The 71,333-nt window shown below is 44.5% G+C and overlaps 3 protein-coding genes across 4 annotated transcripts in view; 1 reads left to right on the top strand and 2 right to left on the bottom strand.

Moving 5' to 3' along the window:
• FRS3 (fibroblast growth factor receptor substrate 3) overlaps window positions 1-3,565 on the bottom strand; it is an 18,737-nt gene extending 15,172 nt beyond the window's left edge. For both annotated transcript variants that reach the window (XM_079980891.1, XM_079980892.1), the window contains exon 1: window positions 3,224-3,565. The gene's annotated coding sequence lies outside the window, so the exon portion shown is untranslated. The remainder of the gene's footprint in view (window positions 1-3,223) is intronic.
• An 8,085-nt stretch (window positions 3,566-11,650) lies between these two features.
• PRICKLE4 (prickle planar cell polarity protein 4) lies at window positions 11,651-37,825 on the top strand. The gene is made up of 8 exons (XM_079980885.1): window positions 11,651-11,703; window positions 27,563-27,731; window positions 28,946-29,053; window positions 30,426-30,563; window positions 31,205-31,408; window positions 33,773-33,959; window positions 35,100-35,423; window positions 36,515-37,825. Exons 1-8 carry the CDS (start codon window positions 11,687-11,689, stop codon window positions 37,084-37,086), a joined length of 1,719 nt encoding a protein of 572 aa, XP_079837011.1. The 5' UTR covers window positions 11,651-11,686; the 3' UTR covers window positions 37,087-37,825.
• LOC307219172 (uncharacterized protein) lies at window positions 37,740-67,647 on the bottom strand. The gene is made up of 20 exons (XM_079982172.1): window positions 67,419-67,647; window positions 62,610-62,682; window positions 61,576-61,658; window positions 60,892-61,049; window positions 58,910-58,962; window positions 58,341-58,454; window positions 57,267-57,392; window positions 56,033-56,177; window positions 53,210-53,382; window positions 51,739-51,861; window positions 51,192-51,290; window positions 49,428-49,568; window positions 47,274-47,372; window positions 46,140-46,495; window positions 45,187-45,311; window positions 43,316-43,371; window positions 42,056-42,145; window positions 40,789-40,887; window positions 39,408-39,548; window positions 37,740-38,604 (listed from the first exon to the last, which is right to left on the bottom strand). Exons 2-20 carry the CDS (start codon window positions 62,670-62,672, stop codon window positions 38,425-38,427), a joined length of 2,424 nt encoding a protein of 807 aa, XP_079838298.1. The 5' UTR covers window positions 62,673-62,682; window positions 67,419-67,647; the 3' UTR covers window positions 37,740-38,424.
• Window positions 67,648-71,333: the final 3,686 nt, after the last annotated feature.

Here is a 71,333-nt window from a genome sequence, read left to right as displayed (position 1 = left end):
TTCGAACGTAATCCATTCCAGAAGACCATTCGACTTCCGAAATGTTCGAAAACCGAGGAATAAAGAGCTGTCGACAAAGTGAATGGGAAAAAAATGAGAAACATGCCTCAGAAGCAGTTCAACTTCCAAGGCGTGCTTGAAAACGGAAGCATTCACTTCCGGGTTTTTGGCGTTCAACTTCCAAAGCGTTCAGCATCCGAGATGTTCGAAAACCAAGGTTCCACTGTATTTCAAAGTTCCCAATTTATATTTAGGATGAGAGGGGACCTGGTAACAACACAAGCAGGTCTCATCAGTCAAAGTAGTAGTATATTCAAACATAAATTTGTATTACGGAACTTGTATGCATCAGTTATGTGTCTAGCACCCAACAAAGTTCCTTGCTCATTTTAAGACAGTTAAAAGCTGTCTTCAAACACTTCAGTCTTGTAGATAATTAACATTTGTTTCCTGCAAACAATTTCCTTATTTCCTTCCCAGTATTAACCATGGTTCCATGCTACAATGCACTAACAAAAACCAAGTTTCCTTAGCCATGGTTTGCAAGATGGGAGGAGCCATCCCACTCTCAAAATGCTCCCCAGGAACTTCTAGGGGGGAAACACTTCCCATCCCCCCAGTGGGAGAAGAATTTCCTTTTTGACAAATCTGTCCTGAATATATGAGTCCTTTTCAGAAAACAAATGATGTAAAATACAACTTAAAGTCAGTTGATCTATGGTAGTGAAATTAAGTGTTTTATTTGCTACCTATTTCAATTTCATGTTCCTGAATACATTTTTCAATATTCACCTTTCCTACCCTGCGACAACTGCTCCCTCTATCAACTGACGATCCCAGCAGCCTATACACAAACAAACACTGATGTCAAGACATCACATTTGCTTTTGACACCTGAATAGCTAACTGAACCACCTTTTCTTGTTTCACTGGTTGTATTTGCAAAAAGTGAAAGTAGATAGAGTTCACTAGCACTGAACTAATGATAATTTCAAATAATTATATGGCTCTCAAGCAGACCACAAGCGAAGGATATACTCAGTGTTCTTCCATTTTCTCTGGGTTTGTAAGATTACAGAATTGGTTATCTAACATCTAAATACCGGTATCTAAAGGGCTGTCACATGGAATATGAAGCAAGCTTGTTTTCTCCTGTTCTGGAGGGTAGGACCCAAACCAATGGCTTCAAGTTACAAGAAAGGAGATTCTGACTAAACATCAGGAAGAACTTTCTGATGGTAAGAGCTGTTCGACAGTGGAATGGAGTCCCTCGGAAGGTGGTGGACTCTCCTTCTTTGGACATTTTTAAAAGGTTGGATGGTCATCTGTTGCAGATGCTTTAGCTGAGATTTCTGCATTGCAGAAGGTTGGACAAGGTAACCCTCAGGGTCCCTCCCAACATTACAATTTGATGATTTAACGGTTAGCTACTGCAAAAATTGGAGTTGAGAATCACAGCAGTGGCTTTGTGTAAAACCCCCATGGCTCCAAGGAAAATTTGGAAACTATGTTGGTTGTATCTACACTAAGGGCAGCTTTACATGTACAGTTTCAATTTGCAGATGTTATAAATCAGAACTGCATTCCCATTAAAGCCATGGCTGAAAGATACACAACTCTATTTTTTAAAACCACCTCACAGAGAACTCCAGTTGGTTCCAAGTCAATGGTTTTCAGCAATGTACAAGTGGCTTATTTTTTATACCGTTCAAATCTAGTTTTGCCCATTAAAATAATAATATGTGAAGTTTCTGCTTATCAGAGTAACAGAGTTTCTGGGCCCTGGACAACTCTCTGGATACTTTACCTGCACCCCAATTCTACTGCCGCCCAGTCTTGGTTCCCCTCCCTTCCTGCTTTATGCCACCAAAACCCTTGACAAAAAATAGAAATCATTTGAAAGGCTGACCCCTGAAAACTGACTAATTTGCATAAATTATTCTGAGCCTAGGATATGACTGTCAGCTACATTTATTGCTTTTAGCCAATGGCCTTTGCACTACTTAGCATCTGTAATGCACTCATCATAGTTATCAAGGCAAGTTTCCCAAAAGTGCCGATATATTTAGATTTATAGATATAAATGGAAAATGGTACCACTTGTATCATTCCAATCCAAAACATGTCTGAAACTGCAATCCGATATAAACCTACCTAGGAGTAAGTCCCATTGAATTCACTAAGAGTATGTAGCTATGCATAGGATTGCACGGTGAGCCATACCTTGCTTGGAAACCCTTTTATTCTTTTCTGCTTCTTCAGAGCTCCTGAACCATCACAGGTTAGCTTCCCTTCCCACTATACATGGAGCAGCTGTATGCAAACTTTGTGATGTCTTAAAAGGACTTGCTTCCTGATAAACATTGAAAAATTAGCATGCTTAACTAGTTCCAAATCCTAGAGAGCAACTGCCAGTCAACAAAAGCACCGCTAACCCAAGGATCTAGCTCAGCATCCAATGTCGGTCCTGACATCCAACCATAAAGCATTTGTGAAAAAGGCAGCAATATACAAGAGATGAGTGAAAAGAAATATAAAAAGCCAAAGCAAGACAAGGCGATTGACAAGGAAGAAAGATGCAGAACATCCTAAGTGCCACCCTTCTGCTGGGCAGGGCTGGGAAAATGTACTCCTGCTATGCAAAAAAAAGGGGGCTCCAGCAACTGCCTTCAGTGTTTAGTCCGGGAAAGCAGGAAAAACCCTCCAGACGCGTTCACACAACCAGGGACGCAGGGTGAGAGCAGCGTCACAGAGAGTTACAGGGTAGCACACCAACTACAGTGATTCATCACTTGCATGCGAGGGAACGAGGTGTTTGCTGTTTGCTTGGCTGTTATTTGCTTGGCAATAATAGTGCAATGGCTGAGAGGTGAAGAGCAACCATGAAAAAAGATGCAAACCCTGGGAGATAGATGGTGAAGGGAGGAGGGAGATGATTGGGGGGAGGCGACCCCTGAGAGGCTGCAGGTGAGCGAGCGCACGAGGAAAACAGGCGTGCGAGGTGCCCATGTATGGGGAGGAGGGGGCCATGACTTGAAAAGGAGGGTAATAATAGTAATGGATAATGGGAATGAATACTGGACTGTGGAGGAGATATGGCAGGTGCTGCGGGGAGGTTTGCTGTCCTGGGGAGGGGAGGGGGTGACCCGGGACCTGGGCGAGAGCCTGGCCTAGGGATACCGCGCAGGCTGGCCGGGGGCAGAGAGGGGAGATTATTCCGTACCTGCGGCGTTGTCCAGGCGCGGAGGGAGCCGTCAGCAACGGGGGGAGCAGAGTGGCCGCCGCCGCCGCCGCCGCCCCTTCTCCCCAAGTCCAGCTCCGGCCGGGGACGCTGGGAGCAGCGAGCGGACGGACGCAGCCTAGAGCGTCACTCGCCGGCAGGAGGACCCGGGCCCAAGGCAAGCCGGGCAGGCGAGGGAAAGCGCCCACCAGCGTAGACTTTGTAAAAAGGGGGAAAAAGTAGAGTGATGATTTCATGGTCTAATGACGGGACTTCCTGGATGCTTTTGACGCCATTTCCCTCTCTTTCTCTCCCCCCCCCCTCTCTCGGGGCAAAGCGACAGCTGCCATTAAGAAAGCAAAGAGGGGGGAGGCGGGGGGGAGGTGGATCCGCCTGTGACCCCCCCCTCCAAAAAAGGTTTCTGAACTCAGGTCTTGTTTCGTGTGAAATTTATGTGGTCTTTGTTAAAGCAATGCGTTTTTAAGCATTAAAAATGGTCAACCCAAATGCAATATATAGGAGCTCCGTTAGCTGCAGATTTAGGGAACAGTGGCTGAGAACTAATGGCTAGCGACAACCCTGCGGGGGGTAGCCCACTGCTGGAATTGTAAACTGGAGGCGCAGCTGAGGGTGAAGGGGGATTGTCAAAAGCTGCAATGTCGCCCAACGTCCAACCCTACGATTCTCCATATTCTGTGTTATGGTTCCCACATGGAAAGGAGGCGGAGGAGGAGCAATCTTTGCCCGTGGTCGTTGTGTGCTTGGAAACATCTAGCCCACCTTGGCTGCTCGGTCCGTAGTCCTCGCAGGGGCTGGGAAGCTGATCTCGGCCACAGCGCCAGGGAGGAGCGGGGCGGATTAACTCTTTCCCGATCGGCCCGTTTTGGAGACTCTAGCGGTTGCTTTCCCGCCGGCGAAAGGCCCTTCTCATCCTCCTCCTCCTCCGCGGGTGACAAAGCATCCGAGGAGGCTGATCTCAGAAATGGCCTCCACTCCACTCTGCTCTACTCAGTTGGTAGAGCAAGAGACACTTAATCTTAAGGTCGTAGGTTCGAGACCCAAGTTGAGCAAAAGGCTCCTGCGCTGCAGTGGGTTGGGCTGGATGACCCTCGGAACCCCTTTCCAACTATACAATTGTATGAGTCTCCGATTCCCTGAAGCAGCGGCAGCGCGGCGCGGCTGGAGGTGCGGACCTCCTAATGTGGACGGACTCCGACTCCCATCGTGCCTGACCACCGGCCGCGTTGGCTGGGGCCGGCGGGAGCGGGAGTACCGGGATCCCCACGGTTGTCAAGCAAGCAGCGCTTCAAAACGCTGCGACGGGACTTTTGTGTCGCTGCCTCCGCCGCCCCTACGACGTAGCACCTGGGGTTGCAATTCAGCCCCCAAACCGGCGCTTGGCTGCTGGAAATTTAACGCTCCCGCAGCTCTGCTCGCCCGGCGCAAAATGAAAGTTCCAAGTCAAACCGGAAGCCGGTTAGTGTTCGGGATCCCGAGGGTTCTCTCAATGGCCGCCCGGGGGAGCTGCGCGCGCATGGCTCGGATCGCAGGGTTTAGGGTTGTCGATAGCGGACGCAAACCGAAGCGGTCAAGAATAGCCATCCTCTCCTGAGCGTGGCTTTGCTGCTAGAGCACTGAGCTAGAACCTGGGGAGCGTGCGGGGAAAACCAGGGTTCACAGCCCCACTCAGCCATGAAACCCACTGGGCCAGTTACTGGGTTGTTGTGAGGATAAAAATGAAGAAAAAGTAGGGTATAAATGTAATACGGTAATAGCAATAATATTACATGCGCAGGGCTTCATTTAAGCCAGGGCTCAGTTGTGGAACCTGCCTCTAAATGACAGAAGTTGGCAATGATATTATGTCTGGCTGTGTGGATATAATAATAAAACTGCCTTTGAACATGTGGAGAGCAGTTTCTAGGCAGGCAGGATGGGTCGCTTCCAAAATACTTCCTGCTCCTCCAGGTTTTCAGCTACCATATATTACGATTTTCTATACTATACTGCGTAATTTATTCCTTGGTTCCACAACGATGGTCTTTGCCACTCCTTTACTCTCCCAAACTAGTTTTTCTGGAGTTTTCCCTGCTGTCTTCTCACTACTGCAGAAGGTGTGACACAAGGGTTCTAAATTAGGGCTTGGGAATGAGGCCATTGCATGCATACTACTGTGCTGGGAGCCTTCAGCTGTAAGCATCCCATTCACAGGAGCAAACTGCTTTCGGATGTGTGTTGAGTGGCTCTGTGCATCATTATTTGTTTAGTTAATAGAGTATTATTTTTTTATCCTACCCTTCCTCTTAGCGTAGCCTAAGGGCAGCAAACAATGAAACCAATTCAAACATTTCAACACAATCAAATATACTCACTGCTAAATAATTTCAAGGCTGGCAGGGAGATTTTCTTACAACATTAAATGCCTGCATGAATATTAATATATACTCAAATAATGAAGGTGACAGAGGGCATTCCATAAGTGAGGGGCTGCTACTGAGAAGATTCTGTTGGGCAGTACTAAGTGGCAGCAGCAGCTTTCTTTATGTTTTAAGAATAAGATATTAATGACTTTTTGAAATGAGGATAAACAAAATAGGATTATGAAACGAGAAAATATGTGAGCAGTTTACTGTTCGCAACTTAGTTTTCATACTCATTTTTCTGCAAACAAAATACTTGGTTTGCAAGCAAGATTGTAACAAGCACCTCTGGGGGGAAAACAAACAAACAGCTGAACAGCAAGGTGCTAAAACAGGGGTAGGCAACCTAAGGCAAATCGCCTTCTCAATCCGGCCCACAGACGGTCTGGGAATCAGCGTGTTTTTACGTGAGTAGAAAGTGTCATTTTATTTAAAATGCATCTCTGGGTTATTTGTGGGGCATAGAAATCCGTTCATTTTTTAATTTTTTTTTTTAAATATACCGGTAGTCTGGCCCCCCACAAGGTCTGAGGGATAGTGGACTGGCCCCCTGCTGAAAAAGTTTGCTGACCCCTGCTATAGAAGATGACACGTCTCAGTGATATTTTCTACTCATTGGTATACAGTGGTACTTCAGTTTTCAAACGTCTCCATTGACGAACATTTCGGTTTTTGAACGCCATAAACCCAGAAGTAATTGGTTTTTGAACATGGCTCGGAAGTCGAACATGCCACGCTGCTTCCATATTGAGTTTTCTGTATTCGGTTTTCGAACATTTCAGAACTCAAACGGTCTTCCAGAACGGATTATGTTCGAAAACCGAGGTACCACTGTAGTTTAGCAGGGGGTGATAGAAGGGAGATATGAATCTACTACTGGTGTGTCTGGCTGGAGCAGCTGACATGGAAGGGTGGTGAAGCCAAGCCACTCTCTTGGCAGGGATGTTGCTGCTGCTTGTCTGAATGGGGCATGGTGGTAGTAAGGTTGGGACTGCACAGGCACAAAAGCAACAGTGGTGGATTGGCTCAGCTGGTGTGCCTTAGTAGCTCTGACCTCGCTGCTGCCCTGCCTGCCCCATCCAGGTAAGCACCACTGACACTGCTACTGGTTGGATGGCTCCTGCGCACCAGGCCTCCACACCAGCTGCTCCTGATCTCTGTGGAATTTGAAGTAAATTGACAAGGATGTCTGACTCACAATAGTTTGACAATGTCAGCAACAAAATGACCCCACAACACACACACAATATTATGCTGCTTAAATGAAGAAACTGGGATGAGTAGGTAACCAGGAATGGATTTTTGTGTTGATGGACGGAAAGTGTGTTCAGTTCTAGCGCTCAGAAGAAAATTAATGGGCTCAAGATTCCTTGTACGCCTCTTGTACTTTGTTCCAATTGATGGATCTCGGGATTCTAGTAAAAAAAAAAAGAGATCCCTCTGCCCTGAAGTCCGCCCACCCCTGAGACAGGCAATGTTGTGAGGAAACCTTCCTTCTATCCCCACCCAAAGGTTGTGAACAATAGCTTATGTTTAGACCTTTTGCGTGTGAAGACAAGAAAAGACATTTGGAGGCACAGCTAGGGTGCACACCACAACCCTCTGCGCCCAGCTCATGCCACAACAGTTGTCAAACAACTTGCATGCATTCTTCCAACACAGATAGAACACCACAAAAAAACCCACAACATGGATAATTCTCTTTCTACTCTTTCTTGCCAACTGCTACATGGGGCCTTCACTCAAAACAATTTGTGCTGGCAAAATATTTAGTTTTCCCTCCAAAAAAAAAAAAAAATCCCCATGGCATGGAATGCTGTTTTTTAAAAAAGGTGTGCCCCTGTTTTTCCTGCTCCATATGTCTGTTTATAACTGTCAAGTACATCCACTGATGCATGCCAGAAAGCACTAGTAGTGCCTCAGTAGCGTTAATTAACATTATAAAATAGTAATGTACAATATGTTACACCCACGTACCGCAGTAAGTGCCTAGACAGATTACACAGAATAATGTCTGTTTAGATCACAGTTCCACAGAGACACCCTCCAATACTTTACATGCACCAGGTTTTGAAGATCTGAGCAGTCGTCTTTTTTTTTTTAACTTTTATGAGTCAGACTTTGCAATAGCTCAAGAATTACATTTTCCTCTGAAGTGAAAGTGTTGGGGCATTTTTAGCCCTAACCCACTACAGAAGATATGCTCATTATGCTGTGTCCTTAAGTATAAGTTTGGAACAAAGTTCTTAAGACAAAATACTATAGGCAAAGAAAAGCAGAGGCTAGCAGGAACTATCTGTAGAATTAGGTCAAGCATCATGAAAGAAAAGACACTCAATGGTTCCAAGACAAATCTGGATAAACTTATGACATATATCATATATTGTATGGGGTCTTATTTTTATCTCACAGTCATGTTTTCCCCAACTCTTAGTTATTGGGGGGGGGGGCAAAGGGACATCCTTCCTGGAAAGCATCAGGGATTGCCAGAGCTCCTGATAAAATGCTGAGTGTTGACTGGCTTCTACCCCAATGAAAAAATAATGTTGGAGAGACCCCTCTACCCTCAGGTTTAAGCAGATCAAAATACATGGAGGAATTCTCACTCGGATCAAAGGGGGTAGTAATCCTCTCTTTGACCAGCAATCAATAGTCCAACTGCTAGAAACATGCAGAGCTCTGCGTTGTGCACAAAAACTAACTTTGGGGTAGCGTACCTTGTTCATTCTTGCTCTTTGCTTACAGCGCACTGTGGTCTGGATTATGTGGGTTAATTTAGCTCTTAGGAAGCTTAAGCAGTAGCCTTCCCAGACAGACATCCTCCTCTCATTTTGAAGCATCTGGGCTTAGCAAGCCTCTCCACCTGTCAGGGCTGAGCCATAGGGAGTGGTAGGAGATGAGCCAGAAATCAGGAGCCATGGGTTGCACCAGGGAATCAGAGGTGAGGAGCAAAGCCAGTACTCAGAACCATAGGGCAAGCCAGGAGCATGAAGCACGCAACAAGCCAGGACCGGAGGACAATCTCTCGTTACATCCATTCCACATGTGTAAAAAGCACACAGCTCCCCCCCCCCCCCAGAATCCTGGGAGCTGTAGTTTGTGAAGGGTGCTGGAAATTCTGGTGGGAGCATTATAGTTCCCAGGATTCTTTGGGGGAAGTCATGTTCTTTAAATGTCTGGTGTGGAGGTGACCAAAGGATCCAGGAAGCTTGGGAATACTGTTGTCCAGCCCATCTGACTGAGCTAGGAAGTTCTCCTTATACCTCTTCCCATTTGGGAGGATCCAGTGGTAAACTGGGTGCATGAAGTCAGTCCAAGGCCTGCATAGACAGATGGTGCAACCTGAAGTTCAGGTGCACTGAGTCCCAGCAGCTCCTTACACAACCTACCATGTTGTCCCACCAAGGTATGGGGCCATCTTCCCCAGGAAGAGCAGCTCTTTGAGCTCATCCACTTCCCAATGCTTGCCAGATGTGGTGCAGGTCACATTAGGTGAACAACAGAGAGCCTTGTGGCACTTGAAAGAGAAGCAAATTTTATTAGCCATAAGCTTTTGTGGACTAGTTGCAAGGAAGATTTGTTTTTGCTGCAAAAGACTGCTAACCCTCATTCTGAGGTGTAACCCTCATTGAATTCAATGGGACTTCTGAGTGCATATGCATAGGATTGCGCTGTTGAATACTTACTCTCAGCTTTGTCTCTCTCACACAATGCCATTTAACTTATTGAACAAAGAAATGCTGGAGGGAAATACTAATCATACCAAGAATACACAAAGGGGAAAGAGGCCCACCAGGGTAATGGAACAAAGTCCAGAAGAGAGGGCAACTGATAACGAGGCTGAGTTTCCAACCTCAGTGAACCCAAATAGCAGATTACTCCTTAGCTAGCAAGGGCTTCGTGGGAACTGTATCTTTATAATGCCTGCCTCAACATTCTTGAGAAAATATGCAGGACTTTTGGATTCTATAGAGCCCCTGTACATGTTCCTTTAATTACTAGCAAACAGGGGACAGATGATATATTGCAGAATGAAAAAGGGATGCCACCAGGATTACTTGGGCACACCATATTGTATATGGGTGTCCCCTCCTGCAACAATCTATGGGCAAGAACTGCTGTTTATGTATACAATATATATTTACTTAGCATGGCCTATCACACAGTACTGTTATTATTTATGTGATTTCTTACCTGCCCTTCTAACATTACAGTTATAGGAATAAGATGAATCATGAATCCTCAAATTATAGTCACACTGCAGCTACCACAGCCAGACGGGGCCTTCCCATTGGTGGCTTCTATCCCATGGAACTCCCTTCCAAGAGATACACAGCTGACTACAACGCTCCCAAGTTCTAGATCCGTGGTTCCTACACTGAATTTTTTTATTGATAAGAAATACGTTGGAAAGCGCAACTAGGATCGTCCTCAGTATCACTTGATGCTCTTGCTCTCATTTTGAAAAGATATCTATCCATATTCTGAAAATAAAAATAATATCTTGATACTCTATTATGGTACACTGAAATATTTAAATGTTCCTTTGATTGCCCTTGAACCTTCCTGCCACACTTGCCAGCCTCTCCTGCCACACCCTTTGAGAGCCACTGTTCTGGATAAATGTTTTAAAAAAACAAAGCCAAGACCTCTGCTTCCCCTGGCTTTTAACTGAAGTGTATATTATTGTACATGCTTCTGCAAGAAGCGTTTGCCGGGTGTCAGTTTCTGCTACTTGGGACTTCAGGGCTTGCTTAAACCCGCTGCTTTGTTGCAATCCGAACGGCGTCTTGTAGCTTTCATGTTTATTTATCTCTTGGTGGGACTGTCTTTTCGCTGTCAAGCGGAAGCCATCTCGAGAAGGCGTTCAAGCCTCGAAAGGCGACTGGGGGAAGCAGCTAACATAAATAAAAGCAAAGGAAAACTCGAGGGAGAGGGAGGAGAGGGAGGGACAGGCGCTCTGCCTTCTGCTCGGCTTTCTCTGCCATTGGCTCCCTCCGCCGGTTGAGGCTGCACAGAAAGCTCTGTAATTAGGACCCCGCTGGCGGACACAGAAGAGGAGCCCGTCTCCTGGGCGAGGAAAAGACGCAGCAAAGGAAAAGGAGCGGGAGGGGAGGGGAGGGGAGTCCGGACACCCCTCGTTTCCCTGGCTTCGTTTCTCTCCCCGGCATTCAAAGTTCCCACCGCTGAGGGCTGAGCCGGGAAGACTCCTGTTGCCAAGGCAGGTGGAGCGCGCGGGGAAAGAGCTCCTCACCGCCTCCGCCCCAGAAAAAAAAGCAGCGTCAAGGGCGCGACTGGCTTCTGCCGCTGCGTCCGCCTCTTGCGTTCCCTCAGGAAGGAGCCGAGCCCGGGGGGCGGGGGGGAGTCCAGGGCGGCAGCAGCAGGTAATGAAGGTGTCCGGGGCGTCTTTCCGCTGAGGAGGCGGGCGGTTTTCTGAGGGGCCACTCTCGGCGCCCCCCCCCCCGGGAAGCTTGGGGAGTGTGGGGAGGGGGAAGCAGCGGGCTGGGCTGCTGGTTTCCTGGTAGAGGAAAGGGACGGGAGACGCCGCCTGCGACCTGAAAGCTTGTTAGTCTTCCTTAGCTGGAGGAGCACCTGCTCTGCTGGCAGAAGGGGCCTGGGGGTTGGTTGGCTCAATCCCCGGCGTCACCAGGTAGGCCTGGGGAAGACACCCCGCCCCCCGTTGATATCCTGGAAAACAGCTGCCGGTCAGTGTAGGCAGTACTGAGCTAGAGGGAGCCGTGGTTTGAGGCTGGGCATGAAGTGGTTCAGTCCTGTGCAGGTTTACCAAAGTGCTGTAACAAGGGGGTAATAAGGCTCTGTTAAAGCCAGGGCAATTGTTGGACAGACTCTGGATTGCACCACCAGCATCCTGGAGGTCTTGTGTCTGGAGAGAGAGAGGGAAAAAAAAAAACAGATAGTCTGGGATAAGGGATAATCCTTTTAATATAAGGGACATCTGCTGATGTTTATTTTTCCCAGAAAGCTTCAAACTATTTACAGTAAAGCTGCAACCCTTACATGGGAGTAAGAGCTCCCTTGGAGCTCAATGGAACTTCGACCCTGGTAAGTAAGAATAACCTTTCGATTCTAATTGGTCACAAATATCACATTTCGTTTACTTGGGATTATAGGTTGCATCTTTAGTCCTCTTCTAAATCTTTTGTTGCAAGTGAGTGTGTACCTGTGTACAGGCGGCCCGTAAAAATGTTTCCTGCCTTGATAGTTACTGAAAACAGAACCAGATGATGATAATTTGGATGAGAAAGAAATATTTCTTTGTTATCCCTCACCTGTGGACAGAAATAACAGTACATGCAAAATCTTTCCCCTCTTTGTGGCTCCATAGGGTACAAGTTACATTATTAACATGTGGCTGCACCCAAGTCTGTTTCATTGCATATACAGGAACATGTTGCCAGCTGGAATCTCCTCTAGCATGCGTATGGAGCAAAACTTGTGTATGCATAAGATCAGTAGAAGATAAGTTAGTTAGTGTGACAGCAGCACACAATCTGAAAGGTATGACCCAGGGTGCATTGCAGCAAAGTCAAAGATGCTGGGGTACTTTTTTTTTAAATACCGTAGATTGCATATTGTCTGGTTGGTAACTTCAGAATATTGCAGCCTTGGAACACACATAAGGTACATGTGAGTTTCAGTACAGAGGATATACCCATGTAGGATTTGTGCATTTGTGAAATATGCCCCTTTCAAAAGGTGAGCCTGTAGCCTTTTATTCCTAAAGCAGCCTTTGCCAACCTTGTGCCCTCCAGATGTCTTGGACTACAACTCTCATCAGTCCTAGGCTGGGGATGATGGGCGTTGCAATCCAAAATATATAGAGGGCACTAGATTGGCAAAGGTTGACCTAGAAACTACTTTCTTTCTGTTACAGAGTTTAAAATGAAATCTGGAAAAGATAATGAATAGATTGACAGGTGTATGTAAATGTTAGGTAGTTGTTTTGAGTATTTGGTCTGCTGAGATTTGTGACTACAGTGCTGAATCTAATTGTATTCAGGTGCATTGTGATCTGTCCTGGGCAATCTACATTATTGACAGGTGCATCTGCCGGTGCAGCACTGATAGGGGACCTGAAATAATGTCGAGATTGGTGTGTCCGCCAGGTTTTTCTGTATTGCTCCAAAAAGAAGTCTGATAATTTGAGAAGTACGGTTAATACTTCCTTTAAGGAAACAGGAGCTGTCAGGGCTTTAGTTTAAACTTGCCTGAACTTTTAAAACCTGGAAATCTTTCCCTTCAATTCAGATAAGGAAAGCAAGGCTGGCTCTGCTTACTCCGACTTCCCTTCTAACTGCATTCTGCACATGCTCAGGGGGTGTTCTCAGATTCATCACATATTCCCAGAATGGGCCCTGTCAATGAAACAAGTTGAGTCTAAACTAGGGTGGGGAACATCAGACCTGGGGGTGAAATGTGCCCCCCAAACCTCTCTCTCTGGCCCTTGGGACTCTGCACGCCACACACCCTCCCTAAACTCCCCCAGCCCTTGCTGGCTCGGCTTTGCATCATCCTTAAACATTTTTGTCTGGCAGGACTATGTTCTTGGAAGTATGATCATGCTGCTTGCTTGCTTGCTTGCTTGCCTGGATGAAGAGCAGAAAGGATTGTATAAAGATTTAATTTGCATTCATTGCTCCTCCATCTTTTGCTTCTGGCACCACCTACTACCAGCACCACTCACTACTGGCTTGTGACTCTTTTGCTGGAAAAGATTCTCCACTTCTGATGTAAACCCTGCTGGTCACCTTCTCGGGTTAAGCCTGGGCATAATGCGTCCCACTGCTTTGGATCTACTAATGTATACGTTACCTGTGTCAGTTATATTTTAGGGAGATTTCTGTTGGAGAGTGGACTAACATCAGGCTCCTCAGTTAATTCTGTAACGTCGAGGTCAATCCCTTCCCCACAGCCAGATAGTTCCTAACTGAGATTTGTGCTATTATTTGCAGGGGGAGCAGCCAATAAACAAATTTTCCCAAAATTAAAAAGTCAGTGCCCAGGCTAAAATTTAACAACCCTAATTCAGAACTATTGAGGCTTTTTCCCCCTGTAGGATGCTGGTGGAAAGGGGAAGCCCACAATCCAAAGCACACTTAATTCCATGTTGGTCACGAGTAACTAAGTGAGACTTATTTCTGAGTAAACCTATTTAGAATCAGTCTGCATTAACCCTTTTAAATGCTAGAGGCAATCTTTAGGCTGCAGATAGGATGTGTGCATGGAGTTTAAGTGTTCTTCAAAGCTCCCTGCAAATTCATCTTCCAAAGGAAAAAGCTCCCGTCTAACCCTCTGCCTGATGTGCTTATTTTCTTCATGTGAGGAGGTTACATGGGAAAGCATTCAAAAATACAGTCCCTTACATGTAGCCATCAGCAGTACATCTCTAAGAGGATACTGTACTACTATATGATATAGATCAGCCACTAATAGTGCAGTCCTAATCATTCCATGACTGCAAGTATTTACGTGTGTGCAACAGCACTTCCCTCCCTCCTTCTGCCATGAGTACCCCATGCCTTCCCCAAATCTGCTCTGGGGTGTTAAGGAAATCTCAAGAACAGATTAGGGTGTTAGGCAGAGTAAAAGGAGTGGGTTTCATTGTTGAAGCAGAAATTATTTTGTTTATGGAATGAATCAGGTAGCACCACTTTAGATACAATCCCATGCCTACTCAGAAATAAGTCCTATTCTGAGTAGACATGGTAATTGTTTCTTCAGACATTGCAATCAACAGTAGCAGGTGTATGATTGTTCACTGTACGTAATTCACAAATTCAAGATTCAGAGGTTGTTATCACAAGGTAGTTATCCTGAATACTATTTTCCATCCACACAAGCAAATAATTCCAGACTATTCTAGCCATACCCCTTTGCTGTCCACTGAGTATTCTAAATATCAGTGGTTAAGTTTGGGGCACCCAAAGAGATAATCCCACCTTATTTTTTTAGTGAAAAATACAACATGAAAAAGAAGTGAGTCCAAAGTTTTTTGTATTGTTGGGAGTGGTCGCTCTTTGTCAAAATGTTTCATCTGATTTATTGTAGTAGTTGTAATAATAATAATAATAATAATTTTATTATTTATACCCCGCCCATCTGGCTGGGTTTCCCCAGCCACTTTGGGCGGCTCACTGCATATATGAGAACATACTAAAACATCAAACATTAAAAACTTCCTGATACAGGGCTGCCTTGAGATGTCTTCTAAGAGTCAGATACTTGTTTATTTCCTTGACACCTGAAGTGAGGGTGTTCAAGAGAGGGCACCACTACTGAGAAGGTCCTCTGCCTGGTTCCCTGTAACCTTGCTTCTTGCAGTGAGGGAACTGCCAGAAGGCCCTCGGCACTGGAGCTCAGTTCCCAGGCTGAACGATGGGGGTAGAGATGCTCATTCAGGAATACTGGGCCAATGCCATTTAGGGCATTAAAGGTCAGCACCAAAACTTTGAATTGTGCTTGGAAATGCACTGGGAGCCAATGAAGAGCCTTTAGGATCAGTGTTACATGATCCTGTCGGCCACTCCCAGTCACCAGTCTAGCTGCTGCATTCTGGATTAGTTGTCGTTTCAGGGTCACCTTCAAAGGTAGCCCCATGTAGATCACATTGCAGTAGTCCAAACAGGTGAGACCATCTGCAGGGAGGTAAGGTCTCAGCTGGAGTACCAGGTGTAGCTGGCAGACAGCTGCCCTGGACACAGAACTGATCTGTGCCCTCTATGGATAGCTGTGAATCCAAAATGACTCCCAGGCTGCACACCTCGTCCTTCGGGGGCACAGTTTCCCCATTCAGGACCAGGGAGTCCTTCACACCTGCCTGCCCTGGCCCTCAAATGCAGTACTTTCAGAATTCAACCTCAATCTGTTAGCCGCCATCCATCCTCCAACTGCCACCAGACACTCACACAGGACCTTCACTGGTTCAGATTTGAAGGAGAGGTAGAGCTGGGTATCATCTGCATACTGGTGAACGCCCAGCCCAACCCCCCTGATTCTCTCTCCCAGCAGCTTCATATAGATGTTAAAAGCATTGGGGGGAGGACGGAGCACTGAGGCACCCCACAAGTGAGAGCCCAGGGGTCTGAACACTCATCCACCAATACCAATTTCTGGACACGGCCCAGGAGGAAGGAGCGGTGCCCCCAGCTCCCAACTCCTCTAGATGATCCAGAAGGATCAATGGTGTCAAAAACTGTTGAGAGATCCAGCAGGACCAGGAAACAGCTTCCACCTCAGTCCTTCGCCCGCCGGAGATCATCGACCAGCTGAACCAAGGCAGTTTTAGTCCCATGATGAGACCTGAATCCCGATTGGAAGGGATTCAAGCAGTCCACATACTCCAGGCATGCCTGGGGTTGTTCAGTGACCACCCGCTCAATCATCTTGCCCAAGAATGGAAGATTTGAGACTGGGTGATGGTTGGCCATATTGGCCAGGTCCAAAGATGTTTTTTAAGAAGTGGTTTAATAACCGCTTCTTTAAGCAGGTCTGGGAAGACACCATCACAGAGGGAGGCATTCACCACCCTGTGGAGCTCATCGCCCAGCCCTTCTTTTGTATGAGCCAAGATGGGCAAGAATCAAGGAGACAGGTGGTCGGTTTCACTTGTCCAAGAAGCCTGTCCACATCCTTGGAGGTAACAGATTGGAATTGATCCCACACAACTTGACCAGACAGGACTCTAGCACTCTCCTGCCCTGGCCCCACTACCACGGTGAAATCTACGGTACCTCTTTCCAAATCTGAGCAACTTTATCTGTAAAACACTTTGCAAAATCATTGCAGGAGATCTTGGGGTCCTCACTAGACCCCAGTGGTGAAGTTGGTTCCAGTAGATTGCGGACCACCTGAAAGAGTCTCCTGCTGCTGTCTTCTGCAGATGCAATAGAGGTGGCAAAGGAGGTCTTCTTCGCTGTCACTATCGTCACTTGGTAGGCTTGACGTTGAGCTCTAACCTGTGTTTGGTCTGATTCAGAATGAGTTTTCCTTCACCAGCGCTTTAGCCATCTCAGCAATTTTTTCCTCTCCCTCAGCTCTGGGGAAAGCCACAGGGCCGTCCAGGCTGTATGTAATCGGAGAAGATGCTTTGGAGCCAGACAGTTGATAGCCCTGGTTAACTCTGCATTCCAGCAGGCCACCAGGGAATCAGCTGAAAGGCCATCAACATGCAATAAACATCCCTTACCACTCTTTGGAAACCATTTGGATCCATTAAGTGGCGGGGGTGGACCATCCGAATCGGTCCCACCTCCCTGCAGAGGGTAAGGGTCACAGAGAAGTCCAGTTGCACCAGGAAGTGATCCGACAATGGCACTTCTTTTCTTTCACTTTTACTTAGTGTCAGATCACCCATGTCCATAGAGGTGAACGCCAGGTGTAAGGCATGTCCATGGCTATGAGTTGGGCCACACTTATTCAGCGACAGCCCCATGGAGGCCATGCTTTCCATGAAGTCCTGAGTGGCCCCTTGTAAGGCCGTGTTGGTATGGATGTTAAAATTCCCTAGGACAACCAAACTAGATGTCTCTAAGCAGGCTTTATAGTGTTGCCCCAGCAGCTGGACCATGCCCAGCTGGGGCAGCAACTGTTCCCACTTTGCTTGCCTGCCCAGGGACCTGGTCTCTGCAGTCCTCTCTGCAGTCCTCTTCACTTCTGTAGCAGCAGCAGCAGTCCTCCAAGTGGGGGAGACAGTAGTCTCCCCAACAGTTGCTGCCGCCACAACAACAACATGAGTCTCTGGGTGGGGAAGATGGCAGTCCCCCCCCCAACAGCCGCCGCCGCAGTTATCCCTGGATAACTGGTTGTATAGATAAGAAAGTGCTTTTGAGGTTATTACTGTTCTTGTGTTGCAACTTCAAGGTCTCATGGTAATTTTGAATGTCATGTTGTTTTCCCCCTTATGCTGTTTCTTACCCACAGTTTCCTTATTATGCTATCCAATCACAGAGGTGCATTAGGGTTTGTCTACCCTGCAGCCTCAGCCTCTTCCTGCTAGGTGTGGTGTCAGTTGTGGTTCATCATGAAAAGATTTGCAGCCGTTCCCCAGTTGGCATTCGCTCTGCTTCCCCATCTCAGCTACAATTCTCTTCTTTATTTTTTTATTGCAGAACATTATTGTTTCTGGTTTATACAAATCTGTTCTATTTGCTTTGGGGAAAATTTGTTCCTCTTTGAAGAGATACAGTTTGGCATGAGATAAGACCACGCTGATACCACACCCAGGCTGATTACAGCTGTAAACTGAAAACATTGTTTTCAGGATGATGTTTCGGCCGTGGGGGGTGCTGCATGCCACATTGCAGCTCCGAAAGTCAAATGCAGGTCAGGATGGAAATTAACCTTTTCTTTCCACACAGTGGGGGCCAGAAGCACAGCCTTCGATTCATAACACTAGGTGGGAGTCATGGGAAAACACAGCAGATTGTGAGCATGAGCACAATTTCCTCTGGTGATGCATTCTGGATGTTTGTGCTGTTAGGGATAGTAGATATGAAATAACACCTGCCGTGTGTTTTGTACAGGGATACTTCTCACAGTTTCTACTCTTCTTTCCCATCCCTCCTTCCTTCTGATTCAGTGAATCCAGGTCTACCCCAGGTACCAAGGATTCATGTGATGACAATTGTCATTTTTTGCTGCATATGCTGCATATGCTGCTTGTCAAGAGAAGACCAATCACATTGTGGTCTGGGAGACAGGTATACCTGTGTATTCTAGTAGGCAGGAATAGTATGATGTACATCAGAGGTTTATTTAGAGTTAGGCTTTATTATTGGAGGCTACAAAACAGTAAAGTAGAACATTCTTGCCATCAACTCTAGCATGTGAGGGGGCAGTTTAATTAAATTGTATACAGTTGTACCTTGGATCCCGAACGCCTTGCAAGTTGAACGTTTTGGCTCCTGAATGTCGCAAACCCGGAAGTGAGTGTTCCGGTTTGCAAACGTTCTTTGGAACCCAAACATCTGACGGGGCTTCCACAGCTTCTGATTGGTTACAAGAACTTGGTTTCCAAACGTTTTGAAAGTCAAACAGACTTCCAGAATGGATTCCGTTCAACTTCTGAGTTATCACTGGTAATGGGAGTGGAAGTAATTTGGAAGTGGAGTAGGCGGACATGGTGAAGGAAGACATGAATAATTGTATTAATCGGATAAAATTGGTGTTGTTATAATGAGGCTGCTATTGGAATGATATTGGAAAATCAATAAAAAATATTTTTAAGAACATTATCACCATTTTGCATGGATAATCTACAGAATGGATTTTCATGTTATACTTCTATAATAAGGGCAATGCAGGTGTGGTGGGTTATTTTCCTCACCATTGTTGAAACTTCCCTTGCCTGGCCCAGGGCTGCACTAGAGGGGAATATCATTGCAGAAGATCTTTTAGATAGATCACTTGAAGAACAGTGGGTGCAGTTTTCCTTCCCATTGCAGAAATGAGCCAGGCAGAAAAGGTTTAAACCTCTCCTCTCAACCTGGTGCTGCGGTGTTATTCACACTGTTGCTTTGGTTTGGAGTGCCTTTGGGACTGGACCTGGCCTATGTGTTAAGAGGTTCACCACTCATGAAGTCGTAAAAAGAGCTTGCTGGGTCAGGCCAATGGACCATCCAGCCCAGCAATTCTCTTCTCACAGTGGCCAACCTGATGTCTATGGGAAGCCCACAAGAGCTTCTCTTCCCTCCTGCATTTTCCAACACCTGGCACTCGCAGTCAGAAGGATACTGCCTTCAACGTGAAGATAGCCATTGTGTTGGTAGCCCTTGAAAGCCTTTACCTCTTTCAAAGCTGTCCCAAGTTGGTGGTCATCGCTGCCTCCTGTAGGAGTGAAGAAGTACATTCTTTTCTGACCTGAATCGTCCAATGTTCAGTTTCATTGGATGTCCACAAGTTCCAGTGTTAGGAGAGGAGAAGAAAAAAAATTCTCTGTCCACTTTCTCTGTGCTGTGCCAATGTTCTACACTTGTTTCATATCACCTCATACTGGCCTTAACTAAAAATCTCCATATGGTGGGCAACCTTTCCTGATAGAGTTTCTCCATCTCCTTGATCAGTTTGGTTGCTATTTTCTGAACCTTTCCAACTCTATAAAGATGCTTTCTGGGTGAGGTAACCAGAAATGTATACAGTATTTCAAATGCAGTCGCACCATAGATTTGTGTAATAGCTTTTTAAGACAGTGGTTTACAACCAGTGTGCTGTGGCACTTTGGGGTGTCTTGAATGGTGGCCAAGATTGTTCTTAATTGTGTCTTGTGTCTTGGAGCAGCACTGCCTCTGCTTGCTGCTCCAATCCTGTTATTCCAGTGTTTGCCTACACGTTTCTAATCAGACTTATTTTTACTAAGTTCATTGTCTTCAGCATTGTTTCCTCTGAGCATAGGCTGTCCTGGAAAATCCTATACATGGATATTAAATTTGGTGATGGGGGTGGAAGTAATTTGGAGGTGGAGTAGGAGGACATGGTGAAAGAAGACATGTGCTAATTACTTCCATAAAGTAACAATTTCTCTTTATACTGTTCATATGGTTTGTTTGTTTTTTTAATGTACTTTTGGTGGTGGTGGCTGCTTTGGGTTTTCATTTTGAAAGGAAGATGAGATGTAAAGTGGGAAAAGGAGTAAGTTTAGTAAAGGAAGCCATTCCCTTTTAGCTGGTAGGCAGGATGGAATTTACTAATTACCAGGACTGATTACAAAGAATTGTCAACAGCCAACAGCCGGTCTGATTGATTAGTCACATAAAACCATTGAGTTAGAAGCACATGAAAGGATTAATTCTCACGGAAGGATAGTTGCCAGATTAAGCCAGATGGTAACACAGTTTTGTTTATTTTTTCAGCTTCATGTTGTGGGTTCACAACATTTTTGATGAGTTACACTTTCTCCCCAGACACCCCTGAATTAAAATTGAAAGCACATTTCACCCTTACATTGCAGAAGATTTATTTTAGATTATACAGGTGACAACCATTCTGTGCAGGAGTTCCTGTACCCTGTGTGCATCGGCATAGCTTGTATAAGTGCCCTCTCCATCCCATTTTGCCCCCGTTCTTCCTTCCTTCGGGTCCAACCCATGTGTCTGCAATTACGCGTCAATTGGATGCATCTAAAATGGTCGTGCCTGTATAAGAATAAAGGTTATCCACCCTTAGAATTGTTTCTGTATGAGTTCCTGTCGTAGGCATTACTTTTGACTCGAAGAACAATGCTATAGGGCCATCTTCTCTGAGGCTGGATTAATCTGCTATGTGCCTGCATCATGTGTGACTGAATGAGCTGGTACACCTGATGGTAGAGTCATGGCTGAATCACCATGCCCCAGCACAAGCTGCTTGGAAAAAGACCAGGCCCCAGCAATAAACAATACAGACAGGAAACTGATAACCTCTTGGGTGGGTACTTGGGTCTCTCGAGACCCCTTGTTTTGACTGATTTATTTCTCACAGCATCTCGTTCTCTCATCACCATAGCACACAGTTTTCACAATGCCTGTTTTTAACGAGTGCTACTAAAGCTTTATTGGGACGCAGGTGGCACTGTGGGTTAAACCACAGAGCCTAGGACTTGCCGATCAGAAGGTCAGCGGTTCGAATCCCCGTGATGGGGTGAGCTCCCGTTCCTTGGTCCCTGCTCCTGCCAACCTAGCAGTTCGAAAGCACATCAAAGTGCAAGTAGATAAATAGGTACTGCTCTGGCAGGAAGGAAAATGGCGTTTCTGTGTGCTGCTCTGGTTTGCCAGAAGCGGCTTAGTCATGCTGGCCACATTACCCGGAAGCTGTACGCCGGCTCCCTCAGCCAATAAAGTGAGATGAGCAACCCCAGTGTCGGTCACAACTGGACCTAATGGTCAGGGGTCCCTTTACCTTTACCTTACTAAAGCTTTCTAGTTTATGGCGCTGCTGGAGACCCCAGCCATAAGCAAAGCAGGAAGTGCAGATGTCATTGCCACTTCTGACCAGGTGGAAGATGGGAAAGCTTGGGTTTTTCCATTGCTCAGTCAACCTACTTCGTCATGAGAGAATGGATGGGGTGTGCTTAAAACAGGTGTAATAATTCATCATATATGTGACCCGCTGAATCCTAGTCCAGTGCTGGCTGAGCTCCAGTCCAGTAAAGCATCCTGTGTTAAGTATCCTGTCATGGGGTGTTACAATAGGGATGGTCCTCCCAGCTAGGAATTATCCACTAATGGTGTTCTAGGACTATTAGAGATTCATTATTTCCCCTTCCAGCTATTCAAATACCATAAACTATAGTGGGGGAAAGCACAAGCTGTTTAAAATTGTTCTTTTAATTTGTATTTTTGCCTTTGGACCCATGATGGTATTTATAGGTGAGGACCCAGGGTAGCAAGGCTGGTCTTGCCCATATGTTATGATTACAATGTGCAAGCTGTTTCAAGTGTGGATCCCCCTTGCTCACGACATGGACTCTCTTCACACAATGGCAGTGATCCACCTGGCAACCTGTTGTACGCATTACAGATGCTGCGTAAAAAAAGCTGTCAACTGAAAGCTGTCTCAAGTGACTGTCATGTGACAATTGTACTAAGTCAACAGTTGCCTTCATGTTTTATGGGTGGTCAAGGTGTATGGAGCTTTTAGTTTTGATCCAAGGCCCCATCCTGCAGAAATCTCCTTCCAGAGAGAATGGGCGTTATGTGCTGTAGTGTCCTGAATTCATAACTGAAAAAGCTTTGAAGCAAAACAGATGTAGGGAGATAAGTGAGGTTTTTATTCTATTCAAATCTCTCAACAATTTGCTGAACAAGATTCCATCTCTTGAATGCCTGTTGAATATGCATTTTGTGGTGCAAGGTTCTTCTCACCTGCATGATTACACCACCTTCTTTGCATGATAATGCCCTCCTGGTGAAATCAAGCCGGGCTTCGTTTTTACATGTTAAAATGTACTGGACTTGGAGAGAGATGTGATATACAGCTAGACAAACCTTAACATGGTTGTTTCTTGGAATCCAGAGAAAGAGCAGTCTCCCATGCCTTTTATTCCTTAGCTAGCACTTTAAAGATTAACAACTGTATTATGACGTAATTTGTGTTTTTTTCATCAGATGAATGAAGTGTAATCCTAAATTAGCAAGTGGAGGGGGGATGTAGAGGAGTGAGATCAGACACAAAAAGAACAGACATAGAAATTACCTGAAAGCAAAATTCTTAGGGTCATCAGTCAACAAAGCACTATTGGTGATGCTGGCATTGGTAAACTAGTTAACAAAAACAGCGTGGTGATAAACCCACAGTCTTGATTATAGCCACAGCTGATTGAATTTAATTGTCTGATAAAATGTATTTCAGTGGTTTCCTGCTGAAGTTTCCCTTCCCTTCAAAGTTCCTTTATTCAATATGGCCATCTTAGAAAGTGCCCTGGTGGGATTACATTTTAGGCTTTTGCTTCATGCAGTCTGGTGGAGCAGACTGTGGTTCACAAACAAATCTACTGTAATAGATATGTTGGTCTTTATGGTGCCACAAGACTGCTGTTTTTTCTACAACAGACTTTGGCTATGAAAATGTCATACATCTAAAACATATTCCCCGTCCCCAAGAATCCTGGGAACTGTAGCTTAAGGGTGCTGCAGTTGTAGCTCTGGTGGGGCAAACAGTTCCCAGGATTGTTTAGGGGATGTGTGTATATGCAGCCTAACATGACTACCCTTCTGGAAACTTCTAAGTTATCTGTGCTACTACTGGATTCTGGGAAATAAGGTGATGGGAACCAGCAGAATCTGAACTTTTTGTTTTCCCTCCTGTTTGCTAGCTAATTTGCTGAGTTAATTATTGACCCAAGTGCACAGCAGCATAACCCGAGCTCTCTGCACTAATTACATTGGAAGAGGCAGCTCTGAGCCAACGACAGGCATGTGTGGCTAGACCCAAGAAAAATAACAGCCTGCTTATTAGGCCAAGGGATTTCAGTTTGAGGCTGAAGCTGAAAGTTTGCAGCTTGGCTCTTCCATTCTCTAAGCTGCAGTTTGCTCCTTCAGGTGCCTAGTTGCCCAGTGTGCTTCTGTGAATAGTGTTGAAAAAGGCAAGAGTAATGGTATAACTAACAGGACTGTAAAGGTGAATTTGTGCAAAGTTGTTTTCAGTCTTATGTAAGCTAACAAAAGAGGTCAGGGAATATTTTTTATTAAAGTACAAAGCACTTGGGTGGGTGGTTAAACTATAAAATAGACTTTCTAGAACTCCTTTGTGTGTGACTCAGTGAAATGTCCTTTAAACAACCTTCTGCATGAAACAAGCCCTCCAGAAGTTTGTTGCCTACAGTTTCCATCCTTCTTGACCATTGGCCATGCTGGCTGGGGCTGATGAGAATTGGGAGTCCAACATTCATCTGGAGGGCCGCAGGCTGTGGAAGGCTGTCTTTATTTCAGACAGAACTCCTGTGTGTCTGTCTTTCTGACTGAACAAGGAATTTTGTGCTAGTTAGACAGAAGGAGCTTTCACATCCCTGCATGCTGAAACAGTATCCTTGTTGTTGTATATACGATCTTGTCACCTCCTTCCACACTTTTCCTAAAAGCATAGCTGCTGATCATTCATCATGACTCTGTTGCATCTAACTAACCCTTCCCCAGCCCCCATCCAGAATCATCTCTTTTCTCTCTCTCCTTCATTTGGAGCTGGGACAGGAAATCTAGCTGGAGAGTGTTAGACTCTGGGAAGACATCCAAGCAATCACAGCAGTTGAACTGAGCCATCAAACTGCAATCTCTCTTTCGTTTTGGAAACAGATACACAGGAGGAAGGAAATGAGCAAGTTCTGGAAAAGAGAACTGGGAGATGAGTCCACTTCTTTCCATGGTGTAACCATTAACCAGGAAAGCTACCCAGTGTAAGCCCCCAGTGCCCCAAGCTTCAGGGAATGATTAACACTGCAGGTTTGTAAGGGTGTGGAGGGGGAAAATATTCCCCCCCCCCCCCGCCACAGAGGGGAAGAATAGATTACAGCTCATCCTAATGCCCAAAGTCAAAGTGTGCCTGTCTCCCGAAAATGAATTTATGGGCAGCAGCAACATACTTGGCTTGCAATTATGGCAGCACTAGAGAAAATACAGCAGAGTTCGCTCTGACTCACACAACCTTTTTGAGAAGATTCTATGGCAGCCTAATCTGAATTAGCACAGTCACAGTGTTGATAGGTTTGCTACACACCCAGATGCCAGCATACATATCAGCAACTGTATAACATTTTGCACACAATGGTAATGGATTATGCTGGTGATCTGGGCATGTGCCAAGCATATGAAGGCAACCAGTCACAACACGAACATTAAAAGTGTGTTGATTGAAATTTCTATCCCGCCTCTCAAATCCCTGAGGAGGCTTAAAGACCAAATAAAAATAATTGCAGCAAATTGGCGGTATTGAAACCCTAAAGTAGCAAAATTAAAACCGCAGCTAGATTTCCAAAGGCTTGCCTAAAATGGCAGGCTTTGCAAAGCATTAGGCCTAGTTAACAAAAGCAACAAATGTTCCTGGACTTTACCATTTCAGACTGCAGGCAGGGGATGCCGGAGAGACAAATTCCAGCTTAGCCTTCTCTCACATCCCAACCCCCAAAACAGAAAAGCATTCAACCATCCAATTTCCCTTCCACAATCTGAAGTGCTACAGGTCTGCTATAGTTTTGCACTTCATTGGTTGCTTGTGTAAACTATTTGGCTTTAGATCAAGGGGGTAGGGGAGAGGTTTTAACACTTATCATAAAGAAAAGTTATCCAGGTTTGAGCGAAACTTTCAGCAGTTTTTAACACCCTTTTTTCTTTTTAAATAATTCTTTTTTTAAAAAAAATTCTTGGATTACAAAAGTACATACAGCATCTCTGTTTTCCACTTCTGAGGGTCCTTTTTCAGAAAAACAGAACCCTTATATTTTGATGTAACAGTGCCATCTAGAGTGTCTGGGGTTTCAAACTAAGGTAGCAGATGGAAAAAAGGACAGGGGCTTCTGCACCTTGTAACAGCTGGGGAAAACTGACAAGCCACCTCTGCTGGAATTCTGTCTTCTATACAACTGTTAAAGTTCACCTGGTAACCCTCTTTAGAACCCCTGCAAGGAATTCCTAAATGGACCAATATCATGGATTTTATTTCCAATACAGTACATCTTTCAAGGGACGCGGGTGGCGCTGTGGGTAAAACCTCAGCGCCTAGGACTTGCCGATCGCATGGTCGGCGGTTCAAATCCCCGCGGTGGGGTGCGCTCCCGTTGTTCGGTCCCAGCGCCTGCCAACCTAGCAGTTCGAAAGCACCTCCGGGTGCAAGTAGATAAATAGGGATCGCTTACCAGCGGGAAGGTAAACGGCGTTCCGTGTGCTGCACTGGCTCGCCAGATGCAGCTTGTCACGCTGGCCACATGACCCGGAAGTGTCTGCGGACAGCGCTGGCTCCCGGCCTATAGAGTGAGATGAGCACACAACCCTAGAGTCTGGCAAGACTGGCCCGTACGGGCAGGGGTACCTTTACCTTTACCTTTACATCTTTCTAGGTAAAGGTAAAGGTACCCCTGCCCGTAGGGGCCAGTCTTGACAGACTCTGGGGTTGTGCGCCCATCTCACTTAAGAGGCCAGGGGCCAGCGCTGTCCGGAGACACTTCCGGGTCACATGGCCAGCGTGACATCGCTGCTCTGGCGAGCCAGAGCCGCACACGGAAACGCCGTTTACCTTCCCGCTGGTAAGCGGTCCCTATTTATCTACTTGCACCCGGAGGTGCTTTCGAACTGCTAGGTTGGCAGGCGCTGGGACCGAGCAGCGGGAGCGCACCCCGCCACAGGGATTCGAACTGCCGACCTTTCGATCAGCAAGTCCTAGGCGCTGAGTGAAATGCTTTTCATACAACATCTCAGCTGGTCTACACTGGCTAGTTGTTCTGTAATGGAAGTTCAGAGCTATTAAGAAAATGGAACCCGCATCTTTCTGATTGGCTACTTATACCAATGACATCAGAGACAGAGAGCTTCTTTCTCTATTGGTTCACACCAGTGGTTGCTTGTGAGGAAGGGAGGCATAGGCAGTTGGGTCTTTGCTGATGGCCACCACTACTCCAGAGTCCGTCCGTCCCCCTCCCCATGTCACAGCCACCTCATCCTGCTCCATCGCCATCTCAACAAATGTAACAGAACTACTGCAAGAAAGATGCTACTGCCTCTGTCCAGTCCTGTCACAATTCACTGCTGGCTCATACCACATTCTTTCTAATAGGTCTCAACTTCCTATAAATGTGTGAAGTATTTTCTTAGTTGCCTTTTCTCCTTGGAGCTACCCAAAGACCAAAGATGCTCTGTAGGGACTTGCACTCTTTCTCTGAACATGTTTTCTGCATCTTTTTTTTAGCATTCATCTCAGGGTCTCAACACTACTCAAGTAGATAAAACCCAAGACACTGCTTAAGGTGGTAAAATGCAGCTCGGTCATATTGGTCTTTTTATTTTGAAAATCTGTGTGAGACTTGTTGCCTTCATTTTCCCCCAGTTAGCATTCTTACAGCACACATGACCAAGTCCAACAGGTGATACAAAAATGACAACAGCACCTGAACTCTAACCCCTTGCTAGTTATGGAAGCAAATCTCCAAAATTTTGTGCAGCACTTGGGAGGATCCCGGTTCCAGGAGCCCATGCAGCACAGTGTTCTTCTGGATATAGCAGTATTTTGGCTGTGCTCTTATTTTTGTACTGCATTAACTCCCTGCCTCTTACTGTACACCAAATGATCCTGCTATAGTTTTAATGCTCCTAAAGTTCTCGGTGATGCTTCCCATTGAACAGATGGATGACCGAGATGATCACAGTTATTGGTGACTTTGCTATGTGCATTTGGGGAGTCTATCCAAGAGGGGCCCAGTCACTTCACACAGGCACTTCTTTTCCAGCGCTTCCGTTCTGCTGATGTCTCAACCAAGCCCTACTTGGTCCCAGAGAGAGAAGGCTCCATGCGGTGGAACACTGGCATACCTACTACCTGCTTCATCTTCAGACAGTGATTCTGGCTGCGCCCTGGAAGATTACTCGGGGCCTGTCACGGAAATTCCCCCAGCAGAGGTAAGGCAGAACTTGATGATATATTTATGTGGAAGACTGTTCTAAATGTTGCAATAGTTTTTCCTGGAAATCTCATGGCAAGTTTGCCTTTTCTCCATTTTCATCACTTCTAATTGCTGACAATGGCAAGGCTGCTGTTGATTATTATTTTACTTCCCTCTGAGGTTAGAAACCAAAAGCACCCAGGGCAATTCCAGACAACCTTTTTTATTGAGCATTCATCTTGATTTGTTTGCAGGTAGATTAGACCAGGGGTCAGCAACACTTTTCAGCCATGGGCCAGTCCACCATCCCTCAGACCATGTAGTGGGCCAGACTATATTTTGAAGGGGGGGGGGATGAATGAATTCCTATGCCCCACAAATAACCCAGAGATGCATTTTAAATAAAAGGGCACATTCTACTCATGTAAAAACATGCTGATTCCACGGGCGGGATTTAGAAGGCGATTGGGCCGGATCCGGCCTCCGGGCTTTAGGTTGCCTACCCCTGGATTAGACAATGTTGTCTATTTAATGAGTGAATTCCTTCTTATATGTCTGTGGGGAGGTTAGATGACATTGCGTCAAAACAAGTTGTTGTTCCACACTTTCCACTGCCTGTCCTCATCACCTTTCCTCATTCCCTTGTTACTAAAAGTCCATTCTTTTGGTTAGGTTGCACAAAACTCCCAATCAACTCTAATTGTGCAATCTGAATTTGATGGTATGTGATTCAGCTCCACTCCAAAGCAGCAACAGCTTGGAAGTACCCCCAGATCTGTTCCATCAGTGCTGTGGCACACCCTACCTTTTCTGGGTTCTGATTCCATGGAAAGAAGAAGAGTTGTGGGTAGGGCAGTCAAAAACAGCAGAGCAAATTTGGCTGTCTATTGCTGCTTGCCCAAGTACAAATGCAGCAGAGAAAGGTTAGCTTTTGAGAAACACAGCCTTTTGGGGGATAGGTTTCTATGCTGTAAATGCATGCTAATGCAGACGAATGCTAAGCCAGCTCTCCTCTCCTTATTCTGCCAGTTCCTTTTCATTAGTCCTTCAGCAGGAGACCCAGTTCCATTGGGCTTTACCCTTTCCCACGGGAAACATCTCAGATCTCCAGCCAACTCTGCCAGGGGGAGGGTTGTGAGGGAAGACAGCGGTGCAAGCAGGCATTGTTCCCTAAACTCATAGGGAAAACACAACTCCATCTCTGCTTCTCAATCTTGTTTGCTTTTGCAGGTGTCACCAAACTTTGACTCTCACTCATCAGATGCAGTCCCTGTTGCCACCCAGAACCAGCTCCGCATCAAAACTCTCCTTCAGCAGCTGCCCCCGCAAGACTGCGATGTAAGATTCCCATTCTTACATTCTGTCTTCATTAGGCAATCTTGCCTTGGTTGGAAAAACTGATTAAAACTCTACTCTTTTCCAGACCACAAATAGTTGGGTACTCATTTTATGCACTAATAAATGTTAACACAGCCAGTGCCTCTAAAGTGGTTTGGGACAGATTTGTGCTCTTATTTATAGTCTTGGAAGCACACTGTAATTCTAATTAAAGTCTAACCACATAGCTTCATACTTATTCTATGGAAGTACTGCAAAAGAAGGTAAAAGTGTAACATTGGTTCAGTTCAAATCTTCTACCTTCATTTCCTTCCTCTAATGGAATAAGACAGGTAAAGGGTGCTACTGGGAAGGAAGAACAGGAAACGAAGATTGACTTATTTAGCCCTTGCTATTTGTTCCCAAAATTTAGCATTCAGAAATTTAGAGACTGTGTACTTGTTTCTGCACTTGCTGATCCCCTTGGGTAACATACATATTCCTATCACAAATTCTTTATTGCCTCAAAAGTTTTGTAGCTCTAATGACATACTAGGACCAGCAAGCCAGAGTTTGCTATAAATACTGTACTAATGGAAGGCTTTATAAGACACACCAATTAGGAAGCTAGACAGAACAGCTACAGGAAAATCCTGACTCCACCTGTCAGAGTCTGCTGCCACCTAGTGACTGGACCATGCAGTGACAATGTCCACACAAATAAGTTCTCCTTGCACTGTTTGAAAGACTGGCTCAATTAAACCCAATAGTGCAATGCCTTTGTTCTTTTAAAATCTTAGTGTTAAGATGTATGTGATGGACAAAAACATTCCAAGGCACTAAGGAAAGTCAGTTACCCTGCAGTCATATTCAACATACTTGTTAGAAGTCAGTCCCATTGAGCACAGTGTGGCTTGCTGAATAGACATGTGCAGCATTGCATGTGTTAAGAGTTGGGTGACAGTTTTCTACGGTATCAGGATTTACTATTAGAAATAAAGTAGAATTTATTTTGTTATGTACTGAAGTTCTCACCCTGGGCCAGCAGGGGGATACTGTAGATAGTTTTCACTCAGGTCCACATATGTAAATAAGGGATCGAAAGTGACGTTCAATGATTGGATAGTTACAGAGAATGGTTACTGTTGCATTCTAGTGGAGCTCTATCTAAGCAGGCTGGCTGAACCCTTCAATTCAGTTCTGTTCTGGCCTGTGAATAAACAAGAGCTGTTTGAAGAATCGCTGTGTCGTCTGATATGTTCACCGACAGCTTAACATATTTGATGTCCAGTTCTTCTGAAATCAATTGTGGATTGTTTGATAGCAGCTGTCGGCCTGGAGAAAATCTGAATGCTCTTTTGGGTCTTGACACAATCTTGTGCTTTTATTTAAGGCAAGATATTGCCCATCCATTGGTGAGGAGGAAAGGGAGCGGCTACGGATATTTGCTTCACAGCGACGGCAGGAATCCCTGGGACAGGGAGTCACATGCCTGGTGCCCCCCACAACTCACGGGTGCTTTTGTAAAAAGGTGAGCCATCCTTTCTTTAAAACTGGACACTAGTGTTCTCATGGCTGAGATGCCTAAGTCTAAGATCTGGGTTTGCTTTCCCCTGGCTAAGCATAAGAACTAGAGAAGATTGACGCTGCACACATGTTTTCTATGGATTGCCATTTGCTCCAGTTGAGCTGAGTGGGTTTTAGTAGGGAAAGGTCCAAAGCTGTAAGCTGCCCAGAAATGCTGTATACCACCCAGAGTGGCTGAGGAAACCCAACCAGATGAGTGGGGTATAAATAATAAAATTATTATTAATTATTATTATTATGCAAAGGGGGACTCTTGGATGCAGAGCTTTAAAGTGCGGACTGTGCCAGGAAAGGTAACTGTGGATAAGCCTTTTATTATGTATTAATTTTCACTGATGTCAGGAACCTTGGAAGCCTGTTGTGAGGCAGAAAGACACAATATTTAATGAAATCCTTTTTCACAAAAAAATTGTTGAAACGAAAAAGTTGATTTCCCTCTCCCCCCTCCCCAAAAGGCTAATAAGAGGGTATCACACGTCCATGAAGATCACAACCTGGGTTGTGGGTAGCCAGCAATATTGTATTGCAGGAAGAGCAGATAAAGATGCACCATAGATAAAAAAGTCCTTTCTGCTTGATTTACAGTGTGGTAAGAGGTTGATCAGAGGTGAAAAAGGTGTTTATGCACCTAAGCTGGGAGACCAGAGCTACTGGCATCCTGCCTGTTTTGTCTGTCACACCTGCCACCAGCCCCTAGTAGATCTCATCTACTTCCAGCAAGATGGGAAGATCTATTGTGGCCGGCACCACGCAGAATTCTTCCGCCCACGCTGTGCTTCATGTGATCAAGTAGGTATACACATATAAAAACACTTGGGGTCTTGTGTCAATTCCTAATCTCTGCTTGAAACTATTGATCTTAATCTACCACCTTCAATCTGGTTAGGACTTGCAATGAAAAATTGAAAACTTCATAGGGATTGCAAGATTTCTCTCTAGAGATCAGCAGTTACCTTATTTATAATCTCCACCTATCCACAATGAGGTGGTTATTTGCCGTCTCCAAAAGACCAAACTTTTCTCTCTGTAGTAAGGTAAAGGACCCCTGGACAGTTAAGTCCAGTCAAGGGTGACTATGGGGTTGTGGCGCTCATCTCACTTCAGGCCAAGGGAGCTGGCGCTTGTCCAGACAGTTTTCCGGGTCATGTGGCCAGCATGGCTAAACTGTTTCTGGCACAACGGGACATCGTGACAAGTGCCAGAGCACAGAAACACCATTTAGCTTCCCGCCACAGCGGTACCTATTTATCTACTTGCACTGGTGTGCTTTCAAACTGCTGTGTTGGCAGAAGCTGGGACAGAGCAATGGCATCGTGCCCCACCGTGCAGATTCAAATTGCCAACCTTCTGATCAGCAAGCCCAAGAGGCTCAGTGGTTTAGACCACAGCACCACCTGCATCCCTTTTACCTTTCTCTGTAGTGAGAAGTATCAATTAAAATGATGTTATATTGTAAGCAGGGAGATGAGGTTTGTAGTTATTCAGGGGAATGAAGTTTCATCCACCTTGTGTGTTCTTTGACTATCCCATGAAGGCATCCAGATACCGTGGAGGAGCCCTTCCAAATTTAATCTGAAAAGTGCTACAGTGGTATCTTACAGCAGGCCCACTGGTTCACTGTGGTTTGACCTGCTAAAGGCACAAAACTTATTTCCATGCTAAGTAAATATCTTAGCATTTCCATGCTAAATAAATATCTGCTAAAGGCATATCTTGGAGATATTGTGGGTTCAGTTCCTGACCCCCATAATAAAGGAAATAGAGTAATAAAGTGAGACACACTATTTTTGGGGTGTTTCCCAGTGCATATAAAAGTTATATTTACCGTATTTTTTGCTCTATAAGACTCACTTTTTCCCTCCTAAAAAGTAAGGGGGAATGTGTGTGCGTCTTACGGAGCGAATGCAGGCTGCGCAGCTATCCCAGAAGCCAGAAGAGCAAGAGGGATTGCTGCTTTCACTGCGCAGCGATCCCTCTTGCTGTTCTGGCTTCTGAGATTCAGAATATTTTTTTTCTTGTTTTCCTCCTCTAAAAACTAGGTGCGTCTTATGGTCTGGTGCGTCTTATAGAGCGAAAAATACGGTACATTATACTGCACTCTATTAAGCCTGCCCCCCCCCCAGCTGCAGATGTAGGAGGGGGGAAACCCAGCTCCAGCCCTAACCAACTCCATTGCTGTAGAGGTGTGGGCTTCCTTCCGCAGGAAGTGGCCAGGCTGCCTGCAGCTGCACCTGCATCTTTGTAAGAAGCAATATCTGCAAAGTGCAACAAAGTGAAGTGCAACAAAACTAGGTCTGTGTGTATATACTAGGCTTGAGGCTAGTGCTATGCATTCTGCATTTCCACACAAAAAATAATACCCAAGTTTGAAAATCTGTTCTGTTTTTATGAGAGTTGATGTTTAAATTTCTGTATTTGCGAAGATAAGTTAGAAATTACGTAGGCTGGATTTGGTGAAACCTTCAAGCCTTAAATTCCAGTAGCCAGGAAATAATGTTACGGCACAGTTCCCATTAAGGGGAAAATCAAAATAAAACAATACGTGAATAAATATATGATGTTTCCACAATGTGTTCAGTTCAGAGAATTTTATTTTGGGACAGAGTAGGGACGCGGGTGGTGCTGTGGATTAAACCACAAAGCCTAGGACTTGCCAATCAGGTCAGCGGTTCGAATCCCCACAACGGGGTGAGCTCCCATTGCTCGGTCTCTGCTCCTGCCAACCTAGCAGTTCGAAAGCACATCAAAGTGCAAGTAGGTAAATAGGTACCGCTCTGGCGGGAAGGTAAACGCCGTTTCCATGTGCTGCTCTGGTTCGCCAGAAGTGGCTTAGTCATGCTGGCCACATGACCAGGAAGCTGTACGTTGGCTCCCTCAGCCAATAAAGCAAGATGAGCACCGCAAACCCAGAGTCGGCCACGACTGGACCTAATGGTCAGAGGTCCCTTTACCTTTATCTTTACCTTTACGTACAGCCTTGCTTTTAGGTACAATAACTATGCTGCCAATTTTGCTGAATGTAGTAAAGCTTTGGTGCAGAAAGCTTTATTTTCTTGGTCTACAATGACAAAAGTACCTCAAAGAATTAGGAGCCAAAATGCACCCCTCAGCACACTGCATGCTTGATATCTGGCATTCTCTTTGCCTCTTTAGTTGATCTTCACCTCGGAGTGCATGGAGGCAGAAGGCATGCGCTGGCATGAAGAGCACTTTTGCTGCCTCGAGTGTGACTTGCCCCTGGGGGCACGGCGCTATGTCATGAAGGGTGGCCAGCCCTGCTGCTGTGCTTGCTTTGAGAGTCTGTACGCAGATGTCTGCCAAGCCTGTGGAGAGATCATTGGTAGGTGCTGAGCATTTCTGTGGTCTTGCATAAAATGCAGTCGTGTCTGGCTGCTCAGTGACAGATGGACCTTTTCTGTTGTAACTACAGTCCTATACTGAGTGAACTCCAGTGAACTCGATAACCTGTTGCTCATGTAATACAAAGCTAAACCATGCCTTTGCATGAAGCTGCCAGCCAGGATATCACAGCTGCTTTGCTTTTCCTCTAGTACTGCTGCGTACTGAGCCATGGTTTGACTTCCATGCTTTTCACACGTCTCATTCCAGCCAAACCGCAAATCATAACAGACCTTGGTTATGGCTCATGGTTTGTCTGAAATGTAACAAACCATGAACCCGGGTTCAGATCCAAATAATGGATTGGCTCACAGCAGTAGGACTGGAGAAGGAGCAAAGTGGCTGTGATCTCCTCTCTAGTGGCCCAGAAGTCTGCACACTGACTAAGCTATGGCTTACACGTTACTGTAGCATGCAAGATGAGCCGATGGATCTTCTGAGTAAGGTATTGCACTGCACTATTATTCTCCATGCATTTCACTAATCCCAAGCCTTCTAAAATATTATTTGCAGTAATTGGTTTAATCTATTATAGTATGGTTTTAGAAAGCTTTCCCCTTGGTATAAGCATTTAAAGCAATCGTATAATAATCAGACAGATTCTAAACCTTTCAGTTAATATTATTCACAAAACTGGTAAATGTAAAAGCCTTACAAAAATCCAGTCACACCCTCTTCAAACTAGAGGCAATCTGGTAAATGATGAAGAAACATCGGTATAACTCTGTAGCACCATTGGCACTACAACTTAACTCTCTTTGTGATCAAGCAGATGGATGGTAAAAGTTTAGCTTGTGTCATGCAGGGGCTCCTGGTGGAGAATGTGATAAACCATAGGCTGGCTGGGTGAAGTGGCCAAATTAATTTTCAGCCTGTATTATCTCATCATCATACTGTCTTAGCAGTATGAAAGCCAGTTTTCCTTTTACTTTCTCATTTGGGGTCTGAAATGTACCTGGGCATATCCACTATTTAACCGGGGAGGGGTGCGCAAGGAGGCCACATCAGCAATAAATGCAAACGAAGTTCTGCATTGAAATTGCCTATAGTTAAACTAGTGTGCTTTGTTCTGCTCTTGCAGGTGTTGACAGTGAGCAAGCCACCCTCCAAGGTCAGCACTGGCACGCCAAATCCTGCTGCTTCTGCTGCAGCATTTGCAAAAAAGCACTGCAAGGCCAGCTGGTCACTACTCAAAATGGGCTTCTCTTCTGCTCTGAGGCCTGCAGCTTAGAGAAGGAATCGGCCTTGTCTTCCACTGGCTCAGATTCCTCTGACTCCGCTTTCATTTCTGTTCCATCCCCTGACTCAACACCCATCTCTAGAATTAGATACAGCAGCCCAGGCTGTTCCTCTGCAGCTGCAAGAACCAACCCTAATGCCTGTGAGGAAACAGCAGATTCAGATGGTAAGATGTCTGTGGTGATCAGCCTTCAGCAGCAGGGATAATGATATAGGCACCTTTGAGCCAAACCAATAGAAGGCTCCCCAGTCCTACTTTATTCTACTCCTAATGTAGTGTTGATTCCAGATTTTTTTAAATAGTGGTAGGGGGAAAGGTCTCCTGAGTGACTGAGTTAGCTGCCCTTACTGAGTGAGCTTGCTGCCGTAACCACAGCACATTTGCTTGCCATGAGGCCCAATCCACACTGTTACACAGAAGGGGCAAGAGACGCTTGCTTGCTCCTCCCTTGTCAAGGCTCAAAAAGAGGCCACAGGGCTCAGCCCTGGCGAGGTTTGGGCTTCACTAGATGCCAGATTCTGATTCCAGATAGCATCTCTGCCCGATAATAGAAAAGGTTGATGTTTATGCTTCTTACATGTCTGTCCTGATAAGATTATCTACAATGGAGAAGGGGAGCCTGTTGCTCTCTAGATCAGGGTAGTCCTCAGCAATATTGACACACACACCCTGCCAGCCCTCACACTAGCTTCCCAAAGCTGGGTAAGCAAGATGCTGGGCTTTGGGAAGGAGGCATGAGGGTTCTGACAGGGTCCTTGCATCCCTTTCCCAAAAGCCCGGCACCTTGCTTAGCCAGCAGTTGTGTGTAAAATTTTGGCCTTGCTCCCACTCCCCCTTTGATGACAAAGCAGTGTGCAGCCTGCAGGTCCTATGTCAAAGTACTCTTGGTATATAAAGTTGGACTGCTCTTCTCTAGATGTTGCTGGACTGCACCTTCCTTCATCCCCAACTAGTTTGTCATGCTGGGTAAGACCAACAGCTGGAGGCGAAGCCACACAGCCTCCCCCGCCCTTGCCTTAGACTTTATTCAGCAGTCAGACTTGGGAGTTTAGGGTCGTCATACAGGTGACTTCTGTCTTTTCAGACCAAAGGCCCACTATTAAAGCAAACCTGTATTTGGGGATCCATTTCTTAATACTTTACCATATATTTGTATGGTGGTGCGGCTGCTCCTGTTGCAACCCACCTTGGATTAAGGCATGACCCACCAGTTGAAGACCAGTTCTCTAATATATGCTTGTTCTTCTTATTACCAGCAATGGAAACACTTCACACATCTGGGGATTCATCACTGTGTCCTGAGTTCAGGAGCCAAGAAGAAGCAAGCACTATTTTCCGAAAGAGAATAGCTTCCCAGCTGTTTGATAAAACTGAACTTCTGACTGATTCTCCTCAAGCAGAGCGGGAAACCTCTAGCCCCTCTAGGCTAGAGGTAGTTCACAGCACTGTCAGTTTAACGGAGAACCAACTGCTAGGGTCCACTTTCCCACTAACACCTCAGCAGCAAGTTGGAGACGATCCCTTTAGGGGCAGCGCTTCCGAAGCCCCACATGCATCAGTGTGGAACAGGGACTTCTCGCAAATGCCACCCAAGGACAGCACAGGCAAGCAGGAAGCTGTGGTGGAACAAGACAATGCTTGGTGCCCTACTTGCTCATCCTCTTCAGATTCTGACTCTGAGCCAGAGGGCTTCTTTTTCGGAAAGCCCATCCCAAAGCCTGGGGCCAGACGGATTGTTCTACCCGATATGGAACAAGAGACACTTGGCAAAGGCATAGGGTGGGCAGCCAGAGCACGTTCGAGCAACAAACACTGCAGTATATGTTAGTTTGGGCTGGTGGGGAGGAGGGAGAAGAGAAAGGGAACGTAGTTCTTGGATACCCGAAAAGTGTTTGCGGGGGGGCGGAGGCGGTGGAAATAGTGTCACAAGCAGACATCTTATGTAGCAATGCGGTTGATGGGTGTGCGTCCCTACAAGTGCAAAGCTGAGGAAGAACTGCGAATAAGCAGACTTGAGTGAGAAGCAAGACTTTCACATATACAGAGGTTTGCATTGCCAATTTGGTCACATTGTGCATTTTCAGAGGCTTTAGAACTGGCATTTTCCTCCTCAAAGGCCTGCAGCTCCCCCTTCCCCTTTTTTCCTAGTTACACAGGGAAGAAACATGTAAAGATTAGTATAATTCAGCAGCACCTTGTGGGCAGGACACTCTCAGCTTCTAAACTCTCTACTACAGCATGAATACTTAAAGAAGCTCACTGGCCAGCACATGCTGTAGTGTAGAGCGTGTGAAACAAGCCTGTACCCCTTTGTTCACCACCTGCACACATTTTGCGCAAGTTCCAAGATCCTTCTGGCCCCCTACCAGCTCATCCTTCCAATTTCTGTGTTTTCAAAAGGTGCAGTGTGAAGAATAAATAGGTTAACCCTGCCTTAATCATTGAATGCTTGACTTGGCAACTGTAAGCAGGATGCTAAAAAAAAGTTATACAGTTCTATCTGTAGTTGTCTGAACAGTGATAGTTCAGGGAAGCCACTCTCAGCAAATAAAGGCAGCTCCAAGAGATGTGTTGTCTCCATCAGTCATTTTTATTTAAAAAGATGTTTTTAAGTTCTCGGGAAACAAATCTAAAAAGCATTTCACAAGAGTTTTGTGGGTGGGGAGCTACTAAAGCTTCTGCACTGGCAGGAATCCTCCATTTTTCTCTCTGCCTATAATAGCAGGAGAGCTGTGGTTAGAGAGATCTAAAAAATGCAAAATTAGCCATCCTACTTGGAAATCTTGATGCAAGATTAAAAGGCAAACCTTTCCAATAGCTAACCCTAACAGGGTAGTATGCCAAAACCAGGTTACCACTCCCATTCAACTTACTCCTGCAATGAATTTCTGACACCTTCAGAAGTCCCTGGGGTGAGTCAACACTTCTCAAAACAATCTACTTCTGAAAAAATGTCCTTATGAGGTGGTGTTCTTTTTCTCCCATACTCTTGAGCATCTGCACAATACTTTCAAGCCTTACCCTTGCTGCTGCAGTCAAACCCTCGGAGTTTCTCATCTTCCACCAAGAGGAAGCTAACCTCAGTGCCTCAGCTACCAAATCATGCAGCTTCCCATCCCATTCACTCTGTTGTGCAACATGCCTTAAGACTAGTCAGATCATCCTATTAGATGGCATTGGCCAAGTCATAGCTGTCAATGAAGTCCTTCAGCATGCATTCATAGTAGTTCCCGATCCTTCTCAAGTTGGCCCGCAAGGCTGCTTCCATCGCCTCCTCCATGCATGGCTTTGTTTCCAACAGCATGGCAGTCACCACTGCAAAGTTGAGGAGGACTCGCTGATAGGCCTGCAGGAAAGGGCAAAGTGTCTGTCAGGCAAAAGCGCCAGCGATCTGAAGACTGCCACTCTACACAGTTCTACCTCACTTATCTACTGGGCTGGTCACATTCAGTCCAGAGTCCTAGCACACCAAAAACCCAGATTGTAAGAAAATAATTTTTCTAAGGAATTATTTATTTAATGCTGTAGTGGGGAGATAGGCTGTAGCTCAGTGGTACAACATCTGCTTTGCCTGCAGAATATCCTGGGTTCAATCCCTAGCGTCTCCTGGTAGGGCTGGGAATGCCCTGCCTGAAACTCTGGAAAGCTGCTGACGGTGTAGATAACACTGAGATAAATGGGCTAATGATCTGACCAAGTATAAAGCAGCTTCCTATGGTGTTGCCCTGTGTATGAGGACCAAGACATGTGCTTGCAAAGTGTGTATTTGCTGCTTTGTTTAATTTTAAATGTCAGTCAAGACAATTTGAGATGTCGCAAAGCAGTATGTATACACTTCGCAAACTTGCTGTCAGAGGTGTGAACCTTTTTTGAGTCTTGGGACCATGTTTGTTTATAGGCGCCCCACTGGGACCCTCCAGCAAATATGACTGGACGATAGGACTACTCCCCTAAAACAGCCTTTGTCAACCTGGTTCCCTCCAGATGTTTTGGACTACAACTCCTCTTAGTCTGTGACAGGCCCCTTTATGCTTGGCCTCGCACAAGCCTTTTGTGTCTGATACAGGAGCGAAAATAACATGTGACCTTCACAATAATCGTGCTTCAGATCTCCCAGTTCATACTGACATGCCGAAGAGGCTCAGTTACCTGCTCTATCTCTTCCTTTCTTGCTAGTACAGCTGCAGAACGGTCCTCAGAAGTCCTTGAGGATGATGAAAAGCCATCTTTATCTCCAGCACACAGGGAATGAGTGGGGTCTGCATCCTCACTGCAGGTTGCTGCCTGGATCTATAGAGATTTTCCCAATGGGATAAGGTGTTAACATGGCCTAAAACGAAACTAGGGGTGTGTCAAAGATAGTTTTTGCGCTTGCACAAGGAAGACAAGATCACTGGCTCACAACAGAATGAAATTAAGTATTTTTCTGGTGAGGCTGCTGACAGTAGACCTAGAGTGAAACCCAGGTCTGGGGGGGGGGGGCTGCTTTCAGGTGTCACAACTAAGATCTAGGTATCGCACAATGATGTTTCATTAAGCCAGATGCTTCTATGGGCTGTGGAAATGATTCCATTATCTTTTGCATCTTGGCCTTTACAGTGGGAGAGGGAGGGACCTCAGGCCTGGGGGGTGAATGTAGTCCTCTAGGCTTGTCTATCTGGTGGTCAGAACCCTTTCCGGGCCACACTTCCTCACTGCTCTGTACCCCCATAGTTAAGGGAGGCCACTCCCCAGTTTGTCCCCAGGTAGGAATCAGTTTAAATAATAGACAAGGTGCAGGATATCAAGCAAGGCACTCAATAGGTATCCGCTTTATTTATTGCTGCAGGACAGCACCCCCAGAGCAAGTCTGAAGGGAACGTCACTGAGCAAAGGGTTTTTACAGCTTTTATACATTTCCATAACTGGAAAAATAAAGCAAGGCACATGCACACATCAGTTCTCTTTGTACTTGTTACGTAACATCCCTCTCCTGATGTCTGGCCTTCAATTGTGTATGTGCCACAAAGTACTTGATTGCGTACAATACAAGCTAGCAACCTCTACTCAGTGACATTAAACAGAAAGTTAAAAATTAATCAAAAACTACACAGGAAACTTTCCAACATTCTTTCCACAAAACCAAGCGCTTTTGCCTGTGGAATGCGTCCTACTCCTTTTCGAACATGTCCTTGAGCTCTGATTACTCCACTCTCGCTTGTCTGGATGGAGGATAGAGAGGGGCATTTGAGTGTGTATAGAAACTAAGAGGGCGGGGAACACATTTGTTGCTCCACCCACTCTGGCCTCTGCTGCTTCAACCTTGGCTTGTGACTCTCCAAAGGTTATGCAGAAGGAATCAGCAGGCCCCCAAGCTGAAAACTGTTCCCAGTCCCTGTTCTGCAGCAAATGACTTGTACAGCCAGCAGAATAAATGCATCAGTTACAAATACCAACATGTGGAAATCAGTGAAGAGAGGGCTAAGGGGAAAGACTCTTGCTTAGTCCAGGCCGAAGACCAGCCATTGCAAGATTGAATCCTCCTTCCTACCGGGTCAGGCAATTCTGTTTCCACCGGCTGTAACTTTTGTGCAGTCTCTGATGAGATTGGTGCACCACCAGCTTGGTCCCCTTTGGTTTTCTTCTTAGTCTGTAGAAACCGAAAAGAAAAGGACCTAATTGGATCTGCTCACTAACAAAGCAAGGCTTTGTTCATGCCAAAAATTAACACTGTTACCCAAGCAGGAAACTCTGTAGTGCATACTGGTTGCTACAACTGGATTCGTTTGCCAACAACCCAAGGAGGATGCAAAGGATTGCACCAACCTTGGCAGGATATCAAAAAACAAAACCTTTGCCATTATACCCCACCTTGAATTCTTTGAGGAAAGGGTGTGACATAGATCTAGCTTTCCAGCAGAGCTGGTACCGATGAAAACAAAAGGTGAGCAAATGGATGGAGGGCCAGAATGGCTGGGAGATCAGTTAAAATCTCCACTCACATAATGAAACTTACTAAGAGCAGCCACTCTCCAGCCTATGTGAAAGGGTTATTTCAAAGGTAGTGGTATAATCCACATCCATGTATGTCATCCTGAGCTCTGTAGAGGAAGGGTAGGTACTACTCTGAGCATCAGAGTGAAATAACTCCAAGACACCTAAGGACACCAATGCATTTGTTCTTACCGTTTACTCTGTGGACTAAAAATCCCACCGTGAACTCCCAAGGATGTTGACTATCCTGTCAACAGAGTATACCCACTAGTCTCATGACTAGTTTCCAAAACTGAGGGGTAGATCTCTTCATGCTGCTAAACCAGTTGGAGCATTCTGAAGTGCCTAATGTTAGAAAAGGTATGATCTAGTGAACTGATACCGCTTGGAAAACTCCACTTATTAATAGGCAATCACTGCCACCTCAACTTGCCTGCATTTACATGGTACCACAAGGGTAAGAGGTATAAGGGAAGCACATTTGTTCAGCTAAAGAAAATGCTGGAAAGACACATGCCAAGGTATGATGATGATGATGACAACCACCACTACCACCACCTTCCACTAAGAAGACAGCTCTGTACTGGAGAACCTCTATTACTGAGAGTTCACGCTATCATTGGGACCATGCAGGTTTTATACTCATTTCACTGGCTTGACTTGGGTTATGTACACAAAAACCCTGCTGGATCAGATAGAAAGCTCATCTAGTCCAGTATACCGTTTCCTGTGCTGGTCGACCAACTGCCTAAGGGAAGGCTAGAAGCAAGACACGAGATCACATACATCATCATATTAAGACACCCATACATTTCTTCAGCTACCTTGGTAGATTTCCTTGCTGTCTCTGAAATTGCTGTTGCCTCCTTCTTCTTTTCAGTTTTCCGAGAGGATGTTATTTTTTTCTTTAACGTCTGTGAATTGGATTTCATTTTACAGGCCAGGAGGAAGAAAGAAATAAATAAATAAAAGGGAGTCTGAAATAAGCCACCACCAGAGATTTGTTGGATAAATGCCCACCTTTGTAAAATTAGTGCACCATGTCAGACCAAAAGCAGTGTTTGCTTAGATAAGGAACAGGAAACCTGTGGCCTTCTATTTGTTACTGAATGCCAACTCACATCAGTCCTAGCCAGCATAGCCAATGGAGTGGAATGATGAGAACTGTAGTCTAACAAGATCTGCATGACCAAAGGTTCCCTATCCCAGGCAGAGGTTATCTTGGCATTTAAGTGGAGGAATCATTATACAGTGGTACCTCGGTTTTCAAACGTAATCTGTTCTGGAAGACCGTTCGAATTCCGAAAGGTTCGAAAACTGAGGCACAAAAGGCGGTCTGCCAATTCAATAGAGACAATTGTGGAAAACAACAAGATACATGCAGCAGAAGCCGTTCCAACTTCCAAGGTGCATTCAAAAACAGAAGCATTTACTTCTGGGTTTTCGGCGTTCGAAAACCGAAACGTTCGGCATCAGAGATGTCCGATAACCAAGGTACCACTGTAGTGGCACATGAACTGTACATGCTCAAGGGCTCATTTTGAGAGACAGGGAGAACAGGAATCTCATTTCAGCTCTCTTTCAAACTCCTCCACTGATATTGTCAGAGATCTATTCAGCTTAATGAAGCATAACATGCTGCCTTGTGGAGAAGAAAAGGCTAAGGAGTAAACTCTACACAAATCCAGAGTGGAGTCCCTAAAATGGCTGGATGGTGCCTTCTACACTTCCTTCTGGCAACTCCTGCAGCCAAACTGGTGCCATATGTAGTGCTCTGCTTTCATTTGGACCACATCAGTGAAGCTGAGAGGAGGGTCTTGTCATCTGGGCAGCCCAGGATCTCCATACACATTGCCCAGGCTTGCATCCTAAAGAGGTCACTTTGGTGCTGCTAGCACAGCAAGAACAAGGAAGGCAGCTGTTATGAGTTACCAGTCTCTGCAGCCACTGCAGGTGCTGTGATTCTCCAATGGTTTGACCTCACCTCCAGAGGTGCACTCCATTGTCTTTTGAGACAGATGGATGCCAACAATTATCAAGCATATGCCAACTTAAGCCAGTAAGATATAGGCATCTTCTCTTACCTCTCTGGGGCTCTCACGGTTGTAGGAATGTGGTGCTTCGTACAATTCACTTCTTGCTGCAAAACAGAGATGTTAGACAGCATTTTGATTTGTGGGTGGGGCTTCCTAACTCTGGGGATAAAAGAATGCTAATGGTGATTAAAGACCAAGTTCTTTTTTTGGCTCTAGTGACCTAAGAAGTGCAACTGGAAATGGACCCAAGTGCCAGATTATGTATAAAATGGACTTGTGAGCTTTACTGGTATTGCAGCATACAAATGTTGAAACTCTAAGATCAACAATAAAATGTGTAGAAATATTGAAAAGAGAGTTATATCCATGGAATAATTATATAGAAAGTGCATAAAATGGCAAGAGAATAAGGTTATATAGAGTTCTATTAACATTGCTTCAAAATATCCTCTGTTAAGCTGCTATATTCCTCCTATTATAGATTAAAATTAATTCAACAAGAAGTCTAAAAAGAACTAGGCTAAAGAATATTTAAAAATGTATTCATAGCTGCCAAGCAAACATGGAGCTGATGGATAAAACTTAAGGGAAATCCTGCTGTAAACGTTGAATAATTTGAAAGAAATAGTTTATGAAAAAGATATAAATTGAAGATCAACAAAAAATATATATAATGCCAAATGGGGGAAATAAGAATTTACTCAGAAAAACAACAATTATAAAATGTAATATAAAAAGAACTGAACACTAAGAAAGCATGTTAATAGAAAAAAGGGAAATGAGGAAATGTATGTAATTATAACTGTGAAAACAACATGTGAAGACAATCTATGAAATACTCAGTTCAGGGAAAGAGCAAAAAACAAAGGGCCTCAAGAAAGAAAGAAACTCTTTCCCCTTCCTCACATATATAATTTTCTTCCCCTGTCAACACTGCAACTTTTTCAGTATCTCACCCATATGCACCCCAATTAAAGAACCACATTTGCACTTACGAACAGCCAAGCCAGGATACTTTGAAACATCAATCCCTCACTGCCAAAAGACAACCTTTTGCTTTGTTATATCATCTTAATTGAGGAAAGTGACAAGACCCAGACCATAAAGTTTACAGAGGCACCATTTGCTGGGAGGAGGATCTTATCTAGTTCCTTCCTTGGCACCAAAATCTCTCTGGCTCACATTCCAGTAGTACCAGGAATGAGTGTCTCTGATCTTTAAGCTGAAAGAGAACTGTGGCTGCTTACGAACCAAGTTTTGTTTCAAGGTTTCTCCCTTCTATCCTCCCTTTTTTTCAGTACACCGGGGTCCAAACTGATTCAGACGAAGTGATTGTACCAAACGCTTGGATAACAAAGCCCCTAAGTTATGTGACAGTCAGATAGACTTGATATGCTGGGAAACCTGCTCTTTCACACACTGACAGTTATCCGACAAGGGGCCTTTTACACATTCCTGAAGTCTCCGAGAGAATAACCAGTCACCTCTGCAACTGCATTTGAAATACTGCTTTCTTTCACTGTGATTCCTGTTTCCATGAAGTCCTGTTTCCATGAAGACATGTCTTTTGCTACTGCTCTGCTGGGCAAATCAGGTGTTTTGCGGGCTAGAGCAGCAGCCAAAGGCACGCATCTTTTGCTCCCGCTGTGTCTGGCAGACCAGCAGACTGGAGCCGGGCAGGGGTGCAGATCCTAGGCACACCCATAGCTCCTAGACATCTCCATACAGTCACAAAAGGTTGCTTGCCAGTGGCAAAATGCTACTGGCACAATGGGAGCATCAAACGTTGATCCAAAAGGATACACAGCTTGGAGAGGACCCTTTCATGCCAAGGAGACAATATTGTAAACACTAATATCTTTGTCCCTTCAGCTGGAACATGAAGATTCCCACTCTGAACTGCCCAATAAAAAACAAACCTTCTGGGGAATAGCGATGACTTCTTTTCTGAACCAAGTAAGAGGGAGGGGAATCTCTCTCATATAAATTCTTTCTGTGTGGATTGTAGCAATATCCACAGTGACAGAAGTTGGAGTGCTCTCTCCTGTGAAAAGAAGCACATGACTCACTTGAAAAGCTGCGCCTGCCTGCATTTTGAACACCACATCAAGAGCCTGACTGTTGCTGCTTCCCCGCATCCCAAAACTCTGGGAACAGGCCAACTGGTAAGGTGGGTGGCTAAGACTAATTTGCACAAAACTACAGTCCCCATGATTCACCAAGGGAAGCCAGATAGCTAAGCCAGTTTCATTTCAGTTTGCAGTACAAATGTAGCCATTGAGTTCAGCCTGAAACCCATTCGATTCGGAATCCTTTCAATCTATCCTATTTTGCAACAGAACTACCCATTTCCCATGGCTCATTTCTTTCTATGCATAAGCACCACCAAGAAGGCTCCAAATTATCCTAGTTCTCTCAGACTCCTTTCTTCTCTATGCCTGGCATCAATATCATTTTATATGATTCAAAACTACCCAGTTTCTAAAACAGAAGCCCGCTACCCTGGTGTTCCCCCACTGAGTTCCAAGAACTGTAGCCTTGCAGGGCCGGCTCGTCCCATTTTGCTGCTTGAGGCAAAATGGGAAGTGCCACTCTGCTGAGCCCGGCCACCCTGCCGTCACTTGTGCTGTCTGCCCTGCTACCTCCACTGCTGGCAGAGAAGAAGCACTGTCACCAGCACTGATTTTGAGTGAGATTTCGCCTGAAATTGCATGAGATCTTGGCCAAAATCAGCACTGATGCTGCTGCCGCTGGCAGAGGGGTACCCACAAGCACTGATGCTTCTGCCGCCTGAGGTAGCAGCCTCATTCCACCTTACGGATGTGCTGGCCCTGCCCTCTAGCTTTGAGGGAATCTCAGGTTATGTTCTTGCCTGCAAGGGGACAAGTTGCTGCTTCCATGGGATCGTTCTCGTCTGTGAGGAGATCTTGAACGGCGAATATGCAGTTCCCTTGAGACATGGCTTGCTCTAGAATGCTGTGAATCACTGCTGTGTTGGCCCTTTTGTGAACGAGGGGACCGGTCGCTGCTTCCATGGGATCGCTCTCGTCTGTGAGGGGATCTTGAACGCTGAATACGCAACTGTCTTGAGGTCCTATTTGCGCTAGAATGCCTCAAATCACTGCTGTGTTGGTTCTTTGGTGAACTAGAACAGTATTCCAGCCATCTTTCTGTATCACTTTTTTGATCACAGGAAATGAGGCTGTGAGGTGGGGACTGTGAGAGCACCTGGCAAAAGAGCAGGGTGATCAAATAAGGTACAACAGCAATTTTGTTCATTTGACAATATTTATTTGCCAAAAATCTCTAAGAAGTTTATATAAGTTAATATAAAACAAGTCTCCCCTCTTCCTAAATATCTTACTGCTTTCAGTGAGAACTCAGAAGAACCCAAATGCTAAGCAGACACAGCTAAACTTTTCCTGATCTGGGCTAAGACTTTGGACTCATGGACTCACTGCTGTCTGGTGCTACAAGCTGTCTCATTTTTCTCTATCCCTCTCTAGCTCTCTTCCGAGGACCCTTTCTTTGTCTCAGTTTTGAGTCTCCCATCCTTTCCTTGTAGAGCCCGATCATTAGTGCTCTTAGTTTGATTATCTCAGAATCCTTACAAACAATGATTAAAACCACAGTCATGCATTTAGGATGCCCTGAAAGCCACGTTTTTATTTGTGACCAGAAGACTAGTGAGAGTGTCCCTCTTTTCCCATTTTCTTTTTAATACTCCCCTTCATGTCCTTTAGAGCAATAGCAGGGAACCTTGGGCTCTCCAGAGGTTGCTGGACTACAGTTCCCATCAGCCCCAGCCAGTGTGGCTAATGAAAAAGGATGGTGGGAGTTTTAGTCTAACAACTTCTGGAAAGCCAGAGGTTAGATAGAGCGTTGCTTTTCTTGCTCCTCTCTTGCCAGCTATTTTCCTTCCACCCCTTGCCTGCCTTCTTGATTCTATTCTTTCTCCCCCTACACCCTCCTCCATAAAAACAATTTTCATCATTTTTCAACTTACCAAGTCACTGTCGTGTTCAGAGACTCTGTGACACTTTCCAGCTTCATTCACGTTGCAGGGTGGCGCCTGACGGTCTTCAGGTGCCCATACATTTTCAGCCTGGAAAGAAGCAGTTTCCCAGGAATAAGGGTAGGAAGATTAACGATGCCAGATTGGAGAACAAGGACAGCAATGAAATATAAGGATAAGCAATATTCTCCTAGGTAATAAAAGAACATCCCACTTGTAAGATCCTGCCCCTTATTGTTACCACCATTTCTACCCCACAGGAAGCAGTGTACTGCAACCAAACCAAGGAGCTTCTGAATTGTTGCCATGCTTGGGGAAGGCAGGGCCTAGTGAAAGAAGAGACATCTTCCTTATGCCCAGTGGGGGGGTGGGGGTGGGAGGGAGAATAAAAACCACTACAGCTGAGAGAAGGGTCACAAGGAAATAGGAAGGAAATGACTCTGAAGGTTCTGAGATGGCAGCAGGCAGAAGAGGACAAACTAAAAAATGAAAATATGAAAGGGGAACATTTTGTTCATTATGTTTGTTGTGGTAGTGCCAGTAAAATGCATAGTGTGGAAGCAGCCCTTGTTAATTAAGCACTAGAAGCCGAATTAAAAGTTCCATTTGAGTTGCCCCTTTGGGATTTTCTATCCCACCTTGCAGAACTGGTTACAAATGGATTGGCTAGGGAAACCCAGCCAGATAGGCAGGGTATAAGTAATAAAATTATTTATTATTATTATTCAGAATTTACTAAGTAGCCCAGCTATGTTCTCAGGGATCAAAGACACAAAGAAGTTCCCACAGTCTTACCTTTACTTTTTCTTTTCTGTAAATGATATTTATTAAATTTTCCATTTTAACAATCCAATCAAACCACATTAAACATTCCAAATTATACAAATAATCCAATAATCAAACAATCCAAATGTTCCCATGCTCTGAGGTCGGGGGGGGGGTTCTAATCATCTCATATTTCTATTGGTTATTTTGCAGATTAGTTGTGCTGCAGAAGGTATGACCCATTCAACAGGGTACTGAGAGAGTTACATGCTGCTCTTTATATATTATACCCAATTGACACTGCTTGATTACCACAACTTAACAGCACCTGCTATACTGCTTCACAGCTGTAAAACTAGGTCATGTTATTTGCTCTGGCCTTTAAAGAGATACACATCTTGTGAAACAATAATGAACCTTAATATTTAAAGAAACCATTCAACAATTTCTGCTGCTTTTTGTAGTCATTTCCGATAGTTCCCATAAGTCATTCTGATGTTAATCCTTCATTGTTTTCAACAGCCTCTGAGTTCATCCAGCAAGCGAGATAAATCAAAACAGTGTGTTTCTGTGTGGGTTCTTATGTCTTTCTTTCTTTCTTTTTCTTTCTTTGTGCTTCCAATCCAGCTATGGCATTCCACTTTCACTTTCTGATTTTTATAGTTGCCTGTGACATTCCAATATGGAGGAGATCTGACTTTCTGCCAGTTGTACCAGGCATATGTCAAAAGTTTCTCCACCTTTTCTCGTCCAAGCAATTAATGCCAACAGTCTTGATTTTTCACTTGCAAAGCCATTTCCACACAGTTAATAATTGCTAGAACCATATTACATCAGTAAATGCAATATTCTCCAGTCTTGCTTGCTTGCATAAATAATCCGGTAGTCAGTCCTTCCAGAGGAGATTTTGCCAGGTAACATAGCAAAACGAAGTATCGAAGTGAAACAAAGAATGCTCACCACCACCACCCCTTCCGTTCCGACACACCAGCTCCACGCAGATGATAATCCTTCTTCCACTTTAGCACCTCAGCGGCTGAATTAATTAGCAGAGTAATTTCTCCCCCCTCACTCAGAGCATGTCCATGACTTAAATCCGATTTTTCATCTTAAGAAATTGAAGTTTGTTGCTCACGGAGACGACTTTGGAGAGTTGCCAAGAAACGCACAGTGCTTTCCATCCAGCGGCCCCTGCCCCCTCATTCCTTCCGGATTTGGGGCCAGGTGTTGGGCAAATGAGGATGAGACTGCCGCCCCTGACCCTGGGGGAGTTGGGAGGCTGATTACTCCAATCTCAGCCTCTAATTACCCGTGCGAATGGCTGCGATGGAATTCCAGCCTCCTCCATGACACCAAACCGGAAGTCCCTCTCAGTCTTACCTTTTCATATTTTTTCTCTCTCACCAGCACAGGCACAACACGAACATCACTCAGGGTACTTGGGAGGTTGGAGGAGCTAGTAGCTAGCACAGCAGAGGACTGATAGAAGTCTTCATCCTTAAGACTGCTGGTGATTTGGGTCTGCATCAGTTTCAAATGAAAACAGGGTTAGAATAGTCTGAGACGAGTAAATGACTGGCTAGTGATACACAAATGAAGTTTTGTTTCCTCATTTCTAGGACATACCCTCTCCCATCTCTCTTGCTAATTCTTCCCACATTATCTCTATTACTTGTAACATAACAATCTGATGCAGACCATTTTTTAGGCTATAAATATTGAACTGGAAAATTAGCCAAAGCAGTGAGGTATGATAGAATTTCACCCCTCCTTGATTCTCACTCTGATTCCTATGTGACTTAAAATTAAAACAAGACAGTTTGGCTCTGTAGCAATATAACAGGAGTTGATAAACACTGGGGTGAGAAAAGGATTCGCCTGGTCAATATTTTACAACAGGTAATCCTCTCAGCTCAGCAAGTGGTTTTCCTCCTGCCAGATACAGGATTCTCCATCATGTAAATTAAAGTGGAACAATATGTGCTTCCCAGTAAGCCACAGATCAGTAGAAACTGGCCATAACCCAAAGTTAACTTTAAGATGAAATTCTTAACTCTTTTAGAAGGTTGCAGAAGAACCCTCATTTACCCTCCTCCCTATTCCTCCTATCATACTTGATATTTTGAAAAAGGCTAACCAACTCTGACTTTAGAATCCTTACAAAAGCAGTTTACTTCCAGGGAAAGAAGGAGAGTGTAATTTAATACCAGTTCAATGTCTTCCTTTCCCTCTGAACGATAATCATTTGTGGCCTCAGGTAGGAATAGTATTTCTACAGCAGGAGGTTAGCCCAGCGGCGTAGCGTGGGTTGTCAGCACCCGGGGCAAGGCAAGTAATTTGCGCCCCCTAACCCGTGGATTTGCGCCCCCTAACCCATGGATTTGCCCCCCTAACCCTAACCCCCAGATGTTGCGCCCGGTGCGGCCGGGCCCCCCTGCACCCCCCACGCTACGCCACTGGGTTAGCCAACAGTCAGGAGTTTCATTCTCTCTCGTGCTGCAGTGTGTGACTACTAGATCACATGCTCTGTGTGTTGACATTCTATTCTTTGGAAGCATGCAAACAGAAGGAACTGTATGCCGCTTCCGTCTTCTTTGTTCTGTTGTTGTCCTCTCTCAGAGAAGAGACATGCCATAATGGCTCTGTTCTTTATTTTGATCGTGTAAATAAATCACTAAACCCAGATGCTACATATCCTCAGTCTCAGCTTCTTCTAAGCTCTGCTGCTTGCTTGTACGTCTGGAGGAGTGAATGCTGTGCTATGTGTTTTGGACCAGTGCCGGAAGAAGGCCGTCTCCCACCCAGAAGCACCAACACCAACATGGCTGAAATGTTCTTTGGGTGGCATGGCTTCTAGCTTCAGGAGAGAAATAAATATTAAGGACTGTGGGTTTGCAGGGATAAGATCCTAATTGCAATCAATATGACCAAATATAATGCCTGAAAAGTTCCATTTGAGTTGCCTCTTTGGGATTTTCTACCATACCTTGCAGAACTGGATACAAATGGATTCAGATGAGCAAGGTACAAATATTATTATTATTATTATTATTATTATTATTATTATTATTATTCAGAGTATACTAAGTAGGCCCAGCCATGTTCTTAGGGATCAAAGACACGAAGAAGCTCCTGCAGTCTTACCTTTTCATATTTTTTCTCTCTCACCAGCACAGGCACAACATGAACATCACTCAGGGTACTTGGGAGGTCTTCATCCTTACGACTGCTGGTGATTTGGTTCTGAATCAGGGTTAGAATAGTCTGAGATGAGTAAATGACTGGCTAGTGAAACACAAATGAAATACCTGATCAGTATTGTTTCCTCATTTCTAGGACACACATTCCCCCATCCCTCTTTGCCAATTCCTCCCACATTATCTCAGTTACTTGTAACAGAACAAGCTGATGTAGAACATTTTAAGGCTATAAATATTGGACTGGAAACTTGGCCAAAGCACTGAGGCATGCTGGAATTTCACCCCTCCTTGATTCTCACTCTGAATCCTATGTGATTTAAAATTAAAACAAGACAGTTTGGCTCTGTAGCAATACAACAGAAGTTGATTTACCCTCCTCCCTATTCCTCCTACCGTACTTGATATTTTGAAAAAGGCTAACCAACTCTCACTTTAGAATCCTTACAAAAGCAGTTTACTTCCAGGGAAAGAAGGAGAGTGTAATTTAATACCAGTTCAATGTCCTCCTTTCCTTCTGAATGATTATCATTTGTGGTCTCAGAAAGGAATGGTATTTCTACAGCGGGAGGTGAGCCAACATGGCTGAAATCGTCTTTGGGTGGGATGGCTTCCAGCTTCAGGAGAGAAAGAAATATTAGCATGTTAGGAAAGAAACTGTGGGTTTGCAAGGATCAGATCCTAATTGCAATCAATATGACAAAATATAATGCCTGTTTCATGCAAGGGCAATTCAAGTACTTCATAAACATGCTTCCATTGCCACCAACAGAAAACTGAACAAAAAGCATGAAAAGCAATTGTAGCCACTGCAGTGGCTTTGCAAAGTTCAAACATTCCTTTTGCCATTCCTCCCACAGCTTTAGCTCACAAAAATCACTACAAACTTAAACATAACTCGTGTCCCCTTTGTTTTAAAAACTGGATTCCCCCCCATTTGTTTTGCTATGTGATTTGAGTTAAAAAAAATATTTTTAAAAAGATCTTACACCTGAGAGGTGGGAAAGTCCCACTACACAAGCAAAAGCCATTCCACTCATGCAATGAATTCATTGGATCCTACCCAAAGTGATTTTACTTGATGGCTTCAGTTAATGCAAACCCTAAATCATGTGACAAGATTAGATAGGCTTGTGGTCTGTTAACAGCCTGTGGATTATTATTTATTAAAGTTACCTGTCACTTTTTTAGCAAGGTAACTCAAAGCAACTTACAATCAATCACATACACTAAAACTGGCATATAACAAAACAAAGAAAAATGTAAATGACAATCCTGTTTTAAAAGGCAGGATGAAAATATCCTACTCACTTAAGGAGCCCACAAATAATGAAAAGTCAAACACTTGGTTTGCTGTTATGTAGAAATAAGAGCAAATCACAGTTATTACAAACTCCAGTTTGCTGATCAGCTCCAACTCATTGTTTGAGATCATGATTTGTCAGGACCAAAACAAACACGGTCTGTGGCAGGGTCAGAATTTAGAACAAACCATTTGTTTTCATGCTATGTCTGAACCCAGAATATTCTCCAAACCATTAACAGAGTTTGTGCATAACTTCCCAGCAATTGTGAATCTTAATCACAAGTTTGCCTCCACACTTTAAAGGGCTAGAAATATCCATTTTTTAAAGCAACAACAAATTTCTCAAGATTTGAACAAGACCTTGTGGAGCACAAACAGCCTCATTGCTTATCCCTTTTTAGGACCACTCCAAAACATGACAAGGCTTACACATTTGCAGAGTCTTTTGTAAAATACCAGCTCCAAATAAACTAAGAACTTAGCGGCAAAGAATGTCCTAGGCAGATATTCACAGAACTTTCAGCAGAAGATGGGCAGCAGTTTTCTAGCAATCAACTCAATGGTGACAGCTAACTAATTGAGAATAAAGCACTCATCTCCAAAACAATAGGCAGGATACCAATTTCATCCTAGCTTACTTCACCCAAATGGGTTCATACCAATACAGGAAGTTCCTTTTTTGTAGTATGAATGCCTTCTGTGGTCACAAGTGGTGACTGGTCTTCTATAGATGCTTCAGCAGATGGAAAAGGTAAGGCCTGGCTGGGAGGTTGTTCAGCTGCCTGCCTATCTTTCAACTCCACCTGCAAAGTTGTATAGGGAAGGAGAAATTCTGTTGTTCCAGAGGGGAGTGGAACTCAGCCCAAGCTTCAGAGAGAAGACTTCAACAAGACAAGAGTATCCCTATATCCCAAGCAATCTTTACAATCTTAATACAGTGGTACCTCTGGATGCGAACGGGATCTGTTCCGGAGCCCTGTTCGCTTCTTGAAGCGAACGCAACCCGCGTCTGCGCAGGTTGCGATTCGCCGCTTCTGCACATGCGTGTGACGTCATTTTGAGCGTCTGCACATGCGCGAGCAGCGCAAACCGGAAGTAACGGGGCGTCGCGTAGCGCAACTCGAAAATGCTCAACCCGAAGCTACCTCAACCCGAGGTATGACTCTACTAAGAGTGAGAGTCCCCTCTTCTCTTTGAGCCACAAGTAGATACACGCAAACAGTACCACAGCCACAAAGAAAAAGAAGCGAATAGAAGAAATAAATAAAAGAATAGAAGAAATAAAAAGGGCTTTCGATTTTCTGTCTGTCAGTTTATATATAAAAAGATTATTCAAAGTATTCACTCCAGGATGATATCCAACTGTTCCTCCTTCCGTTAGATGATAATTTCCCAACCTTCAGACCCAGACATCTCAAGTTCATTCATTTTCACACCCCAGCCTCCCTGCTCATTAAAAGGCACATCTCATATAATATGGCTGTAGAAATCACTACTAAGGGAATATACAACAGCAATACAGAATGAAAAAACAAAGCACTTATACCTCACCTTTCTCATCCTAGCTACCCATCTCCTTTGCAAAGTAAATCTTGTATTCTGTTTGCAAATCTGGGCTGAAGATGCGACCTCTAAGAGAGTTTATTTGACGTAAGGGCATGGGAAGAGAAAGATGAAACAGCAGTGGGCATGAAGAGAGGAAAGAAATCCTGTAGAGCATTCAGGAGAAGGAAAAACAAAAACAGGAGGAACCTCTAGAGAATACACTTGAGTACACGACTGCAGCAAGGCTATAGGAGGGAAGAGTTTAATTGGTATGCCCATGGGCTTTAACACAACTGGAGATTATACACAAACATCTCGTGAAGGAGAGTGTGGCAGGAGGAGTCCAAATTACCAGCAGTTCTTGTTTGACAATGGCAGAACCAGAAGACATAGTGGAGGAAAGTATAAAAGGCCGCAAAGGGGGTGGGGTGGGGACATCCAGGGCCCCGGGTTGCCTCAGTCTCAGTTTCAATTTTTCCACTGGCTCCCCACAGTAGTGATCCTGCTAGCACAAGTCTCTAACCAGGAGAGCTGGGCATAGGGAGGTCTCTGCCTAATCCAACACTACCCCAGTCTGGAGAAGGTGCATGTGCAAATAGCAAAAAATAAGCTTCCATGAAAATTCAGAGGATGACTGTGTGAGGCCTGTGAGGGTCTCAGAGTATGAATGGATATGAGTGAGTAAAGCCAGATGACATGTGACTCTGACGATAAAGATAAAGAGATTGTTTGATTCTGAACATAGAAATAGATTCTGAAGCAGAAAAAGGGACTGTTGAACCAGCTAATGTAACGTAATGAACAGGATGGGCAAGCAGGATGTGCCAGACGTGTCAGAGGGCATGCTGAGACAAGTAACTGTTCTCAAAGGACATGCTGAAACAAATACCTATTCATGAAGGTAATAGGGGGAATCAGCATGACAGAAGCTATCACCTAGTCCAACCCCCTGCAATACAAGAAGGTGTAGTTGTCCCATACAGGGATCGAACCTGAAACTATATAAAGGCTGGAAAGTCCCCGGCACAAGGCGTTGCTATCCTGCTGCTGAGGTGGCCGCCCAAAGACTTATAAAAGAAATGGATAAATTCTTTTAGTGGGTCCACCCATCTGGTATGAATGAGAGGAGAGAATGAGTTCTTATTAGTTATTACCTGTTAATCAATAAAATTATTTCTAGGAAGATTTGGGTCGTTTTGTTTTTCTTGAAAACGCTCTGATCTAAAAGAATCTCCTGTCACTAATTGTATGACAACTCCAACTTGGTAAGAATAAATAGCATTTGCATAGAGTTCTCTGTTACACATGTGTCTACAGTCAGCCAATCATATAGTTACATCAAGGCATCCTGTCGCAATCACAACCCACTGTGGCAAATCTTAACTAATTAACATTAACTAATTATTAAGTAGTTGTCTTCATTCATTAACCTTTGATTAAATATAGCCAGTCTCAATGGCTGATTCCATTATTCCAAACTGACTTATGATTAAGTGACATTACTGATTCAGTGTGTGTTGCAATTCAAGTTTCTATAGTGATTATGAACACTCTACTACTGAAGATGGGTTAGCTACAACTCACATCCTGATGCTATGCTACAAAAATGGATTCAAATGACACAAGAAAATTTGAGCTTTCTCCTTCGTGTGTATGTACATAACCACACACAAAGAGAGAATGAAAAAGGTAGTAACGGAACAATACCAGCTCCCTTTTCACACTTCCTGAGCAAGGGTTGGGCTCTCCAGTCTCAAGAGGTGCACATGGTTCAACTGAAGAGGAGGAACAAGTCCCAGCCCAGAGAAAAACAAGTCACAAATCCCCACTACTCACTCCTGCTCAGGACTACTCCAACACATGGGCACACTTGTACACTGGCAGGCTGCACAAGCAAAATACTAACAGCAGTGCAATTGAAGCCAAAGAATCCACACCCCTATGCAAATGAAAAAGAGAAGGTTTTTCCTTTACTGTGGCTGGAAGACCTTCTGCTGCTGTCTTGGATGGAGCATGCACAGGTGACAAAGGAGCAGTCTCACTGGGAGGGTCTTCAGAGGTCTGACTGTCTTCCAACTTGACCTGCAGAGATTCGTTAAGAGGATGATGATCACAGAATTATAGAGTTAGAAGGGACCCCCAGGGTCATCGAGTCCCACCCCCTGCATTGCAGGAATGAGGAGGATGATAAGGACTGCTTTGTCAGTGGAGAGTTGAACTTAACCTAACCAGTGTTGAGAGACGATACTTGAACAAAAATGGCCTCGTATTCTAATAAAATATTACTGCTAAGGTGTGAGGTTTTTTTTATTATTTAGAATACTTACATCCAGCTTTATACCTGATGTAAAGTTCTCCCAGTCACAACAGCCGATACCAATTTTAATGGGGTTTTATTGTGATAATATTTTTGAACTAATCTTGGGAGCCTCAGGTTGCTACATTTTAGTCCAAGATACGTCCCTGGCCTTCCCTTATCTTGAGCTCAGGTTGGGCATAACCAGCCTTGCGGGGGAGACTGTGGGAACATCATTATGCAGGCTCAGCAACTCAGCAGACCGGACAGCTATGTATGTGATATGCTTGCTTCAGGGTTATGGTGCCCAGCTATCAATAGGTGAAAACATACAGGGCTGGGGGTGGGGGTGGGGAAGGAGGGCTACTTTCATCCATTTAGAAGTTTCTGGAAGCAGTGGTCAGCAGTTGAAGTTACACTGAGATGAAACACTCACAGATGACTGACCAACAAATGCTGTCTGCAAACTGCTGCATCACGACTGCTGATAGACTGTGTCTGCCTACGTCGTTGCTAAAGAGAAAGGACTGAAACCTAAGTATGCCGTTACAGCTATTGCTATTATGATTGTAAATAGTGCTACCATGATGCATTTATGACCAGTCAAGCAATAAATCACTTCAGTGAGTTGTACAAGGCCTGTGAGTGTTTTTTCTCAAAGTGTAGCTTCAATTGCTGATCACTGCTTCCAGAAACACTGCTAAATGGACGAAAGCTTCTAACGAGGTGCCTACACACAAGTATTCTCATGCAGCGAAAGTGTGATGTACTGTGACCTTTAACAGAGACATGGAGGTCACTAGGGATGCCATCTTCCACCCATATCGCATATCCCAGCTACATCTGCTCTTAGTAATGTGTAGGGAGCTGTTTACCTCAGTTTCTTCTTTTTCCTTTGATGGCACTTCCTGTTTGCTCTGTGGACATGTTGAGGAAACAGAGGGCAAATGAAAACTGAAATCCTTTGCAGACATGATGGTTTTGCTGGACTTCCGATCCACCTAAAGAAATACCAAGCAGGAAGGGGGAGATGTGCAAATAAGAGACACTTATATTACTGCTGCCAGTGCTGTGTTTGCTTTAGGATCCAACACGGCTCTGGAAAGACTGACTGAAAACCTGTTTTCGATCCCAAGGAATCTTGGGAATTATAGAACTATGAGAAGGATTGCAAGGTTATTTCATTTTTAAAGGGTCTGCCACTGGAGAGCCACTGCCAGTCAGAATAAGAAACAATGTTCAGACAGATCAGGGCCTGGAGAACTGGAGCCAGCTGGTGGGTCAGATGCTGTGTTTCCCCCACCCTCAGTGGGTCATTTTGAAAGGTGGGCAGGCTGGCTCATCCATCAATCGCCTGATAACACTACAACATCAAGTGATCCAGTTTCCCTTTGTAGCACCGGGGGAGGGCGGATTTTGGCCCACTTAAGTGAGGATTGAAGTTACAACCAATAAGCACTGACTTTAAGCAACCCTTTCTGCTGGGGTCTGTTGTGCTAGAGAACCCCCACAGCAAAGGCAGGGAGGGGTGAAACAGAAAGAGAGGAGGTAGATCTAGGTGGAATCATGGGAGAAAGGGAACGAGGAAGAAAAATAACTCTCATTGATTGTGAGGAGGGGGGATGAGAGAGAAATGAGCTCCCACAGAGTGCTGCAACACTACTTAGAGGCTTCCTTTCAATCAAGCAGTATGCAGGTTTTGTTAAATAAGCCACATTTTGACAAACATCAGAACACATTTCCAGGATTTGTATCTACATTTCCATTCAATTAATGCATAAACCTTTATTCTCTCAGCAACCAGGTAAAGCCATGTTACTCTTCAAAATGTTACAAGTTCTTCCTGCTCTGAGAAACCACAGGAAAAAGGTCCCTTCACAGATCGAGAACTCACCACCTTCCTCAATAACTACCTGTTGCAAGGTGGCCCAGACTTCTCCTACAATTACCTTGGATGTGTCAGTTTCTTTACTCAAACTTGTTGAATTCTTCTGCCCTTGTTTAGATTCTGGTGTTGCTGATGGTCCTCCAGTTTTTTCAGAATTATTTCCCTTTTTATTTGGCTGTAGCACAGGAATAGAAAGATGAGTCTAGTGCTGTGAACTCTAGCTTGTTTTGACAGAGCTTCAGCACCTTTACCAACAAAAGTGTAGCAGGTGAAACTCCCCCCCCCCGCCCCTGCCTTTGGTGTTGTCACGAAGTGATGGGAAAAGCTTCTCTAGCTATTCCCCCCATATTAGACAGCTGTTCAAGGCACAAGAGCCCTGTTGGAAAATAATGTTGACAAACCCTGAACAGTGGGATGTCAAAAAGAGGCAAAATGGCAAATTTTGCTTGTATATCTCAGAGGCCGTCTGAATTAATTAGCTACTTCTTCAACCATACAGACCAGGCACATAGTCATGAGAAATCTTCTTCCCAAACTTTGCCCCACATCACACCATCCCTTGATCTCTGCCACACGTGTAAGAGACACCCTCCCTGTAGGAACTAGCCACAGCATAGGTTCATCGCTTACCGTCATATTGATTAAGCACGAAGAACGGGATGAGTTTTTAGAACGACCTTTTCCTGCAGATAGAGAAACAAACTCAGCATGCAATGCCTCTGCCACAACCTGAGAGTTTGGATGTGTGGGACAACTTTGCTTTGTTAAGTCTTTTCAGGGCAGATGGATGAGTACTGGAGTTTCAGTTACAGATAGATGGCATGCTATTCCAAAGATCAGGTAAAAGAGAGGAGAGACTCTCTCAGTGGATAGAGCAAATGCTTTGCACTCACAAGGGTGCCACTTTCAAATCCTAGCATCTTCAGGTAGAGCTAGAAAAAGTTTCTACTGGAAGCTTTGGAGAGCCATTGCCAGCTATAGTGTGACTAGGTAGAATGCAGTTTCCTACAACATATTCCTGAAAACTCCTGCTGTTATTTATTTAGGGGACGCAGGTGGCGCTGTGGGTTAAAGCCTCAGCGCCTAGGGCTTGCCGATCGAAAGGTCGGCGGTTCGAATCCCCGCGGCGGGGTGCGCTCCCGCTGCTCGGTCCCAGCGCCTGCCAACCTAGCAGTTGGAAAGCACCTCCGGGTGCAAGTAGATAAATAGGGACCGCTTACCAGCGGGAAGGTAAACGGCGTTTCCGTGTGCGGCTCTGGCTCGCCAGAGCAGCGATGTCACGCTGGCCACGTGACCCGGAAGTGTCTCCGGACAGCGCTGGCCCCTGGCCTCTTAAGTGAGATGGGCGCACAACCCCAGAGTCTGTCAAGACTGGCCCGTACGGGCAGGGGTACCTTTACCTTTACCTTATCATGGGTTACATACGCTTCAGGTTACAAACACTTCAGGTTACAGACTCTGCTAACCCAGAAATAGTACCTCGGGTTAAGAACTTTGCTTCAGGATGAAAACAGAAATCGTGCTGAAGCAGCACGGCAGCAGCAGGAGGCCCCATTAGCTAAAGTGGTGCTTCAGGTTAAGAACAGTTTCAGGCTAAGAACGGACCTCCGGAACGGATTAAGTACTTAACCCGAGGTACCACTGTATTTATCTACAGAGCGGGAAATCTATGACAAGCTTTTAATTTGAGCCAGTCTTCATTCGGGGCTCACCAACCTGAGCTTTACTCTACAATTCTAAGGACAGCTCCAGGCTTTCCAGGTTTGTGTCCAAACATGATTTTTTGCCACACTGCTTTCCCCATGAAAACCTACGCTTTACCGCTGAATTGAAGCAAATGGCAATTTACTCAATTCAGTGGTAAAGATCAGATTCTCCTGAGGAAAGTGTAAGGCAAGAGGGGGAAAAAGCCCTCAGACAAGGACTGGGAAACTGCAGACCTGTGCCTAGAAAGCACAGGGCAAAAGTCAAGTATGGACAAGCTCTAGATCTCCACTCTGGGATATTTGTAGCAATATTAACGAACACTACTTTTGAGTACATGCTAAATGCCCATGTCTTTTCTCTAAGCACAAAGCTGTCCCTGCCACACATCTGGAACAGGCACTCCTAGCAGAATTGAGCCCCAGAACCTCTCCTTTTTTATTTAGCTGCTTCGGGCTTCAACTGCAGATCCTAGATCTTGGAATCTCAATGAGCCAAACAGGTCAGCCTAGCTGGGCCATTCTCTCAACCAGGGAGGCTGGTTCTAGTGAAAAGCAAGCTTTTGATATTGGGAGAAGTGAACTAGTACAACTGAAACACAGAAATACAACCCCAAAGCAGATAACGTGGACATTTCACCACATTATTATTATTTTGTTCATGTTTGTACCACTTAATAAAAATCTAAAAATAATTTAAAAGTGGCATTCAGTAACATTTCCTAAAAGATAAAAACAAGATAAAAACAAAACTATCACAAATAAAACTGTGCTCCTTCAACCACAAACATAGCATGGATGAGTGAGTTTTTACGGGGGCACTGTCCACCACATAACTGTGAAATGGGTAGAGGATCAGAGAAGGAGATGGTCCAATATTCAGTCCCACATATATATTTTCAGCCTTGCCTCTGTTTTTGGTTGTTGCTCCCAAATATTTATCACTACCTTTAGCTCCTCTATGATGGCCTCGGCTGGAATGTGCCCCACTGAAATATCCTTGAGAGTGATTCCAACCACGGCCTCGGTAAGCAACGTTGTAGTTGTGAGGTTTGCCACGATGAACCCTGAAGAAACACAAACACAGTATTCTGCATAAGTTGCCTCTACTGCCATCTATCATGAGCTGTAAACCAGAGTTGGTCAAGTCACCTTAGTAGATTCAGCTCAGCATAGCCCAGGAATGGGGATCTGTAGCCACCCATATGTGGTTCAACTTCATTTCCCATCACTCCCAGACAGCATGACCAATGGATGTTTTGTAGTTTTTACGTGCTGGATGAACCAACAGCCTATGGAGCTTACTGTGCTGCTTTTTTAGAAATGTTAATTTTAACGTCTTATTAATTTTTACGTTGCTTCATAACTTAATTTTAATTCATAAGCTACTGCGAAAATACATTTTGTTAAAGGTGTAGGACAAACATATTCATGTTCTTAGAAAGCTTAAAGTTTAGCATCTTTTTATTAGTTTTTAGTTTGTTTATTAACTTAATTTTGTCATTAATTTATATTATACTTTGAAAAAGTGGGGGCAAATATGTGTACATGCATATATAATATGAATAAAAATAAAATGTAGAAGTCACTTACCACGCAGGTGATGTATATGGGCAATAGTACTTGTCCTGTTGCCAATCCCAAGAGTCCCTCCAATAGTTTTCATTTTGTGAATTCTGGGCAGGGGAAAACATTTCACTCTGTTACTAACCCACAACCAGACTAACTGGTCAAAACAGGAAAAGGGAAAGAACAGCTTTGCAAATACAAGAACTGCAACTTACTAACAGTGGATAGCTCACCTCCAAATTTCAGGTACCAGAAGCAATGCAGCAACCCCAGTTTCCCTCCTTTGTAACTTTTATAACTTACTTGATAATTCTTGTTTAGATTATTAATTGGTCAATGCTGCCAGCTCTGCTTCTTTCCTTCATCCTTTGTCCCCATGCCATGTCAGATGTCATTCTGACCCATCTCTACCCAAAAGATATTGGAAGTTATAGTCCAGCACTGCCTGGAGGGCCACAGGCCCCCTTTCCCCATCATAAAGAATGGTGTTCAAGGTAGAGTATTGTGAGTGCTGAATCCTAAGATTCTGCCAGCTAATGCTTACTGGAAACATTGGGACAGGGAGTTAGAATATGCTGTACAGTCTAAACAATGGAATTTGCTTTAGAATCCATATTTTTCTTTAGATTTAAAACTCAGACTGATTCAGGAAAAATTGATACTTTGGGTATACTGAACTCCACAACATCTTTATAGGAAGGCACTGTTAATTAAAACTTTAAAACTACAATTTGTATGGTATTATATACATTTCTTGTGTTTCCAATTAACTTTATGAAACAACTCATTTTTAGAATTGGAAATTATTGAGCAAAAAATAATGGTAGAAAAGTTTTTGTTAAAGCTCTTTTTCTGCAGAAAATGATCAAGTTCCCTGCATGTTATCATCATTCCCTAGGGACAAAAGCCATTCTAGATTGCTCCAGCTTTCAGTAATAGATATTCTGTTTCTTTTACAGCATGAATATATGCTAAAACTACTTGAGTCAACCAAAGATCAAGACAGTGTTAGGGAGGGTAAAGAAGACTTAACCAAAACAGCAGCAACATGAACTTACGGCTGCATAAAACCCAGGTCCATACTGTTGCCTACCCCACAACATGGGGTAACCCCTCTCCATATTTCAAGCCCTGTGGAAGGAGGTAAAAAAAGACATTTAAGGATACTTTCAGCTTTTCAGCCACTACTGTGCAAATGAACCATGATGGGAAGTTTTGCTTCTACACATGACTCTGGCTAAACCATTTTAAGCTGAGACATTCCTTCATCACCCTAGAATGTTCAGTTCACATTGAGTTCATGAGACATTGCATCCTGACCTGTTCTTAGTGCTTGGTTGACCACATCTACGGATGAATGAATGCTATATATTAATCACTAGTAATAGTTTAAGTCCTGTTATATCAATCACTAGTAATAGTTTAATAAGGAGGTTTTCACGCCTGTCTAATTCTGTGTTCCCTTTCCCAGCCTTTAATCTATTGATGATTAATGCCTATATGCAACCCTTGCATTGTATTTGTGTTAACCAATCAGCAACAAGCACATATGTGGCAATGCTGTAATATTCAATAAAAGGGACTCCCCGAGACATGCTCAAGAGATGCCTCCCATATGACACTTGTCATTCGTCTGTCGTTTATTTCAACCCAACAGAACCAGGCAATTCAGAGTACAGGCCAAGCCTCTTCCTTCCTCAGTTGAACAGCTGCCTGTCATCTTAGGTCACATTCAGCCAGTTGACCTAGGCTCTGCCCTAGGGAATCAGACTGAGATAAAAGCATCAATTCCAGGTTCTAGGGCAAGGTTGGGAAACATTTGGCCCTCTAGTTGTTGCTAAACTACAACTTCAATCAGTCCCAACATACACAGGTAATGACCAGAACTATGGGACTCGTAGTTCAACAACATCTAAAGGAGTAAAGCGTCCACACACCTGATCTAGGGCATGCCCAGAAAGTGGAGGGAGTACAGTGGTACCTCGGATTAAGTACTTAATTCGTTCTGGAGGTCCGTTCTTAACCTGAAACTGTTCTTAGCCTGAAGCACCACTTTAGCTAATGAGGCCTCCTGCTACCGCCGCGCTGTTCTCATCCTGAGGCAAAGTTCTTAACCCAAGGTAATATTTCTGGGTTAGCAGAGTCTGTAACCTGAAGCGTATGTAACTTGAAGCATATGTAACCCAAGGTACCACTGTATCTGCTTTAAAACAGAAAGTTACAGTGGTACCTCAGGTTACAAACGCTTCGGGTTACAAACACTTTAGGTTACAAACTCTGCTAACCCGGAAGTAGTACCTCGGGTTGAGAACTTTGCCCCAGGATGAGAACGGAAATTGGGTGCCAGCAATGGGAGGCCCCATTAGCAAAAGCGCATCTCAGATTAAAAACGGTTTCGGGTTAAGAACAGACCTCTGGAATGAATTAAGTTCATAACCCGAGGTACCACTGTACTCTGCTTATGCACAAAGGTACTCAAGCGAAGATGAAAGAATTGTTTTTAAAACAAAGCATGGTATTTCTAGTTTATAATTGAACTCAAGAGTTGCCCATAGCTTCTCACTTTGTTGCTATATAGATCAGAAGTGGGCAGACTTTAGGTGTGAGAAAGGTTGCATCCACATCATACATTTAAAGCACTCTTATACAGTGGTGCCTCGCAAGATGAAAAGAATCTGTTCCGCGAGTCTCTTCGTCTAGTGGTTTTTTTGTCTTGCGAAGCAAGCCCATTGACGGCTTAGCGGATTAGCGCTATTAGCGGCTTTTAGCGGCTTAGCGGCTTAGAAAAAGGGGGGGAAGGGGGGGAAAACCCGCAGGAACTCGCAAGACATTTTTGTCTTGCAAAGCAAGCCCATAGGAAATTAGTTTTGCGAAGCACCTCCAAAACGGAAAACCCTTTCGTCTAGCAGGTTTTCCGTCTTGCGAGGCATTCGTCTTGCGGGGCACCACTGTACAACATTAACATGGCTTCCTCCAAAGAATCCTGGGAACTGTAGTTTGCTGCCAAGGGAATTGTAGTTCTACTAGGAGTAAACAACAGTTGCCAGGATTCTTCGGGGGAAGCCATGATTCTGAAAGTGGTATAAATGTGCTTTAACTATATATGGTGGAAATTAATCTTGTGCTATGATGAATGTTTGTTCCATCTGCATAGGCATTTCAGCTTGCGAAGTGATGATGCCCTCAACCCCCCCAAGCACACTGTTTTGGGGTTCTCCCAACTCTCCCATGTGGGGGGAAGGGGGGATCTGCATTGTGCAAGCGGAAGCTACTGAAAGGGCTCAGTAGCTGAATCCTGCCCATAACAAAGCTACAAGATGCCATTTAGAGTAATCGTGAAATGATAAATGGTGCCTGCAAAGTCCTTGCATGGTGCTCACCAAGATCCACACATATATATATTTTTGCCGTCACGAAAAGAGTTCAGCTGGTATCATTGTCAAACTTGATCTGTGGGTGCATGTGGAGCTAACAGTCTGCCACACTGGCTAAACTCAGTTCTTCTTCTCTGTCTTCTATCCATCATCCTACTGCCAAACTTTGTCATGTTGTCTGCTCTAGATCTGGAATGGTTTGAGCTACAAAATGATCCAAGGGTAGGAGCAACTCCTCTATGAGGAAAGATTTCAATATTTTCAGTTTATTAAAAATATGAATAGCGAGGACATGACAGAAGTTTATAGGATTTTGCATGGTGTGGAGAAAGTGGATAGAAAGGGTTTTTTTCTCCCTTACTCGTACTAGAATGCAGGGTCATCCAAACAAGCTGAATGTTGAAATATTTAGGACAGACAAAAAAAAGTACATCTTCACACTGCAGCCAAATAGCTACATAGGTAGCCTCTTTGCCCAATTTAGAATGTGCTTTTCTGTATTGTATGCTTCTCTCTGTATTTCTGTATTCTTGTTATTCTTTTCAGTTTACCAAAGCTGTACCATTATTTGCAAGTAAGGAGAGTATGTAGCACTTGTAGGGCCCCCTGCCCAGTTCACAGAGTTTAGGTATGCATACTAGTGTAAAGGAAAGGCTGGTACAGAGTCAATTACACTGACCAGAGCCAGCTGGAAGATCATAGAACTGTAGAGTTGGAAGCAGAGTGGATTTGATTTAAATCATGATTTAAGTCACTAGTCAGTAAAGGCTTGATTTAAATCATTTTTTTACAGAAAGACTAATTCTTGCTGGTATAATCTTAATATTTACAATGAGATGAAAGTTTCATTTTTGGAATAATAAATTTTCAGTGTCATTTTTACATTCATATCAAAAATTACTGGTTTGGTTATACTATTAGAAATACATAGACTGATAATTATGAAATTATTGTGAGGTTTAATAAGTTAACTGCTTATATCTGGACAACGTTTCTGCTGTACTTTACAAGAAGGAGAAAAATAATCATTTCCTTAATAACAATTTAAACAATTTATTTAACTAAAACAATAACATTATAGCATATGTATCCAAGTTTGTAAACCGATGTAGTTAAACAATTTAAAACAAAAACAAAAACTCAGACTTTGTTTAGCACACATAAAAAACAAATCCTTATTTCCTGATGAACAGCCTTTGGACTATAATGTAACTTAAACAGAAAACTCTCTTTAGAAAGATGTTTCCTCCAAAAGCATTTCATTTTTGAAAAATCTGATTTAAATATTAAAAATCTGATTTTTTAAAAAAAATCATTGATTTTTATCCATCCTGGTGGGAAGAGACCCTGGGTATCATATAGTCCAACCCCCGATTGAGGAAGAGACCTTGATAAGATACAGGGAGTTTTAGGTAGAAAACAACTCCAAATATGGGGTGTCTAACTTGAAGGCCAGGTAAAGAACCATGAGCTGTTTAGATGTTGCTGTAACCAATAATATTGCAGAGATGATACAGGCATGAGGGCTTCATGTATTTAGAATGCCATATAGATGCCTTGAATTCTTGTATTGCGGCCTCAGCTTTTGGAATTATCCACTGGGGCACCTTTCTTTCTTGCTGCAGTAAGTAATAAAGCTGCTCTTTCCACCACACCTTTTGTCTTGAACTGGGAAGAAGGACGAGGCGTATTTTCAGACTTTCCTTTCAAAGGGTAACAACGCAGCACATAGTTAAATTATGGTATTTGCTTCTACATGAGGCCACCAACTTGGATGGTTTTAAAGATTAGACAAATTCATGGCACATAAGGCTACCAACCACAATGGCTGCATTCTATTTGGGTATTGGAGGCAGTAAGCAACCTGAACACCAGTTGCTGCAAATCACAGTGAATAAAGGGTGAGATGGAGAACATAAGAAATGTAAGAACTCTGGACAATCCTCCGCAAAAAAAGCTCAACAACTCTGTGCCATCTCCCCCCATTTTTTAAAATTTGAGTCCCCAAAAATACATGGAGGCATCTTATACACAGAAAAAGATGGTACTCTGGTTGGCCTGTTATTTTCACCCACCCATAGGGAACCCACTTAAGGACTCTATACGGGCTCCAGAATACCCCATAAGGGAAAGTGAGCAGTTTTTCTTATAACACCACATCCAAAATCAGAGGGCCTGAGGCATGGGCGTAGCCAGGGGGTGCATCTGCGCCCCCTAAATCAAGTAAATAAATAAAAATACTTAAACTGACCAATTGCGACAAAGATTACTTGGTTCTGCCCACCCCCAAAATAACTCCTGGCTACGGCCCAAAACAGCTACAACTCCCTTGAAACCACAAAAGTTAAAATTCTGTAGCAGTATAACTTAAACGGTTAGCACTGAAGGAGAGGGGAACAATACCTCTGAAACGACTAGCCCTAGACTAAAAACTTGTGCAGCTACAAGGCCATAGCCCCAGGTCAAGTAAAACAATAGAAATACTTAACTGACCAATCACGTCGGTTCTGCCCCCCAACAAAAGTCCTGGCTGTGCCCATGTGCAGCTTACCTTACAAAATACGGTGATCGCAATATTTAGGAAACTAGTTTTGCCCTTCTGCGCGGGTAGTTTTTAAAAAGGGAAAGCCTTCTCCTTCCCAACGAGAAGGCCTCTTCCTTAAGGAAAGCATCTTCCTCAACGCAGCACAAACCCAACTGGTCGCTCTCCGCCCCGCCCTTCATACAATCGCTGTTTCAAAGAACAGGGATGCATTTCCATAGTATCAGCTTTTGTTTTAAGGGGGGTGGGAATTACATTAATGAACTTCATTTCCCCGAGGTCTATCAGCAGCATATTACAGCCTCTACCAGCGGGATCTTTCAAAAGTCTTTACCTTTGAGCTCCAATCGCTGTTTCTCTGTTGCTGGAAGAAACGTGGTTGGGAGGAGAGCTGCGCGCTGCGCGTTCCGCACCAAATCAAACCTGGCTGAAGCCTTTCGGTGTTGCGCAAAGACGAGTGCAGCCCATTGAACGAGAAAGCGAGGAGAAAACTTGCTCGATTTGTTGCTCCCTTCTTCTCAGCGCCTCGGCTGCCGAAATGAGGACGAGGCGCCCAAAGGCGCTCCAAATCAACGCCGCTGTGTACGATTGTCACCCACAGCAACCTGGGCGCGGGCTCTGCTCTCCCCTGCAGGCAGATGGGAGAAGGGAGCCGGAGGAAACGCGCGCGCTGAAACCGAAAGTCAGAGAAGGAGAAGGCCCGCTTTTGAGAATCCCCCTCAGCTGCGAAAGGCTGTCGGGAAAGCGATTACGTCTCCCTGGGGCTGCCAAACGGGCATAAAACCCATATGGGTGTGATTTCTTTAGAGATCGCTGCAGGCGTCTTCTGCATGGAAGCGGAAAAAGAGAATTGCACGAGGCGATTGATAAGGCTTAGCTGGTCAAAGAGCGCATTGCGCGGGTACTTTCTTCTCCATTCCATTAACTAGTTAAGGCTGTGTCGTTATCTCCGCATTTCAGCTACTTAGGGAGGAAGATGGAAGGCTGAGGGAGATGACGGCTTGCAGGCTGTTCGCCCAGTTCCCGCCCTAACGTGGGTTGTGAATCTTAACTTGCAACTGCACCGCTCCATTTCCTCGCCCAGTGCCCGATTTAGGTATAAGCTAAACAAGCTATAGCTTAGGGCCCCCAAAAAAATTAAAGAAAAAAACACCTGAATGTACATTTTCAAAATTTTAAGATAAAAAACAAAATAAAACCTACAGCTGGACATATAAAGGGCCCCATTACCTTCAGTAGCATAGGGCCTCATCAAACCTAAATCCAGCCCTGTCCTAGCCCCGGTTGGAGGGAACACTGAATAAGACGCAGTAAGAATCTTCTGTATACCACACATTCAAAGTACTTAGCCTGTTGTTGTTTTTAAATGAAGGCTAAGTGCGTTAAATTGCAGTGTAGTAATTCGTGCTTGAACTAGGACCTGAGAGACCATGGTTCCAATCTTAATTTCACATATTGCCCTTGTGGGGTCAGAAATGGCGGTGACAAGACCTTGGGGTCGTGGTAGATGTCAAACCCATGTGTGGAGGCTGTGAAAAAGGCAAATTCCATGTTAGGGACTATTAGGAAAAGAACTGAAAAGAAAACTGCCAATGCAGTATCATAATGCCGTTAGTGCAAATCTATGGTGTCAGTGCAATTCTGGCCGCCTCAGCTCAAAAAGAATAAAGGAAAAAAGGTTCAGGAAAGGGGTGCAACCAAAATGATCAAGAGGGCGGAGCGATTTCCCTATGAAGAAAAGTTGCAGCGTTTGAGACTTTTCAGTACGGTGGTACCTCAGCTTAAAAACTTAATTTGTTCTGGAGGTCCATTCTCAACCTGAAACCGTTCTTAACCTGAGGTACCACTTTAGCTAATGGGGCTTCCCGCTGCCGCCACATGATTTCTGTTCTCATCCTGAAGCAAAGTTCTTAACCCAAGGTACTATTTCTGGGTTAGCGGCGTCTGTAACCTGAAGCATCTGTAACCGGAAGTGTCTGTAACCCTAGGTACCACTGTATATGGAAAAGGTGAGCGAGAATTAACGGGATAGAAGTGTATAAATTTATGCATGGCATGGAGAAAAACGGGTAGAGAAATGCTCTCCATCTCAACACTAGGTCTCCTGGATATCCTGTGAAGCCGAATGTTGGAAGACTAAAAGAAAGCACTGCTTCAACCAGTACATAGTTAAGCTGTGGAACGTGCTCCGGCAGGAAGCAATAATGGCCACTGACCTAGATGGCTTTAAAATAGGTTTATACAAATTCATGATGACTGTGCTCTGGTTCCAGTGTTTGGAGCAGCACTGCTTCTGAATGCCAGTTGCTGGAAACCGCAGAAGTGGAAAGTCCTCTTGTGCCCGTATCTTGCTCGTGAGTTTCCTGAAAGCATCTGGTCGGCAACTAGATAGAGCCATTGGCCTGATCCAGCTGGCTCTTCTTAGTTTCTTATGTTCATAAATCACCACTAAGACTGGCAGGTGCTGGTTTCACTCAGTCGATAGAGCATGAGACTCTTAATCTCAAGGTTGTGGGTTCAAGCCCCACGGGCAAAAGATTCCTGCATTGCAGGAGGTTCGACTACATGACCCTGAAGTTCTATGAAGAGAAGAGCTAGTCCTCTGAGGTTGCAGTCCCATGCCCACTCACCTCAACAGGTCTTCCTTCTGAGTAGATGTGCATAGGATTGTGTTGTAAGTAGCTATATCTCGTGATATGAACGTAGATGGCCTAAGTAAGTTGAGAGGTACCACTCATGAAAAGGACTGAACGTGCCCAGGTTTGGAGATCTTCAGGGGAGGCTTTTATTTCAGTCTCACTTTAGAATCGTAGAGTTTGAAGGGACCACAAGGGTCATCTGGTCCAACTTCCTGCAATGCAGGAATCTTTTTGCCCAGTGTGGGGCTTGAACCTGTGACTCTGAGATTCAGAGCCTCATGCAATCCTGCAGTTTGGTGAGGGGCCTTCCCATCTGCCTTCTCCCTGCTTTCTTAATGGCCCATCACCTTTCCTTTGTTCTCTTAATCTGTGTATGTATGTCTGTGATTGCCACATTGATGACCTGTGACAATAGTAACTAATCAATGCCACCTGTTTTACAGTCATACAGGAAATCAAGATCAATAATAGTGAAGTCCCAAGTAAGGTCACAGTGAAATCATATGGTCAAAATGCATATAATAGTGGTTATTTTATATATTTGCAGGTTTTTGTTAGAACTATATGTAATTAAGGGCCACTAGGTGGCATAGAAAGTCTGTGGTTGTTCCTTTCCTTGAAAATTATGTGTGATTATTTTTTCCTGTTACAGCCACCCAACAGGCATTCCTATACCATGCAGGTAAGTCCAAATTGTCCAGGGCTTTCCACATTTGGACAATGGTTTCTCTGGCAGCCATCAACAGAAATTACAACAACTCTTTTGCTAAAACATCCTTGTTCGGCCTGTAAAGATTGGTAGCAGGAAAAGCTCAGGTGTAAAGTGGAGGTCCTGGTGATACAAATTCCTGGCATACTTTTTACTAAAAGTTGCATATGCAGGGGCATTCCCATCAAAGATGGCGGTGTATGCCCTTAGCCTTACATCCTGTCCATATTCTGACCAAGGAAGTAAATGTGACCTAACTTTATCAATCAAATACTTTTAGTGAAGTTGCTTTGATGCTAGCTGATATGGACTTTATGGGCTTGCTGGACCAATGCCTATTCCAAGCAGCTTCTTCCATTTAAAATCCCAAGTTGTCTTACCACACTATCTTCAGACCCAAGAATGGACCAAGTTCCAGGAAGATCTTATACATGAAGAGACAATGCCTTTCCCTCACCCAACACGTACCAGGAATGGTGGACTATTAAAAATTTTTTGTTGTTGTTGTTATGTATTGA

The sequence above is a fragment of the Podarcis cretensis genome (assembly GCF_951804945.1).
Source record: "Podarcis cretensis genome assembly, chromosome: 6".
Taxonomy (NCBI): Eukaryota; Metazoa; Chordata; class Lepidosauria; order Squamata; family Lacertidae; genus Podarcis; species Podarcis cretensis.
Note: the sequence above shows the minus strand (reverse complement) of the source record. Positions and strands in the feature narration are given on the sequence as shown.

Excerpts from the sequence above, each read along its gene's own strand:
- PRICKLE4 (XM_079980885.1), top strand. Across the intron at positions 29,054-30,425 it reads TGCCCCCGCAAGACTGCGAT|GCAAGATATTGCCCATCCAT; the intron begins GTAAGATTCCCA and ends CTTTTATTTAAG. Across the intron at positions 35,424-36,514 it reads GGAAACAGCAGATTCAGATG|CAATGGAAACACTTCACACA; the intron begins GTAAGATGTCTG and ends TCTTATTACCAG.
- LOC307219172 (XM_079982172.1), bottom strand. The coding sequence starts at position 62,672 with ATGGAGAGGGGTTACCCCATGTTGTGGGGTAGGCAACAGTATGGACCT. Across the intron at positions 58,963-60,891 it reads AGCAACAACCAAAAACAGAG|GAAAAGGTCGTTCTAAAAAC; the intron begins GCAAGGCTGAAA and ends CTCTATCTGCAG. Across the intron at positions 58,455-58,909 it reads CGTGCTTAATCAATATGACG|CCAAATAAAAAGGGAAATAA; the intron begins GTAAGCGATGAA and ends CCTGTGCTACAG.